The 61190-nt window shown below is 43.5% G+C and overlaps 1 protein-coding gene across 3 annotated transcripts; it reads right to left on the minus strand.

Annotated features, from left to right (window-relative positions):
• Positions 1-33950: 33950 nt before the first annotated feature.
• Positions 33951-55174, minus strand: pxylp1 (2-phosphoxylose phosphatase 1). 3 transcript variants are annotated; one of them, XM_080460090.1, is made up of 6 exons: positions 55068-55174; positions 53261-53400; positions 45776-45964; positions 43770-43896; positions 36865-37004; positions 34219-35839 (listed from the first exon to the last, which is right to left on the minus strand). In XM_080460090.1, the coding sequence occupies exons 2-6, from the start codon at positions 53340-53342 to the stop codon at positions 34818-34820; spliced, it is 1560 nt and encodes a 519-aa protein (XP_080316216.1). In that variant the 5' UTR covers positions 53343-53400; positions 55068-55174; the 3' UTR covers positions 34219-34817. The 3 variants fall into 3 exon arrangements, with proteins under 3 accessions (XP_080316218.1, XP_080316216.1, XP_080316217.1); XM_080460091.1 differs by having other exon boundaries at positions 55024-55140; XM_080460092.1 differs by lacking the exons at positions 53261-53400; positions 55068-55174 and adding an exon at positions 47513-47649 and having other exon boundaries at positions 33951-35839.
• Positions 55175-61190: the final 6016 nt, after the last annotated feature.

Genomic DNA, 61190 nt, shown 5'->3' on the forward strand with positions numbered 1-61190 from the left:
GTTTTGGCGAAACCTTCAATAATAACTCTAAAGAGCTTGCATTAAAACCTATATTATCATTTTAATCTGTCTACTTCATTTTGCCCAAACCAAAAAAAAATTTAATCATTATTATTAAAACTAATTACTTTTTGGTTTCAATATCCTCTGAAAAAAAAAAGCAAGTTAAAACATGTAGTGTGTTTTTGTAGGGTTTTTTTATGAGTGATTGTTATACAATTGCTACAATAATAATAAAATAACTGTAAAATAATGAAATGATTGACAGCTGCTCTGAATGAAGTTGTCACTCACAAATGGGTCACCCAGGGGTACGGGTGTGACCTTGAGGCCTCGGCTTCACTCCCCGGGCTCCAGTGTGCACAATCTGGTTGCAAATGATTCATCAGACAAAACCACAGAGAATATTTTGGCTTCAGTTATATAGAAAGTGGAGATAAACGTATATATGTAAAGTCTCATGAAGTAAAGTGTCAAATTGACAAACACAATATAAAACTGTTTGCAAATTGAGAAAAAGCAGTTCTGCTTTACATTTCTACCCAACAAGATGCTTGAACTCACAAAATCCAGGGCATTTCTGAAAAGTTCTTCTCCCTTGTTTCCATGGAGACGAAGTTGGAGCACTTTCTAAAAGTTCCAACCTCAAAAAGTTGCATTTCCAGTGGCTCATAGCAGCATTGTCGTGTAAACACCCGAGATGCAACGAAAGTTTTCACTTGACAACATTGTGGAAACGTGCCTTTGGTATTGAAATCCATTCTCTCTTACAGGGCTGAGAGAAATATATAATTCTTTTTGAAACTCCTTAAATGGCCTCTTTCTTTCTTTCTTTCTTGAGTGGTGGGAATGGTATGGACGAGCTGGAACCAGCAGATGGCGGGAGTGAAACTTCACGGATGCCAACTGCCGTTGAACCCAAGTGAAATAGAAGAAGGGAAACAGTCATCAGGGATGAAAAAGCTGCTGATTAAAAAAAAAAATAGGGAAACAGTCATCAGGGATGAAAAAGCTGCTGATTAAAAAAAATAGGGAAACAGTCATCAGGGATGATGAGACCGGTTGGAAACAATGTAGATAGATAGAACCAGCAGATGGCGGTAATGCAACTTTATGGATGCAGACTGCCATAAAACCCAGAGGAAGAAGAAGAATATCCCTGATTTAAAACTTCTGGTGGCTTCTTTTTGTCTCAAAATTATTTTCCTAGAACTTCCTTTGCTCTTGTTCTAACCACTTGGAGAACCATCAGCAATCATCCACCATTGCTTTGTTCTAGCCAACCTTTAGTTTTCTTTTACTGAGATATATAAGTTTTAGCAAAAGGTTGTGTAAAAGTAGTGGAGTTTACTGCATTCACACACAAATTAAAAAATTTTTTTTGACTCAACAAGATCCTCCACGATACCAAAAGACGTCCCGATTCCTCACTTGCTTTTTATGGTAACAAATGTCCGAGGTTTTTTGAAAAACACTAACAGCCAAATAATAGGGACAACTTTCCAGAAACAAGACTATAATCTAAACTCATTTCTTAAGTAATTCATATTTCCCTCCTTTAAAGTTCCTGGTATAACCAAAACGTTCAGAATCTTTGAGAGTATGGTCTGCAGTGCTGAACATTGGTTGGATGAATACTTGAAGTATTGTATTTTACTGAGGATCTTAAAAAAAAAAAAAAAAAAAACTCAAGTGTGAGCCAACTGTTTTTTTCTTCGTGTATTGAAGCTTTGATCCAAAGAAGGATTTGAGAATTTGTGCTGTTTTGGATTTGGCACGTCTCTTTTCCAGTGTCGACTGAAGCAAACTGTTTACTCTGCAAGAAAACCTTAAAACCTGCACAAGCTGAACGTCCTCGATGTTTACAATCTGTCAAATGGGGCTGTCCTATTGGTCTACTGGCGCCGTTGTTGTAGGACTTTGGTATTCTCCTGATATTTTAATATTTTATTTTGAAAGAAGGACTGGATTTATCAGTGATGGCTGATCAATCACACTTTATTTATTCACTTTCCATGTAAGTTTTTACAATTAACAGACGATTGACAACCTGATGGAGGTAAGAGTTTCTCGGTTTGGTTTGATTTTGTAACTTTTGCTTTTTGGAGACATTTGACCTGGTCTGTCCATTAAATACAGCAGTGATGGCGGTTTGTCTGCGTTGCATCATTCTGTGGACATACAGTGACATCTACTGGGCCAGCGTGGTATTTACAGCTATAACTTAATATATAAGTCGCTTCCTGATGTAATAATTAAACGGACTGCAACTTATAGTATGAAAAATACGATACTAACGATCATCATTCTTCATTATTGGTGAGTTGAAATTGAAGTCTTCAGACAGCATGTAAATAAATAAAATGAACAAATGTTAAGAGGTATGAAATGATGCAAAGCAGTAAAACTGAAAGAAAAATTTATTACAAAAAAAAAGATTTTATAAAGTATTGAGTTCTAACCAACATGACTTTAATCTAAATAAGATGGAACGAGTATAAAAATTGATGGGTATTCCGTCAAGCCCACCCTATCTCTAACCCGGAACCCTGAAGTCAACATATGGAAGGAGAAAAACAAGCCTGCATTTCTCTGTGTGGCTACGTGAAGCGTGTGTCATGTGCACTCGTCCATGCTTTTCTGTATATGTTCAAGAAAGAGTCGGCACTTCCCTCCACTGTCTCTCCTGTCGGCCTGCCTGACAGATCCGAACTGGCGCTATGGACTTTTCCACGGCAGAAGACAACTTAGGGGGGGGTTGCACTGCTGCCGCATGACCCAGAAAAGCAGAAAACACACACACAAAAAAAAAAAAAAAATGCGCGCAGCTTTCAAAGCCCTGCGTCGTCTGGCTTCGTCCACTTCCTCTCCTCATTTCTGCCTCGTCTCTTCTGCAGCTTAATGAGGTGAGGAAAAGTCCGAGCGTGTAAGCTGCGTACTTAAAGTGCGTGTGTGTGTGAGTGTGTGTGAGTGTGAGTGTGTGTGAGTGCAAGGTGAAATACAGCGGCGGAGAGCTTGTTATGACGGGGTAACGAGTGAGACAGGCCAGAAGCAACTGGTGGTGGAGAGAGAAAGAAACACATGCAGCAGCGGTGCTCCGACACGCTCGTACCTCCTGCACACGACAGATCAGAATCACGTGCCCGCTCAAACCGCACGTGCACTTTCACACTGCAATAAATAAGTACAAACAGAGGGACTTCTTTTTCTTCTTTTCTGTTTTTTTCTTTAATGAGAAAGCCAATACCCGGGCTCCAGAGCTGAAATGTGTTATTGAGCTTTCTAGAAGCGATAAAAAAAAAAAAAAAAAAAAGCCGGAGTGTTCTCCCTAAAGGGAAGGAGAAACGCACCGCCGCAGCCAGACGTCAAGGTTAAGAAAATTAATCGTAAATTGTGTCGCTGAACCGAAGGAGGTGTTGCGGCGAGCAACATCGACGCGCCGGGTTCGCCCGCGTACAGGCGGCTAATTCTGAGTGACAAGCTGCCCGACGCGGGCGAAACCCGAGTGCGAGCCGCCACTCGATATCAATTAGAGAAAAGCTGAAACGGAGTCAAATGAAGGCGCAAGTGAGAGGCATCGACAGAATCTCCAGTGAGTCATTAGAAGCCCCCGGTGGACTGCGGTTACTCAACCAACCAAAATGGCCACCGTGCACGGGCCAAAGTCAGCCAGCTAATGTGAAGTGAAGGGTAAATAAACCTCCGCAGCGCCGAGGCCGACCCACACCGCGGCGTCCGGGCTCTCCGTTCGGTTTGACGCTCATCCAGACAGTGACCCGCCGGGTGCTAATGGTGTCTGGTGGGATTCCTTCCTGGTGGTATCCCTCCAACATGATAATGCCCTACCAGACTTTAATTAATGCATCGGCCCAAACAGAACCTCGCGCACATTTGAAAATGTCATTGCTTCGTGACGGGGTGGAGGTGAGTCAGGATGAGACAAGGCAGAGTCGCCGGCTCTGCCCGTTCGGAGAGCGGCGGGGGAATGTCAGGCCAAATAAACAGAGAGAACCGGAGCAGCGCTCCCAACTCCTCTACATTCCCCACAGAGACGCAGGCGTGGAGGCATGGAGGGGTGGAGGGCGGCACCGGGAGGCACTTAACACTAAGCAGCACTTCATGGAACATGTAGACACTGTAAGGTTGGACTTAAATGGGCTCCGACGGCAGATCCTGGAGGATTTAGACAGCAAAGACGGGTTCTTTTGTCATTTCCGTCGATGATGCAACATTTTGTGTTTGAAACGCTGAGAAACGACTAAAATAATTGACACGACGTGAGAATACAAGTCAGTGCAGCATCTCAAAAAGACTAACTGAAACTTAATTTACCTGAACAGTTTTATGCACTATGTAGTAAAGAGTCAACGCATCCTTTCAAACTGCAAACCAGCAGAAAGCGAGGACTCACCTCTGACAACCACTTCAATCTCGCCTACTGTGACTTTAAATTCTCGCAGGTGGAAAAAGCCAGAATGTACAGAAAGCCAAGACAAATTATTGGAATTTTCATCAGTTTATTCTTAATGTCAATAAGCAAAACTAAATGAGTCCCTGCCGGAAATCTGTTGCTCAAGCTGGAGGAGAAATATCATATAAAAGTACATGAGCTGACATGTGGCAGCCGTAGGACATAGTAGGTTCACTGCTGACAGGTCAATGTCTGAGCTGGGAATATGTTCCCTCACAGTCAATCCTCAGATGCTTCCTGGTGAAGATCCACATCGTCCACAGAGGAATAATGCAACGCAGCAAAATCTGTAGTGGTCTCATGGTTTCTATAACAAAATCTATGCAGATGTGTCAAGAAAGTTCAATTCAATTCAGTTCAAATGTATTTATACGGCACCAAATACAACATGACCAATCCAAGTTGACGGTGTGATTGAGCCAACGTGTCTTCTCATTCATGTCAGATGTTCCTGTAATTCGTATTAATGTATTATTAATGTAGTTTATTAAAAGCACGTGTTTTATTCCATTGGCCTGATGCCTTCATGTTGCCTTTATTAGTGTCAGCACTGCTATTTATTTCTGCTTGTTTCTCATGCTGCAGTGTTCAGTCTGTCCTCTGGTTAGATAATCTGGCATTCTACTGCTCGTCTGGATGAGTAAACTGGACTGATGGACACCAGAGTGACACGTGAGCCCCACCTTGTTGTAGTAAGCGGTATCAAAGGGTCCTCGTGTATGATATCCGTGAACATAAAGCACAGACAACTTTGAGAGTTGGACTGGGATTATTATAATGACAGTGGATTATTTTAGCATTTGGATGTCTCGAACAAAATCTGGAATCTTTACGCCGACTTTTTAATGTTCCGTTTTCAGTGGCACCGTTGAAAACGAACACCTGAAACGGAAAGAAAGTTTCACTGTTTTCACTTGAAAGTTGTGTAAACAGTTTTACACTTTTACACAGAATCGTCTTCTAACTCGACATTTAGTACGTTAGAAAGTGTGACCATTTTTATGTTGGATGATAAACACTGCAGTTAACATTCTTTTAGAGATGAACAATTTACTACCTGATAAACTATAATTATATTGTATTTTTATCTGCTTTTTTTAGTTTCTGCTATGTGTGCTTCTTTCTCTTTACTATCCTGTTGTACCACTGCAAATTTCTCCACATGTGAGATAAATGAAGGATATCTTATCTTATCTTATCTTAAACAATAGTAGACGTTTAGTAAAATCATAAGGTTGAGAAAATGAGCTTGGATGAAGTACCTGAGGAATCCTTACAAATTATTATTTATAGAAAACTTTAATGAGCTTAACATTCGTACGGTCACAGTCTGAATAACATTTAAAAAAATTCAAATAAATTGAAATGAAAAATCCTAAACTTGCTGTTTCATATCCTATTTAAAAAAAAAATTTAGTTTTTTGTGGAATCAGTAAATTATGTCTAAAAGTATGTAATTGAGTTTTCTTTAACATTCTAATACTTTAATTGACACCATGTCACCTTTCAAAATAAATACTCCAGAGTATCCTCACTGTGACAATCAGAATTTGCACCTTTTGATTTACATCTTTGTAACTAACAAGTTATTTATATAAATGGAGTATCTCCTGATAAACAATACTTGACATCCTTTTAACAGCAGTAATTTTGTTCCTTACTTCTCTTTCTACCTCTTCCTTTTCCTGAGTCATCAACTTTGACCAGATCAGACAAAATACTTAAATCAGTAAACTAATTAACTTTAAGACACATTAGATATCAACACAAACCATATGGTTTGCAGTTCATTTTACAAAACTTCAGATTAAAACTGAAGCATCAAGCAGTTTTTTCACCACAGTTCACTATCGTCAGTGTAAATGTTGTTCATGAAGTTAGTTCTGGTTTGGGAATTTTAAACTTCACAAGAAACCAAATGTAGAAGTTCATTTCCCCTCCTTAAATTAAGAAAATGACAAATTTAACTCATATTTGAGCAAATTACTTCAGTTTCTAAACTGGTTGAAACTTAAAATTCTCAAGCTGAAGTACAATGTGAGACATCGAACTGCTGCATGAGCACAATTATTCAAATACAAGCATTGAAAGTACATTATTTAAAACATTCGTGAGCGAGTGAAAGCAGCACGGTTCCTCTCGTTTCCCAGGGCTGGATACGGAGCACAGAAACTATTTCTACATTTAAATGCATCAGCGCCACCATACATCATCCTGTGGTTTGCTCGGCACATGAAGGGAGACGGCAGCTGCCCAGTGAAAATACACAGTTGCACATATCAAACACACATCTCCAATACGAGGGCCTGCGCATCGTCTCCGCTCGGCGGCTGCAACCGAGCGACGCTGCAGGAAAGTGGGCGGGAAGCGGCGCGGCGACGTTATAATGTGGGAACGCGTCGTCCCATTATCACTGAACCCCGGAGTGTGAGCGCGCTAATGTGGCCGTGTTTACATGCAGTATGCTCGTATGTGCACGGGTTATCAGCGAGTATATCCGGGTAATGGACCACACACACACACACACACACACACACACACACACACACACACACACACACACACACACACACACACACACACACACACACACACACACACGCAGACAGCTCAAACTTAGAGAGTATACAAGTCGGATGAGACACCAGAGCTGGATGGTTTTGGTCTTCATTTGTAGTACTAAAAATACTTGTCATGCATCAGTGAGTAATCACGGTACCCTCCTGGGCCCACTGATATTTCTAATGTTTATTGTTTTTAACCACCGTACACATCAAGCACAATTTGTTTTATTTTGGCGGGATAATTATATACAAATAAAATCAAATACTAGCAAATTGTTGTAGTTCAATTAAGTTCAATATGTATTTAGTTTGTTTTACGAGTATTTTCTCTTTATTCTCATCATGCAAGTATTTTTTTTTTTTTCCACAGTACCAACAGCAGGGGGCGTGGCCAATCAATCAAAAGTGACAGGTCAGCCACGCCAGTGTAACGCCAGCTAGTAAAACATCATCCACCACCATGGATGATGTTTCTGAAGAGAAGAAAAAACTTTACTCATTTAAAGAAAATGTATATTGTGACCATGTTTATTTTGAAGTAAACTCTTAAGGTTCCCATAGTTAAACTCAGTACTTTTGAATCCTGCAGTTTACTCAGTCATACGTCTGTCACCACTGTTTACTTCTTATTAGTCGTTGAAGCCCCTTTTTTTCTATTTGGAGCCGCATGAACACGACAGCGTGTCACGCTATGGTTTGAAACCTGAAGGCATCCGGTCACACAAAAGGACAAAGTTAAAATCCAAGTTTAAATTCTGAGGAACATCAATCAGGACGCTGATGCTTTTGGCCAAACAGGCAAAAAAGATTATAATCCTGCTATTTGTTGCTTGAAAACTATAACTGAATTCCATGGAAATACCTTCATTTTCTAAATTAAAAAAAGTTTTAGAACAAAGCGTATAAACTTTAGACTTTAGGCTCCTGAAGCAAATCGCAGGCATGAAGCAGAAGGATCCAATCTGAGATTCGGTGTCTAATTGAGATTTTGTCCAATAACCCACAAGACAAGTGAAACTGTCCAGCTGCCAACATCAGCATCAAATGTCTCAGGCCTGATTCTGCTTTGTGTCTCTCTGGCCCCGCTCGGACATATTTAGGCAAAGTCATGACGAATCGTCTGCTGGAAACATTAACTGAAAGGGCGTAAAAGCTCAAGGCAGAACGTCGAGGGGGGAGATGAGGGAACGCACCAAAACAGCAGCAATAGAGAGTTTTATATGGATTTAGCTCTAAGACAGCGAGAGTGTTTCACCCTCCCTGCTGTTAAGTGCTTGGTAAGTATGTGGATGTCATACTGAAAATGGTTTCCATTTATAAAACATGAGCTTTAGCAGAGATAGTCCCTGTGAAGACTGATTATCTCCCGCTTTATGGGGCACAAGACTTTTTGTTGGCTTGGGACCATTAAAATGAATTTCTTTTTTGGAGTATTCATCCTTCGAAAAGGGAAAATTACTATAGTCTTAATTATGGACAGTATTAACTCAAATCTGAAAATGAACTGAAAGGTAAGGGGTTTTTTTTTTGTCCATTATGTTAATTGAAAGTTTGGTCCAGAGGAGGACGTTTTGTCTTTGAGTTACTGTTTCTGTCTCAAGGACGCAGGAACATCCCGGGACGAGTACAAATACTGACCTTGTGAATAACAAAGCGTTTTTGCCAACCTGACTTAAGGGAGTGTTTTAAGGCCCCTTTAAATGACAACATTTCAAGTGAAAACATATGGTTTTTGTGATTTCGTGTGAGAAAAGTTTCACATTTACATGACAACATTTTGAAAATGCTGCAGTTCGCATGTAGTGCCACTAGTGGGTGCCGTTGTTTGTTTTTGTTACGAAAACACACACACACAACTGCAAACAACAATATGCTAGAAACATTGTCTTTTTCAAAAGGTTGTGTTTTCCTCCTTTTCCATGGAGTCTGAGCGTTTTCAAAAAGTTCCGAGCATCGTAATCAACAAAAACGCTTGGAAAGTTTTGCGATTTCCCTTGTCCACACTGCCCACTGTTATGTGAAGGTTTTGTGAAAACCATCAGGGTAACTTTACCCCAGATGTTCATAAAGGAGATATTTTGAAATCGACAGAACCATGAGGGAATGTCCTTTATAATTGTCCTATTACAGGACAATTATTCAAAAACCTTTAAGGAACATTTTCCAAAATGTTTCCTGAAGGCTTCCTGAAACCACTGTTATTGCACAAGAACTGCTGGGAAAAGTTTTGGTTGTATTACTTTGACATGCACCACCTATCTAAACACTGCTGCAGACCAAGTCTACCGCTTCATGGAAAAGGAATTCCTTGATGGCGCTGGCTTCTGGCAGTGGCATAATGCACAAATTGTTGATGTTCCATTAACACAAACAAGTCCGATACACCAAACAGCAGAGGCGCCTGATATCATGTATACCTATATAATAATAAGAGACGTTATTGAGCACTGGGGTAACGATACTATTTGTAATTAGTACTTAGGGAGATGATGTGAAGGAATTTGTTCTTTGAGATTTGTTTTCAATAACAGATGTGACGTGGTCTATTCTGGGTTTTTTTGTCTTTTGATTTTTTTCCCATTAGATGAACGTCTGGAGATCAAAACCAGTAAAGTTTCAGAAGCAGAGCAGTTTGTCGACTTTGTTGATTTTGGTCATTTTTCCTTGGTACTTTTTCCTTCCCCGTGGACACCGAGGATAGAATAACGTTGTTTTAACAAAGTGAAATTTAAGCACTTTTCAACATGTGTTATTTTGAAAATGAACAGATTCACCAAAGACTGCCTTTCTGGCTTGATCTTCTCTGTTTTAACTTGACGTAGATCCTGTGACTCACAGGCGACGGGCAGCGTTGTCTGGAATGACCGCGGATCGTTGAGCGTTGGCGCTCACGTGTGACTCAGCCAAGCCTGCAAGGGAAAATAAGTTATCGCAGTTCAAATGTATATTGCTCACGTTGATATCGCAGTGACAATAAGTTTGACGGTAAGGGGTTGACCGGGCCGTTAAATACAACATATCAGGCGGGTGGTCCGACTAGTCCCCAATCCCGAAGCAAGATGGCAAGATGGAAGATGGACAAAAGTATCCAGACGCAGAATGATTAGGGTTTGCAAATATTAAAGCTTCCACTCCTCTTGAAAGGCTTTCCACTGGATTTTGGAGCCTTTCTGTGGGATTTTTATATTTTTTATTTTTTTGGCTCATTTACTCGGTAGGTCACCCTGTGATGTTCGGTGATAAAGTTTGACTCTTTGTTCTAGTTCATCCCAAAAATTGGTCGATGGGATTGATGACGGAGCTTTGAGCAGGTCGGTCTAAGGCCCCATTTACACGACAATGTTTGTCAAAGTGAAAAAGGAAACCGTTCATTGTGGTCTGGGTTTGCGTTTACTCATCAATGGTGCTCAGAGCCACTGCAAACACTCCTGGAACACTGTAATGATGGCAAATTTTCTCTTAACTTTGGTCAAATTCGATAAAATACGTAGAAGCAGATGTGTTGAGAGTTTAAATATTCTTACTTCGAATCAGTTTGATATCTGTATGTCTGGAATGACAGGATGTGTGGACTTCCCGACAAGGTCTTTGCCTCCAAACGTTTCCTCTGACCTTCTTGACGGGCTGCAGTTGTTCGGTTGCCACGGAGACGGCTCAGTTATGTGACCTTTGACGGAGGCTTTGGTCACGTGGGAACAGGTGGTGGTTCACGGAGCAGCGAGGACACCTGTTTCTGTTCAACAGGTGGACGAGGCCCGTCTCTGCCAACAGTCTCCTCTGTCCTCGTTTTATTCCCCTTTGTCTTCAAAGTACAGATTTTTCACATCAAAGGCCGGTGAAAAGGTGAACTTCTAAATAAGAACAGATGAGCGAGAGGGGGGGAATAAAAAAAAGAAGTCTCTGAACTTGAACTTTGTTGAAGCACAATGAATACAAAGCAAAGCCCCATCAAATCCCCCCGTAATACACCTAAATTGAGTCTTCACCTCTCGTTTGCGTGTGACACATCCTCGTGACGGTAAACCCCAGGACGACGCTCTGGAAGTACGCTCTCCGCAGCCTGGAATGAGCAGATAAGGCCAAAAGTAAGTCCGCGAAAGAGTGAAATATGGGTAGAGCTGACATGTAACCAGAACACGGCGCTCTCCAGAGCCCCCGCTGGATCGGTGCCCCGGGGCTGCATCAAGCAAGGTGAGCGGGAGAATCTTAATGAAGCTGTGAGGACTCAATCAATACCAGCTCAGGACGGGGTAGGGGGGGGGAGATGATGAGAGGCACAGGAGAGGTGAAGGGGAGAGGCAACGAATGAGAAGAATGATGAATAAAGGGGACAGAAGAGAAGAAAGTCAGGCAAACTAAAAAGGAAAAAAAGGGAAATGGAAGATGAGGGAGAGGAGATGGGACAGAGGAATAAACCTGGGAAATAGTGAAGAATATAGAATTGGGGGAATAGATGGGAAAAAAACCTTCTATAAAAGGAACAACGGGGGAATAAAACACACATACATATATAGATATTGAGATAACTTTATCTAAATAGAGAGAGCGATGGAGAAAGAGATTGCCTTGGAGAGAGGAGTGTGAGTCGAAATCGAAGACACTTAGAGAAAGCCCATTGATTGTGGTCACGGCTGGCTGGTCGCTCCTATTTGGTTAGTCATCTATTTCTCATGTATGCTGAGATCAAGCCTTTCTCCCTCCGCCTCCTCTTTTATCTCTCCATCAGAGATGACTGGACCAACTAGACCTGCAACTTTCTTATGGAGAGGAGGGCAAACTTATAATTACTACCTCCAACTTTCTTTAAGCAATCCCCCTGAGATCAGCAGGGGCTCATCAAAGGAAGCAGGTCGCTCAGCATTATGGCTGTCAAACAGGCCTGGAACAGACAAACAGGCACTGCTCCGCGTGGACTGGAAGTTTTCCCAAAACGAAAGATCTTGGGCTGAATCTGGTTGACTGGAAGTGTTTTTAAACCTTGAAAATTATAACTTTATAGATCGAAGTGTTGACAAGGCACAGCAATCAGTCATGACTTGATTTAAAAGACATTTCTCCAGGTTTCTTTAATGGACACATATCGGCATGTGTCCCGATGCTGTATGCTGGAATGTATGTTACCACGACCAGTTACTTCATGGATAAAGTAATGTATTCTTTACTCTCAGATATTTATGAATTCGCAGCTTGTTGTTTCCCTCTTCTAACCAGCTCAGGCCCCGTTTACAAAACATTTCAAGTCAAATAAGTCGTTTTTGCATTTTCATTTCAGAACAATTTTGTGTTTACCGTTGGTTGTTTTTGCACACACACATATGCGTGCAGAGAGCAATCCGCTATAAACAATAACAATAGCGAGTACACGGACACTCGTGTGGACAGACCATGAAGTCGGATCGTCATTCCGGTTGGTTCTCAATTCTAAAACTATCAAATCCCAGAAGAATATGGACTTGGAGACATGACACTCTGGAGGTCAACATTGTTGTTATTGTCTACTTAATGTGCAGAGAAACTATTTAATGCATCCGTGGTGCGAATGCACAGCAGCAGTGTTTTCAGTGGCGTTGAGCACTGTGTCGCCAAAATGGACCTCCAAAATGCAACAACAGGTTTCTGTTTTCACTTGAAACCCTTGAAAACGTGGCCTAAGAACATATTTATGGTAAGAACGTTAAATATTAACTTTGTTATACTTTTCCTGGAATACAAAGTGCATCATTGTTGTCTAACACAGTCAAGTTTGCTGTAGTTTCTGGATAACACGAAACCCGCTAAAATGGCTAATGTGACGTTTGCCGTAGTTTGTGACTAACGTCACTCAATCTGTCAGCTAAATGATAATTTTAGACTTTGGGGGGGGTTCTTTTTGGACAAGTTACCAGACAGTGCTGACGAGGTGGGGGTTTGGGAGGAAGCTGAGAAAAGAGGAGCGCAAAGCTATCGAGGATAGCAGCTAGGCTAAAAGGATCTGGCTCATGAACGGCGGCCTCCTCCTGGTGCTGAGGCCTCCATTTCCTGTGTTTCCTCTGCGGTTCTCCGAACACACATTTATTAAAGTGGCCACATCCAGCCCCATTTTTATCTTAAATCAACAACATGATACTATAACTGCCTCTCAAATACACATTTTTGGTCAACTCAAATTTTTATTTGTTTTTGGAACAAGACCTAAACAACTTGAACTTACAAATAAAACTTCCACAGAATGCTATTTTTATTCACGCTTTTTGGTTGAGTAAAATGCACCAATGTAAAACACCAAGCCCACAGCGTTTGGCAGGCTACATTTATCTTTTTACAGACGCGCTGTCACATTGTGGCTTTGATTCTGATGATACAGGGTTTTTTGTTGTTGTTTTTTTTGCCGTGTCCACTTCTCTTGCTAAAACATCACAATCGTTGCAACATAAATTACCTACAGCAGGTACTTCATTTGAAAAAGTGCTGTCAATATTTTCAGATTTTACAAAGTCATCCTGCGAGATGGTTTTTCCCCATGGCCTGTATGTTTGACGCCCCTGGCCTTCAGATTGTCATTCATGCCGGTGCAAAGACTGTAAAACTGTTTTGAAAGATCAGTCTTAGTAATCCTGCTTTCTCTGGACTCCTACATTGTCTATATGATTTGGTAAGTTGAAATAAACCTTAGTGAACCTGATTACTCGGAACATATGGATTTTGTTGCAGTGTCGGTGGTGCCGCACGAGAATGATGCATATTTACTAGTATTGGTATGATCCCAACATGATGGTACCCAAAAATCAAAGTCTATATCAGCTAAAAACATCAAGACTTGGCTGTACTGTTTGAGTTTTGTGTACCAGTGTGATTCACAGACATAATTAAACGAAAGTGTCTGAGCCGCACAAATCTGCCACTTGAAACTGAATCAATGACCTCCAATTACTGGTGGATTTGCAAAAACCAAACTTTTCATAGGCGCCGAAGGTTTTGGCTCGCAACCCGGATACGACTTGCTAAGATGGATATTTTTCGCAATGCGAGCACGGGTAAACACAAATTACAGCGGCGAAGGGAAATCAATTACGGGACAGAGGACGTCTGGAAACATCCAGGGGAACCTGCAGGGAAAGTAATCAGTGTTTTCCTGCTTCTCCGCTCAGCACAAGTTCATGAATGCATGCTGGGATCAAAGAGGAATGGTCAGCTGCATCCCATCATGAAATCCACCCGTTAGCGCTGACGAGGCTGCGTGATGGACAGAAGAGGCTGAATCGGGGGAGGGTGGAGGGGCTTCGCGAAGACGGAACTGAACGCCAAGGACCGAGAAGTTAACCGCGTCAATAAAAAAAGGGAAAAACTGTTTGTGAACTCATGTTGTGTCAGAAGTGGGACTGAAGGGGAGAGAGATTGGGAGAGAGAGGCGATCGATAGAGAAAGAAGCTGCGAGATTAGAGAAGAGACTGGATCAGAGGGGGAAGAATTCAACAAGGTCAACAAGGACCGAGAGTCGGGAGGGAGAGAGTGACGACAGAACGGCCACCAAACATCCAAAAGTGTAATTTCACACAAGAGGTCTGAGAACGAAAAGAAAAAAAAATCACAGTTGGGTTTAACTGCCAGAGGAACCTTGAAGTGTGCAGCTTTTTGATTTTTATCAATTTTGGTGCTTTAGCCGAGACAAAGCCTCCTTTTGACCTCGGTGCTTTAACATCATCGATCCAGTCGTTCTGCTTTAGCAATACAGCTGACGTAAAGGAAACGGACCGGAGGTGTGTACTCCGACTTGTTATCTGCAGACTGGTGACTTCTGAAACCAATGTCCGTTTACACTGAAACAAGACAGAAACACTGAGAATGATGGAGTTAGCATGTTGGGTCACGAGTTAGCGTTGTTGGCTGTTCTTATGATGACACACACACACACACTCATCACACTTCGCTGTACTAAAAACAAAGAAAGAAAATACAGTCTGGGACTGATTGGATATGAATTTGTAAATTCTTCTTCACGAGTTCCATTTTCCAAAAATTGGACGACCTGGAGGGTGACGTTACAACGGAAGCTTGAAGTAAACCTTGTTAGCATCTATTAGCATCCACGAGCATTTTCCGTGAGCATCTACTGTTGTGGTCTTTGATTTTCCAAAACGAACGCTCCATGTAAACCAAACAGTTTGTCTCGTGGAGGCTGCGGGTCTCGTGGAGGCTGCGGGTCTCGTGGAGGCTGAGGGTGTCGTGGAGGCTGCGGGTGTCGTGGAGGCTGAGGGTGTCGTGGAGGCTGAGGGTGTCGTGGAGGCTGCGGGTGTCGTGGAGGCTGAGGGTCTCGTGGAGGCTGCGGGTCTCGTGGAGGCTGCGGGTCTCGTGGAGGCTGAGGGTGTCGTGGAGGCTGCGGGTGTCGTGGAGGCTGCGGGTGTCGTGGAGGCTGAGGGTGTCGTGGAGGCTGCGGGTCTCGTGGAGGCTGCGGGTCTCGTGGAGGCTGCGGGTGTCGTGGAGGCTGCGGGTGTCGTGGAGGCTGCGGGTCTCCTGGAGGCTGCGGGTCTCCTGGAGGCTGCGGGTCTCCTGGAGGCTGAGGGTGTCGTGGAGGCTGCGGGTGTCGTGGAGGCTGAGGGTGTCGTGGAGGCTGCGGGTCTCGTGGAGGCTGCGGGTGTCGTGGAGGCTGCGGGTGTCCTGGAGGCTGCGGGTCTCCTGGAGGCTGCGGGTCTCCTGGAGGCTGCGGGTCTCCTGGAGGCTGCGGGTCGCAGGAGCAGCGACGATCAACTCGTTTAAGCCACCGCCACAGATCTCACTAACGATCCAATCTTTCGTCTCCGGTGGACGAAAATTGCTCTTGTCACGCGATGTCACACTTATTCTGGGTGTTTTCTGCTTAGTTGTGTCTGTTACACGATTTTGTGATGGAAAAAAAATAAAAAAAGATACAACCACTGATCCCAGAGAAGCCATTTGATCCGTGCTGATCAGATCCGCAACCACAAACCCATGACACCGTGTCATGTGCTCACCGAGACGCTTAACCATTTGGGCCAAAGATAAATCAGCTGCCGAAGGTGTGTGTGTGTGTGTGTGTGTGTGTGTGTGTGTGTGTGTGTGTGTGTGTGTGTGTGTGTGTGTGTGTGTGTGTGTGTGTGTGTGTGTGTGTGTGTGTGTGTGTGTGTGTGTGTGTGTGTGTGTGTGTGTGTGTGTGTGTGTGTGTGTGTGTGTGTGTGTGTGTGTGTGTGTGTGTGTGTAAATGCCTCCGAATGCCTCCTGCCAAGCCGCATAGCTGCGCAATTAAAGAGGAACCACGGATGTGAGGAAATAGGATTAGAAGACCTGCACGCGCTGCGTCCATCTGGAGGACGCTGCTCAGATACACTCGTGTTTCTACATTAGCAGAGTCCCTCGAGGGCGCATTCCTATTTCTGAGCGCCGTTTTTACACATTCTGCATCTGACTTATCTGCATGCAGCTCTGTGTCTCTAAGCATATGTACGTTAAATCGTGCCACTTAAAAGCACCCCCCCCCTCCCCTCCCCTCCTCCACCACCACCACCACCACCACCCCCCACCCTCTCTCTCTCCTCACCCTCAGTGCATTAGCGCTGCTTGCGGCGTGTTAACACCCGGCCACCGCGGCATTAAGTGTCGATGAGAGATGATACGGCTAATACGTGTTTATGTTCTGTCAGACAGCTTGCGCTGTGTGTGTGTGTGTGTGTGTGTGTGTGTGTGTGTGTGTGTGTGTGTGTGTGTGTGTGTGTGTGTGTGTGTGTGTGTGTGTGTGTGTGTGTGTGTGTGTGTGTGTGTGTGTGTGTGTGTGTGTGTGTGTGTGTGTGTGTGTGTGTGTGTTTGTAAGTGAGTAAGAAGGGCGTGAAAGTCCTCCATCCAAACTATGTGGGGTATTTAATTCTGCTCCTCCGTGAGCCGACGCATCTGTCAGACAGAGACTTCAGCTGTCCTCTGCTTCTCCAAGCTTTCCCAGAATCCCCTCCTGCGTCCCTCCACACACGGACCTGTTCAGTGTCGCCTTACCGGGAACGGCATTGTGGTTTCTTTTCTTCAGCTACAAGTCGGGGGATTAAAAATTACAGTTACTGTCTTGAGTGACATACTGGTGAAAGGCATCAGGCGGCCACTATAGTTGTGCTGCTACAGGTGGAGGCTGCCAGGAGGCACGATGAAGTAACGCTTTGGTGCAACACCATCACTTTACAAAACCTCCTACCAGTTTAAACCTTCAGCAGCACAACTATGAAACGCATTAGCTACACACAACTAATGGATTTCTATCTCAGCATGATTTCTTTTAGCTGGTTTCTCTTTACCTTTGTCACGTGTAAAACGATGCTGAAGCTGCTGCCTCTCCCTGTACCTGCCGTTAGCTCTCCAGTTAGCAGTAGCCGTTGTCCGGATGTTTTCTATTTGTCTAAACTTCAGTTTTTTTTGGAGAAGAACGTCATATGTTTTGAACTGAGTCCTCATGAGAGTGATACGATACACAACTCACTCTAAGTAACATTATCCTGCCTCCACAGTCGCTGATGTATAAACTCCCTAAACTAACATTAGATTAGATAGATTGATAATTGCGTCTTGGTTTTTCGGCTTCTCCTTGCCATTAGTTCATCCGTGCAGTTCGTTCAAGAACAGGTGTTTTGCTGGTTTCTGCATCAGTGCTGAAAAGTGAATCCACTCGAAAGTGTCCAGTTGTAAATACCAGACTCAATTGATGACAGATGAACTCAAACTAACAAAGAAAACATCTGCACGAGTCGGACTGGGCTGCATTGACAGGATTTGCCTCCTCGTGTCGCAAAATAATGCGTGAGATTAGATCTAGTGTCATATATATTAACAGGAATTTCCAAACCGATCATAATTATCAGATCATAATTCAAATAAAGTTGTTGTCAGTGCAGGCGGTTTCTGCTGCAACTTCAGCTGAACCAGTCATCAAGCTGACCCACACACAGCTGACCACTCACTAATGTGTCACAGCAGCTCAGCTCCGTGCCGCCAGACGACTGAGAAAATCAGAAGTGGTTCACTTTTGATGTGAGTAGTGTTATTTGATTATGAGTGCTTTGTGAACTAAACGAAAGAAATTCTTAGTGACCTGCACATCATTCGTCTCTGTGCTCCCTCTAATGCCAAATACTCGCTCAATCCGACGACTTCCTCCACGAGTTTCTGAGATTTGTTGGAATAAATACAACTGAATGAAAGCGATGGGTTAATGGGTAAACAACAAGGCGCTAAATAAAAAATAAATTACTTTATCCATGAAGTGACAAGTAGTGGAAAGGAATAACGGAAGTTTTTTTATTTATTTATTTTTATTCATTTCAGGCATGTGACATTTGATACATTAGGTGCAATCACATACATATCCGGTATTCCCAAAAATATATACACCATTTGATGTTAATAAATAAATAATAAAATTATATCTTATGAAAATATAGTAATACAAAAATATATAATCTATGTTTAATTCGACCCACACATACTTATCAACATGCAGTACAAACACACAAATACATATCTCATATATCTGATTAACACGCCTGAAAAAGGGTAGGAAGAAGTAAACTTATCAAATCCTACCCCTTCTCCAATATTTTAGTTATATTTTATAATTATCTTTCTGTATTAAAAATGTTTTATTATATATGTAAATCTAACAGTAAGAATGTTATTTGATATCTAAGACTTATGTTTACATACATATACAAACATATGGGTACGTACATACAAACAATATTCACACATATACATGTTTATCACATATATACACACACTCACATATATAAACACAAAATGTCACACAAGATTTTTCTAAAACACCTTTTCATTGTGAAGAAGTCAAATTCAAGTGATAATAAAAAAGCAAAGGATGTAAGGATGTACCTCCGTGTCCTAAGAATTAATTCCATCATCCTGGCTGTGGTTTTCTGTCACTGCCATCAGAACTACACGCTTTTTCGCAACACTTCAAGTTCTCGCAGTTTTTAAGTGTACAGGATCCCCATGATTCCTTCACCTCGTGGCTCATGGCCGAGGCAACATGTGTGCAGCGTTAACTCCTGCGTGTGTTTGGACGTGTACATTCAACATCACCTTCCCATGCTCTCAATCACCCGCGATATTAGCAGCGTGTGTGTATGTGTGTCTGCGTTAACGGTGTTATGTCGAAAGTCAGTGATTTGTTATGATGGGACTGTAAACCGTGGGAGGACGGAAGAGGACGGGATGAGATGGGGGGGGGGGGTAAGAGGGGAGAAGCAAATTGTGCGACAGGCGGATGACTCACCGTCAGGAGACGACAGGGTCAGGACACGTCTACCAAGGGATGATGACTTCATTACCTCCTGAAAGATAGATGAAAACATCCCTCCATCTCTCCCTCCACGTGAACCTCTCAGCAGAGCAAACAAGCAGAGAACTATTGAATCATACTCGTCATAATACTGCAGGTTGTTTTTTTTTTTTTTAAGGGGTCTTTTGTAGCTTGACCTATGCTGGGGGCGCCACAGGGCGTGCTTTGTTTGCCGAAGCCATTGATTTGCCCTCATTGTTTCCACAACCTCCCCGCCTCTTTCAGCGGGGACAGGCAAAAACAAGAGCCATGGATTTATAATAATAATAATAATAATAATAATAATAATTCAAAACACTGCTATAGATTTCTGTTGTAAAGCCAGGCTCACTGGCAAAAATGAGACTTATCGATCTCGTACCCACGGTGCCTCTCATTGGCAGCAAAGAGCATCATAGTGGGGCTTTTTTTGGGGGGGGGTGGGTGGTAGGGGGGGTGCTGTGTCATTATTTCAGGTTTTTATCTCTCACTTTTACTTTCTCTTCTGTTTGGCAACCATCCATGTGGTTGTCTGTCCATATTTCACCCTGACATTTCTATCTCGCCAAATTACACTCGGCTTTCGCCAACAGACAGCCGATGTTTTCAATATTAATCTTTTCTATCATTATGTTTGCGGAGCTGAATTGAAATAAATGGACGACAGCCTTTTCCAGCTATCCGACGCAGCGGTGGAACTACACTTTTATGCAAGAGGTTGCCAAAGGGCAGCAAAAGCTTTATTCTGTGTCATAGTATCTCACTTTCTCTTCATTGTTGTCAACATAGAAAAAAAATAGAAAGCCTGACTACACAGCAAGATCTTAAGGTCCACTTTCCCAGTCTGGGATTGTAAAATCAACCAGACAACTACGATAATACGAACTGACCACGTCGGCTTGTCGCCGCTCAGGAACTTGGCTAAAATTCTAACTTTCACAAAAGCAAACATGGACACTGAGAAAAGCATTTGTCTGCCGTCAGGATTTGAAGATGATGCAATAATCTATAGCGATATTTTTCATAAACCCAGAGCAATCATTTCTCAGTGCAACTCCAGCTTTTGTGATGCATCGTTGGCACTTTATTGCTGTTCTAAATGTGTGTTTTTATATCTTTTATTGTGTGGTTTTCTACTTTTATTGTTTGGGGTTTTTTTTTTAGACACATTTAAAAGGCTAAGTTGAGTCTTTTGTAGTACAATTTCATTCTTGTATGCACCTATGGTGTGTATGTATGAATGACAATTAAACTCTATCTGTCTATCATTTATTACAGATCAGTGTGAGCTGTAGTGTTGATTTCAAGTCCATAAAGTGAGATGAGGTCCTCCTCATAATCCCATTGATTTGGTGCTACGAAATGTAGTGAAATTATCAGAGACCAAATCTCCTCCTATCTCATTGTCATTAGTTTAAAAACTCTCTAGGAATCCACTTTAACACTTTGATGTATTAAAGTATTGTCTTGATTCGTGACATTTACTCCATTTACTCCCACCAAGCAGTTTTTAAAGGATTTTCAATCAACCCTAGCCGTCCAATCAGATGGCAGAAGGTGGCCCACGCCACCAACACCAGCCCTTTAGCTCCGCCCCTGATCAGCTGATCCGGGATCAGAAAGATTTAGCATTAAATGTGCGAAGGCCTGTTTACACAACAATCGAATGGAAACTGGATCGTTTTCGCGTTTTCATTCCGACTCAGAATGAATTAAATGTTTAGACAGCAAAGTTTTGAAAACGGGTGGTGCACGTATGGAAATGCTGAAAACGCTGCAGTTTGTCAGGACACAAGTTGGTGTTTTCTGTAAAACAACCAGTCACGTATGCATGTGGAGAACATTACAATGTGCCGTTAAAACTTTCTTTGCCTTCTAAGACCATTCAGTATCTAGAGTATGTAAGAATTTTATTTTTTTTTAATTATCTGAATGACGATATAGTAAATGTCTTTGTTCTAAAAGGTGAGCAGCACAAACACTCTGGATTCCTCTACAGTTATTGTCGATGTGTGATTCCATGTGCGGAAAAACACTGACTGTGACCACATGTTTCAGAAACGTGGCGTTTACCCTGTAAGGGACCAAACTTGCTCAAGATGGCGCCTTTTGCTCCTCTTCTGCATTCTTTATGTGCTTGAATCGGTACTTTTCCATACAACTTATAGATGTGTAGCAAGCAGAGTAATACCACTGATGACCTGTGGGGGCAGTGTTGTGCAGTATGTCTCATGTCAAATCCAGTGAGAGATGAAATATAACAACAAAAACGAGTGTAACCACAAAACTTTCTTCCGTGTTGACGCGTCCGTTTACACGACAGCGATGCTTGGATCCACTGCAACCGTGGCTTTTTTTAAACCGTCTCTCAAGGCGGAACAGTTACTGCGCATGTGCACATCCGCCTTGGTAAAATGGTTCCTTCTGCTCCTGTGCGAGTAACAAACATGGCGGCCCCCATAGTGGTGTGACTCACAGTTCATATTCTAGTTTTATCGTCCATATTGGTAGTTTTATAATTGAGACTCTCCCCTGATAGCATCTGATTCGTCATCAAGCCATACAAATGTCCATTTTGTATGCGTAGTTTCATTACAGAATCAAGCAACAGCACCCCCAGTGGCCCGGCATACTAACTACATCGCTGTCAGTGTGTCTGCTGCTGAAATGTAAACACTTTTCTTTAACCGTCAGGGTGTTGTGTAACATCGTGTTAACTGGGCCAAGGTAACAAAGACATTTCAAATACTAGTAAGAGAAAGAATACATATCGACTTTGGCTGTTTTTAACCTGATACATGGACGTTTGGATTAGGAACGTTGTCCCACATGGACACCTTGATGGGTGTATTGATAAACGTAAGGAACACAAGACAACATTTGACACTTTCATAGTAAAGGGGAGAATAACCGTGCATTTTTCCCTACGTTGCTTTGTGGAAGCCATTTTCAGAGACTCCCAGCACTGTTGTCATGTAAACAAACAGCCAAAACACAAGTGTTCTGCGCTCCTTGTGTAAACTCGAGTCTCATGCTCAGTGCGTGACAGTGGGCAGCATTGTTAACAAACAAAGATAATCTGGGACACAAATAGGACATAGAATTCGAAGAGTGAATGAAACCAGCAAGTAAACACTAAGCCATCTTTCTTTTTCACCCATCAACATATCGGCGGCTCAATTTCACTCTTGGGATGGGGGGCAGGGGGGGGGGCATCGCTTGTGTCATTGACCGCGTCGCTCCTTTTTGTTAAAAATAACCATGTTTGAAGCATGAGCGAACCACAGCTCCTATAAAGACATGAGAGGGAAAAACAAAACAAAAAAACAGTGTGGTGTATTTCTGTCAGTAACGGAATAAATTGAGGTATTTTGTCCAAGAGGCAGAAACAATAATCGGCGGTGATTACAAGTTGAAGGTGAGTCAGACACAGAAAGTGCGGAGCTTGTAAGTTGGGAATGATTTGGGAACGAAGGGGCTGCTGTCTCTTGGTGAGTGGCAGACTCATTAAAGCGCCGTCTCGGCTTTGTTTTGTCAAGACTGAAATAGTCGGGGCCCCATTAGCCTGCTGGTTTGATGGGAGATTATCGCTTTGGAGAGTTCCTTCTTTCTTTTCTCTTTTATTTGACCTTCAGTGGTTCTACACAGACTTAATGCCTCTTTTCTCAGTCTGTGACCTTCCATGAGGAAGGGGGTGGGGGGTGATACTTAGAACTTTTGCCACATCACATGCGACGACTTGTCCTCCATGTTTTCTAACGCAGACATCTCATCTTCCGGGCTTTCATCGTGGCGCTGATGCATCTCTCTTTCTCACTCCGCCCACGGCGGTGGGGTGAACTTTTGTTTCGGTGCTGCGTTGGTGAGAAAGCCATCTGCAGAGGGGCCGTTCCTCGTCTGGGTGGGAGTTCTTCTGATGTGTCTTCTTGCAAGGCCACGTCGGTGTGAAAGATCCACACAGGCCTGGTGTGTCACAATCACACCAGATTGTGTTTGAGATGGTTAAAGTGAAGAAGGCGTCATAAGGAAGCTCATGAAAAGGCCACAAATATCTACTGCTGCGAAGAGCGACTCCCCCAATGGGAAACTTTTTTTTTTTTTCCCCAATGTTTTTACTTGTTTTCAGCATTCATATAGATAAAATCGTTTCTTGTACATTTCTTTAACAAATAAACAAACAACCCACCCCTCTGCCACACATAAAACCACCTTCTCTCTCTTACCCCGTCTTCCTATAGAAGATAATATAAATATAGTGTACGTCGTTGTCTTGAGTATGGTAGAAAAATGCTGAATAATAACAAAGAAAGCGATGAGAAATAAATACATTTACAGAATTAAAATAATGATAATAACAAAGAAGCTTAAAAACAGACAAATAATATAAATAGTAAATTCGTTCTAGTATTTTGCATTGCGTTGGACTTTTTATGGGTTTTCCTCTTTTGAAGCTCTTCTATATCATCACTCCTCACAAAATCAAACGGTTTCCAAATATGCTGGTAGACTTTTAGTTTGTCGTTGTTTTCGTTGATGTGGCTGAACTCTAACTTGTATTTATGGTTGCAATGTAGTGACGTCAATGTCCAATGATTTCCAATATTTTTCCTGTTATTACAGCAACGCTCAATCGATAGTTTTCAGATCATAGCCATTAGAAACCGATAGCTTTGTGAGATGGGATATTCACGTCCGTCAAGGACGCAATAAAATCATCGGGGTTATGGTTTCTCTGCATGACTGTGAGTAAGATTATGTCAAAATTGCGGCACGGATTTTGTCTAAATTTTCACCACAGAAAGATGTTAGGCCATGGAAGGATTCATTACATTTTGGACGTGATCTGGATCTGGATCCATATTCTGGATCAGGATTTCATTTTATAGGCTTTTAAGGATTACGTCAAAACTACATGATAGATTTTCACAAAATGTTCACCACTGATAGATGTTTGTGCCAGCGAAAAACCCCTTTAATACTTCACTATTAAAGTACTTCTCCACCGATTTCCTCATTCACACACACTGCTATGCAAAGACCCTCTAACCCATTGGTAGCAGTGTGGGGTTCCGTGTCTTGCTCGAGGACCTTTCAACAGACGGGGGATCCAACCTGCAACCTTCCGATTGCCAGACGTCCTGCTTCACCGACTTGAGCCCTGACATTCAATCAACTGAATAGGAGGTTTGAATTAGTGCCGTGTTTTTGGTCAAAACTTTTCTGGAACTGCTTTTGTGAAATCATGCCAGTTGGTGAATTCCCTTCAGACCACAGAAACATACACACACACACACACACACACACACACACACACACACACACACACACACGGTCCACAGTGGCGCCGTGGTGGAACAGGTAGCGTCGCCTGAGGCTCACAGGCTCGGCCCACCGGGGCCCAACTGGGAGATTGTCCCCCTCGGCCAGGAACCTGCCCACAAAGACAGGAAGTGGAAGCCTTCCACCTGATACGGCAGCAGCGCTCGGCCCCGGAGGGAGACACATTTCAGCGCCACGTCTGTGATGGATTAACTGTTATTCCCACGGCGTGTTTACTTGGGCACGTCCAGACGGTGAGCAGGAGGCTGCTGTGCATACAATGGAGACAAACAAGGGGAGAGCGCTGGCCGGGGCTGCAAACAAGGCCACGCTTCAGGAGGAAGAAAGAAGGCGACACGGCGTGAAGCTACAGGAGAGAGAGCGGGGGGGGGGGGCTTCACAGTCATTACTCACTGTTGAGTGTTGTCGAATGACGTTGACCCTCTCATCTGATCCAAAACCCGGCAGCCGCCGAGCAGTTCTCACTTCAGTGACACCACCAGCGGCTCGCTGTTCTTCTCTGATGCAGTTCCAGCTCAGCGAGCAAAGCAGCCGTGTTCGTCCATCAGGGAGAAACGAGTGGTACGACCCGAACGGCAGCCGGCCGAACCACATTCAGCATCACGGGTCAGTCCAGCGCAAAGCCACAGGTCCAAATCTACTGGCCTGCTGCTTGGAACTTAGACATGTTCATGGAAATACTCCCACAGGAGGACGGTCGAGATCAGGAGACTGTGTCATGCAGCTCTAGAGCCACGCATGGCTCCTCAGCCTCTCCATAATGGCTCCCCGAAACTCTCCAACAGCAATATTATATTACAGCATATACAAAAGGCCTTCTAGAGAAGGAGCTGCCTTTTTGTTGTAGTAAATCAAACATTGTATAGTTAATGGACATTACCTGTTTGACCCTCAGTATTATTGTGTCTTTGGGGTTCTGTTTGAGAACTACCACTACAACCCTCACTTCACCCAAACTCACCCGGTGAGTGTTACTTCCTGCATCCTTCTCTTCGCAGAGCCGGGTCGTAGCTATGTACTGAACATTGTCACCCGTTTTATCCTTATTTTAAAAGTTAGACATGTTGCAGTACAAGATGAACTTTTATTTTGTCAAAAGCTAAAAAAAAAAAAAATCCCCCCCTGGGATTAATAAAGTATTTCTACTCTATAGGATGCAGACATGTGATCTTGATGATGCTGGGTGGCAGGCCACAGGATAATGCTTTTAATATCCTATAAATAATAGGAAATGTTTTCCCTTCGCTTAATAAACCCAACAACACGAAGAGGAAAACGGTTAAGAGAAGTTCTTGAGTGAGCGGGCTGCATTTGTACTTGTATATTTAGTTCCTAATGAGGGAGGCTGACTCACACATGCCCCAGACAAAACACTGTGACGCTGTGTTATTATGTTGGAGCAGATAAAGAGCATAAGAACATCATCAACCGTAAAGAAAAAAAAAAATCAGCCTATACATCATCCACCTCGCCGACCTTGACATCTCGTCTTCCCACGCCCACACATCACATTAAATTGAGCGCCATCGCCCAGACAGCGAGCGGAGCGTCAACACGGTGTGGACGCCGAGCTGAAATAGAAGCACCGGGGAAGAATACGAGGCCTTTTGTTTCTTTGACAACATTATCGGTGATTTGATGTAGTTTAAAAAGGTAAAAAGGTTAATTTCTAGAAAGACACAAGTTAAAAGTCTGAAAGAACCACTTGGAGGGGTGAGTTTAGGATTAGAAGAGAAACCCTGCCTCTCCAGTGATCGCTTGATATCAGGTACTGGGACTGACTTCATGGATTGTTGGGTCTGAAGCGACGGTCATGCAGATTTCATGTGAAGACACACAACTTGTGTTGCCTTTCTGAGTGTCCCTTTACATTACAAAGACACTTGGAGGCAGTGGCGCCGCCAGCCGGAATCCTGTAGGCACTGTGTGTACAATTATTTTGAAGGTGTGAAAAAAAGAAAAAATAAACTATATTTTAAAGAGGTGTTTTGTTTTTGTCTCCGCCTGGCGTGCCATGCAAGGCCCTGCCCCTCCAATGGGGGCAGATTGGGGTTCAGTGTCTTGCCCAAGGACACTTCAAGCATGTGGATAGGTGGAGATGGGAATTGAACATGCGACCTTCCGATTGGGAGGCTACACAATTCGACACATTTTGTAGTTGAGGTAGAGAGACAGTAGGGCTTTGTATTGCTTTGGGACTAAGAGGAAGGTTCAGGGGGATGCCTTTTCCAAACAGAATTAATCCCCCCCACCCCTGATAAAAAGGACGATTGGAGGGTGAAGCTATGAATGAAAATGTTGTCGGTATAATAAAATGTGCTTCACAAAGTGTACCAGGGACCCAGCGGCACACGGTATGCTTGTCGTTGCTTATGGATTTCATCATCCGTTAAAGGATCAACGAGGATCAGGAGGTTGAACTGTGGAGGTGCAGTGTGGTTGAAGCTCAGTGAGCGGCGGCTCGTTCTCCCACACCTCCTCCACCTGCCGCTGATTTCAACATAAAAACCATTTGCGCCTCATTAAAATGACACAGCGCTTCAACATTTTCCCTTTTCGTTTCCATGTTAATGGTTTTTTTTCTCCCCCCCCAAGTCCTGTGAGTGTATTCAAGTCAAATTGATCTCTGAAAAGTTTTTTTTTTTGTGGAAACACAACGTTCTGCGAGCACCGCAGAAGAAATTCCTCCGTATCCGAGGAGGCGGCGGCGGCTCATATCTGCGTACCGGCGGAGACGGACGTAAGAACATGCGTCCGTGTGATTGGCGCAAACTGCCCCTTTCAGATCAGAGAACACAACATTCTGCCCCGTCTTGCTTTCCATCTTCCTCTTTTCTTTTTTGTTTTTTTCCCTGCAAGTCTTTGCATTTCTCCTCTCACTGGCTTCCTCCTTTCCTGCTGTACAGTCTGGCTCTCTCTCTCTGGGGGCTGCATGCTGCCTGGATGTGCCTGGGATGGCAGACAGGCCTGACCCATTTACCCAAACGCTTTTATCCCCCCTTCCTCCCCGTCCTCCCCCTCCCTCGCTCCGTCTCTCACTCCCAAGCCGTCGACTCGCTGTACATTTGTATGCATCTCTATCACTTCGCTGTGTTTGGAAACCATTCGTCTGTCCGTCTCATTTTCCCTCTCCCGTCGGTTTTTCCTTCCAGAATGATGATGGGGCTCCTAAACTAGTTCGCATTCGTCACGCGTGCACGAACACAAACAGTTGGACTTCTGCTCCTGTGGCGCCGACCTTGGTGGTCGACCCGACACCCGGAACCCAGATCCGAATCCCGGAAGTTTACCGCGGAGAAGGCCCGGACGTGAAGCCTGGTCCTCACAAAGACAGAAGCACGTCCACATACAAACACATGAAGACTCGATTCCTGCGAGACACGTTGACTTTAAAGATAGAAGACGCAGACGGGCACAGACGAGCGGAGCCCTGAAAATCGCAAACATCACCCAAGAAACAAACGACCCAAGAAAGTTTCGTGCCGGACGCAAGGTTGACACATAGCTTCAGAGACGGTCCTCAGAGAGGAGAGAAGTCTGAAAGAGCAAACTATTACTTTGGCGTGATGGACGACCGGCTCCACGAACTCTTGATGGAGCAACCAGGCAGTAATGAGCAAACTTAATTAGCGCGGCAGCGTTGGCCGGCGCGAGGCGAAAGCCTCCGGCCCGTCGCCTCGCGGCTCGGAGAGACTCATAAATCCTGATTATTTTAGCCACCGGGAGCCCGCTCCCATCTCAATAAATCACAAACAGGTAAGTGCACGCACGGCGAGCATTAAACAACAGCCCGGCGTTTAAACCGGACGAGCGGCGCACACTTCTGGACCCGTTAGGGAACGGGCTCAAAGCAGCGTCGCGTCTGAAGGGAAAGGCGGCGGCGGTCTGGACGGTGACACACTTTACCTAATGATGCCTTTCAATGTGGGACGACGCTGACCTCCTTCATGATCGAGCGTAAAGGAGGCATTTTCCTTCAAATTAAAGTCAGTTAAAAGACGCCAAACCAAACCGTTTTCTTTCTTATTTCTTCATTTGTGGCATCAGAAGGATCAATATTTTGGTATCGATCTGTACGTGACTGATGTTAGGATACTTATACTTCCTATACGTGTAAAACGAAGGGTTAATAAAAGCTTGAGGCACTTAAAGTGAGCATATTATGCAATATTCACTTTCTAATAGTTTCCCCAAGGGTAATACGTCCCCATACCTGGAACGACGCCTCGGAGGTGAAGAACCTCTGTCCTCTCTCTCTCTGGCTCGTTTCAGTTTTTAAAAAGTGTGTCGCTCCAACCAGCCAATCAGAAATCAAACCCATTATAGTGTCATCGGGGGGTTAGCCAATCACAATTAGGAAGCTCTGCTCTGGCACATGGCACCACGAGAGGAAGTACTTCCTCCTCTTCCCAAGATGGGCACGTGTGGGCGGAGCCAGTCCAGCTCACACAGACACAGCAGATCTGTGTGGGGTTTTTTTTATTTTTATTTCTTTCTAACCTTAGAAATCCTCACAATATATTACTTCTGTATCATTTTTAAGAGGATTTTATATTGCACTGGAAAATACTCTAAACATGCACAGAGAGAACATGGAAACTGAAACGCTCCCTGATGAAGCATACAAAGTGATATACTCTAAAAAGCATTCTGTTAAATGATAAATTGATCTCGACATGTATAATATCACAGATATTTCAGATTCTCTCAGTTCTGGGAAGTGGTTGGAGTCTTCGCCGTGAGGAAAGATGATATCCGTGAGAGTGCGGCCTCCTACATGTCACTCTCACACTTACTTGTACCGGATCATTTATGGTGAATCACCGTGGGAAGCCGGAGTCTCTTCAGTGACACACGTCAGCCTGAACCCGGGTTGATCCCTTCGGTCGGAGCTCGGCCTCCGCCCGCCCCCGAGCCTGGTAGCCTCCGGGGAAAAAAAAGAAAAAGAAAAACCCTCCACACAACATGAAATCTAATCTCTCTCTGTAATTCCTCCAACCCGTGGCTATAAACTGTGGTTTAGGGGAGTGAGGGGAGTCCGGGGCTGAATCCATGAGGTTAATGTGGAACCATAACCACAACCTCTCCCTGCTCCTCCAGCGGTGCTTCTTCTCAGCGCCAACCACAAAGCTTCTCTCCTACTGTCTGAGCTGTCTGTCATCTGTCTTGTCATCATCTATCCAAACACCACACACACACACACACACACACACACACACACACACACACACACACACACACACACACACACACACACACACACACACACACACACACACACACACACACACACACTGCAGTGCCAACGACACTGGGTGTGTTTGGAAATCTATACAGATTTTGTAGCCAGGCCGACATTGTTCCGGGAAGCAGGAACACACATGCTTGAAACTGCACCCCGACACACTCACCTTGATCTGCCTGTACCCTCGTCCTCAAACACACACACACACACACACACACACACACACACACACACACACACACACACACACACACACACACACACACACACACACACACACACACACACACACAAAGGCCGATGCATGAGCCAAAGCCGGAGGGAGTGTAGCAACATCAAAGATTGAGCCGGTTGCGGCTGGAGGAAATTGCTGCCCCACCTCGCTGTGGCGGGATGACATCAGAGGCGTGGGTGGTGGAGGGGGTGTCGGGGCCTGGAGGGGCAGGCGTCGGTGAGAGAGGGCAGGACGAGACCGGAGGTGTGTGTGTGTGTGTGTGTGTGTGTGTGTGTGTGTGTGTGTGTGTGTGTGTGTGTGTGTGTGTGTGTGTGTGTGTGTGTGTGTGTGTGTGTGTGTGTCGGAGGGGTGGTGGGGTTAGGAACTGTGCCGGCAGAAGAAGGTTGGCTCCTATCATTAACAGGCCTGACGTCATGGCCTAACATGAGGGAGAAGGTTTGGATGTAACCGGGGAAAGTTTGGGAATAAATTTACATCGACTTGCTGCGCTTCCAATGAACTTTGGTATTGAGATGTGAGCTGGAGTTCTTAAAGCTGTGTGACTCAGCAGCTGAGGCCAATGTGACTCTCAATCCGCCGGGCTCGGGCAGTTCACAGATTTCGCTGCTTTTCATGACGGCGGCAGCTCGGCCAAACGGCAGAATACAGCCTGTACGTACAGACTATACCCTGGGAGAGAAAAGTACAGTTTGCAGTACACTCTTTACTAGATCCCCAGAAAACTCCTAGTTGATCCAAGCTTCTTCTTTTTTTTTTTCCCCATTGTGCTTCCATGCAGCTCAAATTAGAGCGATCTCTCTCCAAGTTGATCCATTACTGCACCTGGACCAACAACAGCATCTAACTCAGGTTAGTTTTAGAGCAAGGGTGTCAAACATAAGGCCCGTGGGACAAAACTGGCCTGAAAGTGGCTCTAAACTAAATAGTTTTTTTTTTTTGTTTTTTTTTTAAGAATTTGAACTCAGATATTGATGTTGCTGCAAATATGCAAACGAGCCTCAAAGTCATGTTGGTTAGTTTGTAAAAACAATGCATATAATGCAACAGCTCCAGGAGACGTTTTTGGGGACATTTCACTGTATTTTGCATCAGAAAGTATCATTCAAATCAGCTTTATGTTGAGATTGTAGTCGATTTTCATAACTAAATGCAAAAACATGCACTTTTTTTCCAAAATGTCCACTCTGTGTCACGACAAAGAAAAACTTAAAGGTTTAAATTGAAATGTTATTATGGCAGTATTCCGTCTAGAATCCTGCCTACAACAGCGTTTCTCTCCCAAAACGGGATTTCTGTAACGTCTCGCAAACTTCAGCGCCCCTGCTATTTCAAAAACATGCCTTGCATTTCTCGACTGCGTCGCTCATCTCTCCACAATTTGGATTGCACGTTCATGCAGGTCAAACTAGTGTCGTAGCGCTCCGACTGGACACGTGGTTCTCTACCGTTTTCTCACATTTTAGGATTTAAGTTACTCAACTCCCAACACTTTCGTACGCATCATCAGTTTGAACTTTAATAGCAAATATTGTGCGGGTCAAACTAGTGTGTTATCTTGTTGATTGAGGACATCTATATATTAAATACCCGTCAAACACTTCAGAACGTATTGGTGTCCAATTACCGATTGATTAATTCACAGATTGAAGCAAAAGTCCTTGTACTTTCAATTAGACGTCATCAAACAGTTGTGAAAGCTCCAGAGGTTGGATTTCTTCAAGGCTTCGTTTAGCATCAAACAGGCTGATCTTAACCTGAATCTGTTGAAGCAAAGTGAAGTTAGTCGTCTGAAGTCTAACGAATACTTTAGTCGTCCTGCTTACAGAAAATCTGAAAGATGACCATATCTTCAAGGACGACAGTCGTCCTACGACCTGCGATCAAATTCAGACGGTGTCAGAAATCCGGGGCGATGGTGGCGCTGCTGCGACCTCCGTCAGCTTTGTGGCTACGATGGCAAAACACGTCAAGAAAGTAAGTGGAATGTAAAGAAAGATGAACCCCTCAGGTTTTTCTTTTGGCTCCAGGATTCGGTTCACACAGTAAAATAAGTACTGAATGAAAACTCTTGCCTCGGCAGATGACATCTGTAATCTCTCTTCAGCATCAATTGCTCACCTTTTTATTCTCCAGAAAGAAAGAAAAAACGTTCTGCCGGGACAAATGTAACATCCACATACTGCAAATGTAATTTACCAACTGGCTCTTGTTACCACCACCCCCCACCCCCGCCAGTCAATATGCCCCTGATTGGGAGGCTTGTGAAGAAGAGGGGGGGGGGGGGGGGGGGGGGGGGGTGCGGGGGCTAGCAGGATGATGCACTTTTGAAAATGAGCTGTACAATAGATATCTTGTCAGCGTTGCATTATGTTCCTAATGATGATGACACATGACTCGTCTCGCGGTGGAGAATAGGCACTCAAAGGTTGTTTTTTTTTACGTTTATATAAATGGATCGACTCTGTGCTGTGCCCCTGCAGCACTGGTGACAAAGTGGATAACTGATGGCAGCAGATGGGCTCACGCAGGGTTAGGGAAGGTTTGTGGAGTTAAGATGCCCTCTGGTGGCTCGGTGGGGGTACTGAAGGGTTGTATATATTCTGAATGGGGTTGGGATAGCAGGGTTTAGGGTTTTGGAGAAAACTAACACGAGCCGAAACAAATAGAAATCTTCAGATCACATATTAAGGGGATAAAATGTGATATATTAAGAATATATTGGGCATATGCAGGATCTCTGACTTACCGTCTGTGAGGATTAAGACATATGTAAAGTCCTACGATATGAAATGTTTCCACTGATTTAAAGCTACAGAGCTGCTTTGTGTATTTGTTCTCATCATTTTTCTCTTTACTTGACATCCCGGGGTTCTTTCCAGACTCAGTGGACACAATCTACACGTCCAGCTCATAAAAACTCACCCAACAAGAAAGGTGGCAACATGTTCATCACTTGAATCGTACTGATTCATCTACACCGATTCATCTTCAATAGAAGTAAAAAATCAAAACTCTGGAAAACGAACCCAATGATGTAATAAAAGGTTATTACCTTGATATTTTGGGCCATTTTAAATGAAGTAAATGAAAATAAATACTAGCAAACTGTCATAAAATATCCGATCAAACATTTTGCCATTACTATAAGCTATATTGTTTATCGTACCGATGATTCAAGTACCATTGAAATTCATTTTAAAAATGTAATGAGTGTTGGGTAAATGTGTCAGTACACATTTTGTATTACTTAAAATTCAAAGGTTTGATCAAATGAAAGGTAAACACACTCAAATGAATATGTAACAGCTCCTTAAAGAATTTTTTTTTTAAAGTAAAGTGAGAACTGCACCCAATAATGTAATGAAAGAAATAGAACAGAATATCTTAGAAATAAAGGATTTTGGCAGGTCGCTAAATCGAATCGATTTATAGAAGATGGCTTCCTTCACTCTGATCAAATTTGTGCTGGAATTAAAGTTCGTAAAGTTTCGGGTGGCTCGTTACGTATGCAAACCGAAAGACTGCAGAGCTTCAGTTTCTCTCCGTCCTGCAGGGAGACACCCGTCTCAAGTTGTTGACAATGGAGGGATTTTGTTAAAACAGGTCTAACAAGGGGAGGCATTGAAACGCAGCACAGCAGTTAGTTTACTCACTAAATATGAACTATTCATATCAGGTAACTGATATGTGATGAGTGACTGTAAAAATAGAAAATCACAGACTTTACATGTATAGCAGCCAAGTATTTGTCCTCCCACGTTAGACACAATTACTCAGCAGTGTAACATAATTGGTTGATCTTATTCAATGTATATTTAATGTACAGCTTAAACGTTGATGCATCAGTAATGAGGCGGTGACATTTAGCAGTGGATTTCCAGACTAATTTAGCCCTCGTGAGCGTTGAAGGCATCCAACGGTTACTTAATGAGTTAAAGGTTGATTCACAATAAATGACCTAAAGTATGAATGTTAGTATCACCAAATACTAAATATATCAATGGGTTGTCATTATAGAGAAATGTGAGTGGAGATGGACAGGAAAAAAAAAATAATAATCCATGTTTAAAGTACCGCAGTCAGTTTTAATAAAGGAACATGAATAAAACCCAACAGCAGGTCCTCCCTTGTTGTTTAGACAATCAATGATTATCATTAAAACCTGTAAGAAATACTATGCGACTACTGATTTAGTCATACTGAAGACTCTGGCCTAAAGTCAATTTTCATTGAAAAGATTTAATACAAATAAAATTGGTCTCAGGAATGAATGAAATCCAGCCCAATGATCTCAGCTGCCTATTTCCCTTCTTTTTTTGTTTTTGCAGGCATTTGGGATTAATGACCATTTCATAAGAGAGTATGAAATGTAGGAATAAAGTGGCTAAGTGCCGTATGTCTTCCCTTTCCTTAGAACGCATGCTGAAAGATGCAAATAACAGATTAGCAGTTTGTAGAAAGTTTACCTCTCGAACCACGATGTTAAGTTCAGTACCGAGCGTGCTGGTGCGACTGTGTTGATGAATGTTAAGGACGACAGTGGAAGTGTGTGGATGAGGAGCGGCGCCGCAGTGCGCTCTTCTCCAAAGTGGAAAACGGCTTCAGGAAGGACGGAAGTACGACCAGCAGAAGTACGACCTTCTCCGTCTGCCCGCCCCTCAACCGAGAGGCTTGTAGCACGCCTCCTTGTAGGAGTTGGCCTTGAATAAGCTGAACATGTCCCTTCTAACGTAGGACAGGAAGTTCTTCATGGGGCAGAGTGGCTGGTTGACACGGCGCTCGTGGGAGCGGCAGAAGGCGGTGTGGAACGTCACGTCCTCGCCGTTGTACAGCACCCTGATGAACATCTCCCCGCCTTTGGCCTTCAACTTCTCGCCTTTCCCGGACTTCTTTTTCACCTGCGTCACCGGGGGGCTCTTCCAAAGTTCGAAGACGACTCTCGCTGCGAAACGCGGGAACCTCGCCTCCTCCAGTCCCAGCGCGCTCAGCAGGGGTGCCACGGTGACGTCGTGGGCCGAGGAGAGGGTGAAGACCTCCTCGCCGCCCACGCGGGGCTGTCGACCCGCATCGTTGCTCCTCGCAACTCGCTCCATCTTAGCGGCGGTCCTATTGAGGTAGGGATACATTGCCAGGATGGCGTACTTGTGGTACAGCCCCACCCTCCTCCGGTCCGCCTCGTCGTCCAGCTGCTGCCGACGGATCACGGCAAACTGCGCCAAGGTCAGGCACCCGCCGGAGCCGTTGTCCCCCTGGGGAGCGCACGGGAAGGAAAGGTCGTGGCAAAGGTGGCACAGCAGGGAGTCTATCGGGTTTGCGGCTCTGAACTGGCGAGTGGGCAGCCCCAACGTGCGCGCCATGTCGGCGTACGTCCTCTCCAGTTCAGTATCGGCCACTCTGAGCCGATACTCCCTCCTCTGCTCCTCCTCCAGGTACCGGTTCCGGGCCGGGCAGTCGCAGGTGGCGCCACAGAACAACGTGTTCCACTGGTGACGCACCGTCAGCTTCGTCCAGTCGAAGTCCGGCACCAGGCCGTAGAGGAAGGCCAGGCCGCTCTGGAGGGTGCGGGTCTTACCCGTGGTCTCGAGCCAAACCTGGCGAGGCATCCAGTTCGGTGGGAGGAGCTTGTGCGCTTTGTAGGCGTGGTGGAGGAGCTGCCCGTTGCGAAGGTGTTGCACCACACCTGGAAAAAGGCAGACAGCAAAGTGGATCTTTGTACCTTGTAGATGTCAATATAAACGGGCAAAAACCAAACAAGCAAGACACAGAACCCCAAGTCCAGACTGCTCAAGTGGTAAAATGTGCCACATAATTAAAGCTCATTTACCATTTCTTTGTTTCATTGCAGCCTCTTGACTTGGTCATATGGGCGAATGGATCGGAACGATACTATATCCTTTATCACAGTCAGGCCCCGTTACCCAACTGGACGATTGACTGGAAATAGCATCACCCATTAAGACTGAAAATGCTGTAGTTTGCATGCCAGACCACTAGTTGGTGCTGTTTCTTTCCAATACAACCACTCATCACATTGACCCACTCAGTATCTGTTTTAAGTAAAACATGACCGAACAATCCAGCTCACTGTTAATTTTGTGTATTAATCATACTTTAAACATGTTTAGCAACTCTTTAGCATGTAACTTGGAGTAAAGACCTCCTGGACCACTGCGGGTCAACTCCGCTGGTCCAAATGTTTCTGGTAATTAAGTGGCTGACAATGCGCGTTTTCTCTTGTGCACCTTCGGGCAACCTTCCTGATGCACGGTGCCACATAATACTTGCCGGGTTCCAATCGGGGAGCTTTCACAAGTACGAGCATGAGTACTTTAAAGCAGTATAGGACCCGATACACAGTACTGGTGCATCCAGAGGAATATATGCACTTTTTATCTAATAAGCTCTGTTAAAATCATAAGAGGAAGCAGCACAAACCCTTTGGAATTCAATTAGTGTCGTCGATGTACTCGCACATGTGCTAGTGTGGTCGTCTGCATTTCCCCCGTTTACAAGAAAATGAAGAACAGCACGTTTCCAAAATGTCGACCTCTGGAAACCATTTCCACTGATTGCCGTTTGACTTTGGGCAAAGGATGTAGAGAAGATGGACGAGTAAGAAGGGTGTTTACTTCATGGATGTGTAGGTAAATGTTATACGACTTTGTTTCGAGAGGAGCCAATAGAATAAAACCAAAAGTCTAGTACCGGTCTGCGTGAGTTCTCCCATCTCACAGGAGCTGTGGTTGGGCACACGAGGGACTGAACCCAGCGGCGACTCCCAGTGGCCTCGGCTGCCCTGGCCCATGTGACTGACGAAGGGGTTCAGCAGCGGGTGTGAAGGAATCCTGACAGCGGGGAAAAAGTGTTAGGAAAGTCTTTGTTCAGTTTTCAATGGGAACATGGTTTCTAAAGCCTCGAGGCTGTTTGTTTCAGGCAGTTAGAAACTCTTGACATGTTGATGAGTTTGAACCACATTGAGCATCTGGTCTACATAAAAAGCAACCATGTTGTGACTGCACTGCTACTGCAGTTGATTTATCCACGTTTGAACGCTGGCATCGGAATCATAACAACATCGAGAATGCTTATGGAGAAACTTCTGGGTGAACTTCAAACCACACCAAAGCGAGTGCAGCGCGATGAGAAGACGCCCAGACAGGGACTGGACCGGAGACAGAACCGTTCTGTCTTCTTGCAGCAAATCGTTTCTGCTGGAGTCCAACGGACGACTTTCTCATGCGAGCTCCACCCCCTTGTAGACTTTTTAGATTGTATGTGAAGGTTCTTTGGATTAAAAATAATCCTATATGCTTTGCATTGAGTTCAACACCGAGTTTCCGGAAACACCATGTCCATGCATTTTGCTGATCTCATTGCTGGCGGGGTGCAGAGCCGCCGAGTCATTTACAGGTACTACTTTGTTTGTATTTTAACATATTCTGCTGGTGTTTGCACAGAATATGAGACATGATCATTTTAGAACATGATCTGTCAAGAATAAGTTCCTCTGTGGAACTGTAGGGGACCAACATGATCCTTGGTTAATACGAACCCCTACAAGCTGGGATGAGCTGGCACCAACATGCCGGAACTTTAGTCTCAATCCACAAAAAGGTCAGATGTAAAAACTTTAGTTTGAACTAATGTGGGGACAGTGTGTGAGCTGTTTGGGCCCAAAAAAAGAGGAACTGTATCACGGTGCAAATCTTTCAGACACGTCAGATAAAGAAATGCAACTTCATTCTTCAGCACGCCGAAGCGATTGTGATTGGACATGGACTCGTGGAGAGGACTCTTGTGCAGCAGGCTGACTCGGCCTTTGGATACATGCAGGCACGCACGTGTCATCAATTAAAAAAAAAAAAAAAAAAAGAATTGCGAAACCCAAAAACCGTCAGGGCAAACTGAACCGTGCAGGACGAACCAAAAGGTTCAATGTTTCACTGAGAAACCGTTGCAGCAATAAAAAAACAATCCTAAACCTTGTGAACAATCTTCCTAGAAGAGTTGAAGCTGTAATAAACTGGAAAGTTTGAACTGATGTCATATTAAATCCTGCGCTTTAAGAATGGGACGCCACTCAAGTTTATATGCATGTGAAAGCAGTTGAGTAAATACTTTAAGCAATAGACTGTATTTAACAAACTCTCAACAAGTATAAGTTTTTAAAGAAAATAAAAAGTGTAACTACTTCTTAGTTCTGGCTTTAACTTTTTAAATTCAGTTTAAGAACTTTACACGTAGAATTTCTTTTCTTTTTTGAGTTCAAATAACTTTACAAGCAAAGTAATGGAATAACATGAACTGTTGGACATTTTCTTGAAACAATTAAATACAGTAAACATGAAAATATAAACATACATTCAAAAAGAAAGGAATCATTTGTTGTGGCCCTTAAAGGGAAAGTATCCACACATGGTTTTTGGGAAATTTAGAGGCAATAATTGACTTCAGATGCTTATTTTTCTCTCGTGGGATGAAACTGGAGTACCTGAAGTGAAGAACATGCAAACTCTGGGACCTTCTCGGGCTCACCACTGCACCGCAGTACTTCTGCGAATGCAATTTCAAGGCACGTTTCCGCAAGTCCCTCCACCCACCACCAGGTGTCTCTCCAACACAACACTCCGGAGCAGCACCCTCAACATGAGTGGGAGGGAATATGACTGATGGAGATATAAAAAGATGAAAGAATTTGTTGCCTTGGGATGCAAACACGAACGCAGGCTCGCCAGCTCTGAAGGAAGAGGGCAGTGAGTGGAGCAGTTGGTGGGTGATGTAGTAGATTTAAAGATTACAGTTTAATAAAAGCGACCCTGTGTCTCGCCTCTGCCAGAATAAATAAGGGAGGGGGGGGGGGGGGGGGGGGGGGTTTGGCGCATGCACAGTTTCCATAGTGATCGCTGACTGGTTCAGTCACTTAAAAAAAAAATAAGAATGATTCACCTTAAATAACCTTGGTGATGGCTGTAACTGACCTGATATGGTAAAACCTAATCAGCCACACAAACGCTGAGAGAGAGAGAGAGAGAGAGAGAGAGAGAGAGAGAGAGAGAGAGAGAGAGAGAGAGAGAGAGAGAGAGAGAGAGAGAGAGAGAGAGTGCGTCCAAGCAGCATTTTTTTTATAATTTTTTTTTTTGGTTTCCTTTAGTCACCACGTTGCATAAGCAGCTGTTGTCATCATGCAGCCTCTTTGAGGGAATATTAAAAGAGCGATGATGCACACTGTAACGCACGCTGTGCCAGAGTTGCTCTGCTGTCAGCGGATCGCTTAGCGTGGGAGGTTCTGGGAGGATTTCTATTTAATTGGCCACACTGGCAAACTGGATGTCATCGGATGAGGGACTCCAGTCTGTGGACAAAGAGCCAGCCGGGCCGTCTATTAGGCTGATTGTAGCAAGGCAAAGATTACAGAGCCCAATTACATTAAGCAGGACTGGGATTATTATCACTGAGCAGCACGGGGAGGGATTAGTGGGGATGAGGGGCAGCGATGGAGAGAAGGGGGGGGGGGGGGGGGGGGGGGGGGGGTGATGGGGTTGAAACTGGAAGGGAGGGCTTTGACAGGAGCAGAACGATTCGTAATCAAGAATGAGGAAAACCTCAACAATGAGTGCTCTGGAGGAAGAGGAAGAGGAGAGAGAGGAGATGTTCCCTGCTGAAAAGAGCTCAGTTAACCGCAGACGGAGACAGCAGGTCTGCAAGCTGGTGCCAGAATACACACACACACACACATACACACACACACTGGTGCGTACACACACACCCACACACATACACATACAGGCGCACAAACATACACACACACACTCCCCCCTGCAGGATTCAACCCAAGGCATATGCTAGTTCAGATCCCTGTAATTACACTCAGGTCCAAACAAAAACAGAAGGGAACTCGCACGCTGCTGCGGGAGCTCAGTAATTTCCAGCGCTGAGCTCTGCTCAACACTTCTATTACACTTTTCCATGTTTTTCTCCAGTGAGCCATTACAGGAGGACTGAAACAATTAACACTTTATTGGGTCTTCTGCTGTTTAAAGCTTTAATCAGGACAAATACCATGTGTGATTACAACAAATGTAAAATCCTGAGTGTACTTGAGGCTCGTCTGCAGCTCAAGAAACATTTTCAGGTCAGCCAGGAATATTTTCTAACTTATGCTACTTTAGGTTTATGATGATAAAGACTGACCACCACCACCCTTTCATTTATCTTTCGCCTCTTTCACCCCGTTTACACGACAAGGTCTTCAAATGAAAATGCAAACCTTTCATTTTTGAAAACAAACCCCAAGGTGGAACTTTTTAAAAACGCTCCTACTTCGTGCAAATGGGGGGAAAAATGCAACTAATGTGTGGCTTCATTACAAAAACAACCAACAGTGCCAACTGCTGGCCTGTTGAAATGGACTTCGTTTCCAAAACTTTGCTGTGTAAACGGGAAAACTTTCTGAAACACAAACGAAGCGTCTTCACTTGAAACGGTGTTGTGTAATTAATGAGGCCGTAGTGTACTGCACTTTGTGACCTCGACAGGAATCATACAGTCTGAAGGCCGTCAACCGTATCTCCAAAGACGTGTCATCGTGTCCTGACGGTGATAAAACATTCCCTGCATTCACATTGTTATCAGAATTCCTCCCATTCCGTCTGCTTTGGGTCTTTTCATGAATACGTTTCCTCGGAGGTTGGCTCCTTAGAACTGGGATAGGGAGTCCTCTGTGCAGTACTGCTCCCTCCGAATTCTCTACAATACTTCTTCATCTTGCAGTAAAGTCTCATCATCCTCGAGTCCAGTGAATTCCGTCCTCTCTAGAGTTTCTTCAGCAGTTTCGTCCAGGGTGAATACAAAACACATTATACAAATATAAAAGTGCCACAAAGTGCTTTTTTAAATCTCAAAAGACATTAGGAATTTTTAAAGAGGTAAAAAAAATTTTTTAAATCCTGTCGTGCAAGTTTTTCCATTTCCTGCAAATTCGAGGAGGGAAAAAAACACAAACTAAATGTTGGAAACAGAATTCTGATTTGTCAGCAGAAAATGTGCGAAAATACTTTTACTTTTCTCTCAATCTAGTATTGATTTTCAATTCCCTCTAAAATGAATGTTTTTCACTGAAATATTCACAAAAAACAGTAACAGGCTCCTCAAGGGACTGCCTTCCACAGAATGACTACCAAGTACAGTACTGGATATTCATACTGATGAGCATTCAGCTCTGTGCATATTGGTGTGTCTTTAATTTCATTTTCTGTCAAGCAAAATAAATACATGAAGCATCCCGACCTCCACCATAAGAGGCTTAGCCCCTGGATGACCTCATTTCAGCTTAAATCCACAGATCAAGGTTATCGGAAAAAATAAAATAATCAAACGTACACTGAATATCAGCTGCAGCCCACTACTGTGCAGAGCACAATGTGCCAGCAGCAGAGATCACAGCCAGAGGTGCGCTCTATCCAGATGTGGCTTTGTGCAAAAATAAGTCATTGGATAAACATAAAGCCAGGTATGCGACCCAAAAAAAAAGGCGGATTGGTCGCAGGGAATTTGTGGACCATATGGTGGAGGAGGACGCGGCTGTACACATCTCATCAAAAAGCATCTGTCCCAGCTGGGTTTAAAAAATAACTTGTTTGTTGTCTTAGTGCACGTGAATCCTCATGCAGTTAGGATATGTAAACACAAAGGAGCTCTGCCGATTTTAAACTTCTTGTGAGGGGTTCAGTACAGACACGAGCCAGCTGTGGATCTCATTGGCACTCACAAATTTGAGCGAGACGACAGCCCCTTGTGGTAGAAAGTGGTATTACAAGGCTGGATAACCTGGCGCTAGTCCAGGTCTTTATGTCAAGCTGGAATTTTTCCGTTCACGTCACACCAGGGCTGACAGCACGGTGCGGTCGAACAGATGTAGCCAAACAAACTCACCCGCCACAAGAGACGACGTGCTAACGCTAGCGGGATCGAGCAAGCGTTCAGCTGTACCTTCTGCAGTACGCATGAGTTTTGACGTTTAATGCCAGTTCTAGTTTACAAAATACAAGCAAACTGCTGTAAGCCTCTTAAACATCACACAGAAATTATTACGGGACTCCAGCCGGTCGCTCTCTTTTACACGCTCAGCTATTTTTCTGACAGCTGCTGTGCAGCCAGCAGTTTCTGTAGAAGGATATCAAAGACTGTTTTAGTCACTGCTGACTCTCTCTCTCTCTCTTTCTCTAACTTCCCTCCTCCTTCCCATCAGGCCTCCTTGTTAAGCATTAGATGGAGGAGGCTGGAGACAAGTTGCTGCTTGGGGAGCCAAATTAAGTCCCGGTGGCATTTTGTGCCCTTTACTCTGACCCTTTTTAATTAAAACTGTGGGCATGAAGCTTTTATCCTCACACACCAAAAACCCCATGAACCACTTTCTGCTAAGCCATTCATTTTGCTTCCTGTGGGTGAAACCACCAGTCAGATGTGCTTGAAACGGCTCCCTATTCACTGACATTATTTCAAATAATCAAATTTGTACAGTATATTTCATGCATTTTGACGAAGGTTTAATGGTTCTTGAGAGATTTTATTCGGCATCAAACAGTCCGAGTGTGTTGGGAAAGTCAACTGTTGGATTTCAGTGATCAACAGCAGGACCTTTAGGCCTCGTTTATGCTGCGTTTCAAGTGAAAATGTTTTCATGTTCACACGGCAACATTGTGAAAATGATGTAGTTAAGCCTGCCGGCGCTTGATGTTGAGCTTTGGGTTGTTTTTGTGATGAACTCACACACGAATCGGAAGTTTTCCATTTTCACTTGAGAACGTTGCTGTGCAAGCAGGGGCCTAATAGTAGAGAGATTCAAAGAAGATCAAACATTTTATAAGTAAAATCCATTTCTTGAGGGGGGGGGGGGGGGGGGTAGTAACTTGTGATGATTCATATGAAAGTGCAAATTGTTGTGCATCGACTTTTTCTCCCTCGCTGCCAAATATACGATGTACTAAAATGACAACCTTCACACACAGCTTGACAAGCTTCAACTGTATACATTTCAATGATTCTACTCATTTGCAAGGATTCCAGGTACTAGTTACTAATGCCTATCATATCCGGCATTCTGTCCGGCTCTATTTCAACGTTCTTTATGTAAAGGAAAATGAGAAGACGATGGAAATGGTTTGAGGCTGATGGGTGGATTGTTCCATAAACTCAGAGCTTTAACAATAAAATGCATGTTGGCTGTTATGAAAGAAGCCATCTCATGTTATACTCATCAGTAAACTCACCCAGGTATAGCTGATGATCTGTCCACACTATATTTTGAATTTACTTCTGGCCACAGTGTGGTTGTAATCTGTGGTGATATCGTATCACGTTCACGTTGTTGTATAATAGATTAAAGTTGCATCAATACTACTAGTATCTGTTGGCTGTGGATACTCAAGCTTCAGGCGTCAGCTTTAATCATATCTAGCATCAGAGTCCTGTTGCTTGACAGTCTGAAGGTTTTCACCTTTAAAAGTACTCCATTAATTGGTAATCAAGAATGGTCATTAATTCAAAGTTTGGGTGTTTCCACGGCGATCTAGGCTCCTGGTGACAACATAAGCAATGGAAGTTGTGAGTACCTGCTGTTGGACAGGGTGCAGTCGATGGCTGGTCTCTTGGTCTTGGGGATGGAGTACAGAGGATAGCGGTCCCCATGGCGGATCATCACCTGGACGGACAGCAGCTTGTAATCTGCAGGACTGTGACCTGTCGGAGGGGAGAAGCTCATTAGAGGCAGTAATTATTACAGTCTGATGTGTGCTGTGTCAGCGATCATTAGAGCAATAATCTCAACATGAAGGCAGTACTTGTTAATTAAAACACACCGTAGGTGAACAAAAAGGACCAAATGGATGTTTATGTGACAAATTTAGTTGATACAGGCATTTTAAAGTTGAAAACTTCTCTTACCAGCTCTTGATTTTTATCAACCGATTGAAATTCTTGAGTGGGATATGGTGAGTATTATGGCCTTAAAGATAGTTGTCCGAACTGCAGTTTCTATCATACAACCAACATTTTATTCCAATTACAGCAGTTCTTTTAATTTGCAAAGTTGTCATTTGGTGGGGTTTTTCTCATTGAAACCATCTGACAAACACAGCGTAGCTCGTGAGTGTTTTAGACATCAGGTAATAATTTAGACTCTGTTAAGGCAACAAGGTTTTCAAGTGAAAACAGGAACGTTTTGTCGCGTTTAGGGAGTCCATCCAGACAACAGTGTACTATACAAAAACACTCCAACTCAGTCTCTGTGGAAATGGGGGGGGGGGGTTAACGCAACTTTTTGAAAATGCTGCTACTGTGTATGCGCACCACAGCTGTAGTAAATAGTACACGCTCAAGTAGATGGACAATAACAAGAATGTATGCCTTCAGGGTGTAATGACTCTGAGTCCATATTCTCCTGGGACTTGGTAGTTTCATAGTTGAGTCATCCATAACACTCAACAACTTGGTCAATTGTCAATACGAATGTTCATGTACTCGCCATTGTTCATGACTATAGCACACTGTTCTGTGTGTGTGGTCTCATTGAGGAAACAAACAAAAGCACCAACGCGTAGCCTGACCTACCAACTATATCCTTTTCAGCATTTCTGCCTTTTCAGTGTAAACAGACATTACTGTGTGAGCGTGAAAGTATTCTGAAACAAAAACACCAAAAATAGGCTTTTTCACTTGAAGCGTTGGCATGTGAACGGAGCTTCGGTTTTGCCTTCCGAGACATCGAACTTCTGCAGCCAGCAGTGAACTCAAACTCCAGTCTTAGTGAATGCAGGTTTATATGTAGTTACCATGTGTAAGTAACTCGAAACTGCTCGAGAGTCAATCAGCAAAGTGGATTAGACATCTGGGATGAGTCTTACTCCCCCCAACAAGAAACCAAAACACCAAAACATGCAGTTTGTTTGCCAAGTGAGTTGTGTATATAATTAATCAGATCATTTAACAGCTTGTGAGCATCACATGTTTATAAAAGTGACTGAAAAATCAAGCATCAATGGTCCTGGAAGTGGCACCAAGAAGGAGCACAAAGAAATCTGTTTACCGACTCCTTACAAGTTCACTCACACAACACAAATCAGACCGAAGTGCATCTTTAGGGACAACAATCACTTCAAAAGGATCCATCCAAGGCAGACTTTCATTCACTTTTAACCTCAGTAGAAGCATTTTTTTTTTTTCTCCCCTCACTGGTTCCAAAACTGCGACACACACATAAAGAGTAAAGTTCAATTAGCGGTCGATTGTGTAACTCGTCTCTGGTGGGGAAAAATATTTGTGGAGCCGCTTCAGGCTATAAAACAGGGCTTCACATCTGTGCTGCTGAAATGAGAAACTGCTTCAGTATTATGGATGATGCAATCAAATGGAAATTAGTTTCCGCAAAATTAACATTTCCCCCCAAGTCCTGACACAGTAAAGTAGACATTATTACTATATTAAGTATTTATACGCTGTCCATCAAATCTCTAATTATGACAGAACCACAGTCAGGTTCTGGAGCAGATTTGATGGTAGCCTCGGTTTATTTTCAGAAGTCGGCCCGCTGAGTGGATTTGCTGTTGTGTGTATTTCTCACCCTCCCAGGCCTGTTCGGTGCGGTTGGGGGTGTTGCAGTAGCCGTAAGCCTCGGATACGGGGTTGGGTTCTTGGGTGTGAGGCGCTGGGAACACGCGCTTTCTGCTCTTCCCCACGGCCGTCTTCACGCCTCCATCTGGGGCCTGGAGGTGTCGCTCCTCCACGACGGGAGTGGTGGGGATCAGGTTCACTGCAAAGAGAGACCACGCACAGTTCAGGTTGGAACTACTGTCACACCACTTTTTACTTACGGAATTTAAGATATCTAAACAAGTCAATAGATTCTGCATGATCTGGATATCCCTCCAAATTTCTAAAGGTCATTCATAGTGACATGAAAAATTGCTTTAAAAAAAAAAAAAAAAAGCGGTAGACAAGAAAACTATCATAGCTCTTGAAATCTAAAATATCAGTCTGCAGACTCACAGACTAAATGATGTTATTTCCAGGTATCTGTATATATTCCAGGTCAGGCTATTAACTAAAACCATTACCATCAATTAAAACCAAAAATGTACATTTCTTAAAAAAATAAATAAATAAATCCACCCTGAGAGGAGATGTTTTAGTTTTGACGTAAGTACTGAACCCCCCCTTAACTGGTGAAATCATTCAACAGGTTCGCCTCCGCACTGGTGGAGCTCAGGACAAACTGCACTCCGTCTCAGTTCATCTCCACACCAACAGCTTCGTACCCTAAAACCCCTCGTCGTTTCCACTGTGCTGCCTGGAGACGGGCGACCTGTGAAGTGACATTTAACAAAAGACCAAACCGGGAAGAAAAGAGAGCTAAACCCACATGACCCCCTTTTGGGAAAGTAGAGCCTCCGAATCCCTTTTATGTCACACAAACACGCACGTTTGACGCATTCCCTCAGTCTTTAACGTAGAATTAACCATCACAACTGTACGATCGGTCCCAGAGCCACACCTCAATCCTCCAAGACGAGTAAAACACTTTGGTCCCCACAATGAAGATTAAACTGAACCAGGTGTTGTGCGTTCCTGCGTTTCAGATCATGTAACTTGAGGAAAACCAGTTGATCTGCATGTTTTAAAAGCATAACTTGTGAGGCTTGTTTTGGATTCAACGGAGTGTCTTGCCCAAAGACTCTGGTTCCATCGCAAAGGGGGATCAGAACCCCAAATTAGGAATCGATAGAATTCGAATCAGAAAAAGGTATATTTTGGAATTCAAAACACGCTGACACTGCAATACATTGGTGGAAAAAAATTGAAACCATCTATGAGGGCTTCGCTGCTGACAGACGGGACTAAATGTTGAGCAGTTACTGTCGCGCAGCGGTGAGATTGACAGCAAAGCACATCAACAAGATGAAAGCTTTCACTTCCTCAACCATATCGCACTTCGCTCTCTTCAGCAGCGAGACATTATTATCACACTTCGTCTGCAGCTGACGTCCAAGCTGTCAAAACCATTTGCTATCGTTACTAAACAAGCTTTTTATACTACTTAAGCCTGTAGAAGTAGTAAAACATAAATACTGGATCCTATTATTGACTGTTTATAGAGCATCTATAGCACAGTTTAAATGATAGAGGAGAGAAACTATTAAATGGAAGACCGGGACGGGAGCACAAAATGATCCAGCTAAATATCATCAGGTGAGCTTCAGCCTGAACTGGGAACTTTACAAAGAAGTATAAAGCAAAACAAATGTGAGGAGAAAATATAGAAGTCTCCATCAAAAGTCATCAGCTAAAAACCTAAACTCACCAGAGACGATGAGGAGGAGGAGGAGGAGAAGGCTTGCAGCGACAGTAGAAACCATTTTGACGGCTGCTTGGTGAGCTTGAAGTCTGGCTGTGCACACTGGGGCTCATTCATTACCGCAACCTGTTCCCCTCTGGACTCGGTGCCCCAAACCCTGCCACCTCCCAGCTACCCATCCACACACACACACATCCACACACACACACACACACACACACACACACACACACACACACACACACACACACACACACACACACACACACACACACACACACACACACACACACACACACACACACACACACACACACACACACACACACACACACACACACACATCCACACATCCACACACACACACGCCTGCCGGCACTAACCAAACTTTTTTGGAAGGCCGGCTCTGTCACAGTCGGCCTACACAATGGGGCTTTTGTAAGTCCAAGCCCAACACTACCGAGTGCATACACACAGAACACACTGCGAAAAGCACACAGAAGAAATTCATGCAGCCGTACTTCATGTAGCGATTAACCATAAACCAAAAAAAAAAAAAGTGGACGGTTTCCTATACTCTCGGATGATGCTTTGTTTCCCAACTTATACAGATTGAATATTCTCAGCATCGTGGCTTCAAAATCAATCCATAGTGAAAACATTCACATTTAATTAAGCCTGAATGCACCATAATATGGCAAAAGCTTAGGATGCCATGTTAAAGCCCTGAATTACATAATGCGAGTCCAGATACAGATCTGAATCTATTAATGGGTTGGAGCTCATAACAAGTGCAATCTGATATCATGTGGTTCTCCTTCGATGTAATTCCTCTAAACCAGGGGATTTTGAAGTGCAAGATGAGGGTCGGCAACCAAATTAGGGTCTGTAGTCCGACTCCTGGAAAACCACTGCTCAACATGCTTGGGTTTCCACACAGCCTGGATAATCTGAGTAACTAAAAAAAAAGGTGTGATGGGTGTGCATCAATTCAATACCACAAGACCTTATTCAGCTTTGTGAAGAATAAGCCAGAAACGGTAGACTGGAGGTGGATTCAGAACTGGTTTGAGTTGATTCCACTGCAGACATTTATGTGGTTTGCTTAGTAGATGTATTAAGCAAAAGCCTCATTTTTTTAAAATTTTTAGTGCCGCTACACAAGTTAATATTCTGTTTATTTTGAATTATTGATCAATGATTCTTAAATTTGATCACATGTAAATAAAAGGGGGGGAAAAGGACATCCTCTGCGCCTAAGAAGACCTCATTTTTCACTTTTCAATTCGCATTCTATGAAATAAACCAAGATGAAATCCTTACAAACCTGTTATTCTTGATTACAAACATGAGCTTACACAGCGAGACATGTGGGCAGACGGGCAACACACCTTAGCAGCACCTCTGCAGTCTTTACCCACATTCTATATCAGAGGCTATATTGCTTCGAAGGTTACATTGAGCTGCAGAAAACCACAGGTCGGACGCTGCTCCACAACATTCCGGCCTCTGAAAGTCATCTTCAGAATATTTGTCGTTTCAACTGCTCTCCCCTGTTAATCCGGTTGTTATGGCATCCCCACGGAACATGTGATGCTACACACGACAAGCTGGTTAACCACATATCCAGACAAAGCAAAAAAAAAAAAAAAACCTACCATGGCTGCTTGGTAATGGAAGCGGTAAACGCCACTCAACGCTATTAAGCACAGTCAGGATGTCTACGAGCGACGTTCTAACGGGAGTTAGAATCCAAGATGATGCCCTAGTTTTGGCAGAAAATCGGGTCAACGACTCTACTAGTTCCTGGTGAAGGTAACCAAACAGCTGAATGTTAGTTCCAGGTAAAACTCAACACAATGCCTGGAAGGATGGAAATCATATGTAAAATGGCCACTTTAGTTTTGCGACACAAAATGAGCACAATGAGCAACCACAAATGTCTAGCTTGTAGGCACCGGCACAGAGAGATCCACAATTAGGTCCGTTTTCCTTTCACATCCACCCTTCAACTGCTTCCTGTGGGGACAATTGTCTGGTCTTCGGCCAGCTATTTGCTTTACGCTGCAGTTTGATTGATACCATCATAACCTACGAGAAGGTAGACATGTCACAGTTTTTAATGAACTCATATTGGAAGGTTTGGGTATGAAAGCCACTTCATTCTTGTGAGAGACTGGCAGCCTGCCCAGTACGCCGACTGCTGCCAAATGAATGCTCCGATAAGGTTCAGCCCATTGGATCACCATATACAGGAAACCGATGCCCGGTGTGACGGAGTATCATCATTACCATCGCTCATTGAGCTGCATTAGATATATACAAGCTGTAACGTTGTTATTTTCTTAATGGTTATCAATACTTGATGGAAAGGACTGAACAGACTCTATTCTTCAGCACTAGTCCAAATGCTATTAGTCACGCCGGCGGCAGTCCGGCTCATACTGAAGTCCAACCTCATCAGAATCCATCACGCTGCGGTGCTGCAACCTACTCAAGCAGCTGCACATCCAAAAAGACAAGGTTCCGATTTAAAGAAAGGGGGATCCATTTTACACACAAAACATCTTGCAGTCAGTGTTGCCAGCAGTATTCACAGCGTTGTAGGATGTATAAAGTAAGTTTTTTTAAGTCAAAGGGTCAGGATTGAGTTCCAGGCTTTAGATGGAGATGGCGAGTTTAACTTTGATTAAACTAAACACTGAAGGAAACGCTGAGCATCAGATAGAGCTGGTCAAAACAGAAAAGATGTAAATGTAGTGCAGCTCTAGAGAAAAATTAGAAGGTATAAAAAGATCAGATTTCCTTTTCTAGTTTTGCCATTTACTCAAAGTTTAAATACTTGATGTTTAATTAATTACAGGCTTGTTCGCTGAAAGGAAAGCCGTCTTTAAGCTCAGGACTGAGGAAAGGAAAAGTACATAATATACGATTGTGCATAAGTGCTCATGAGACGCATATAAATCCTGTTCATATTCAATAGTACTAGTATGGTATTCCAATAAAATAAACGTCCACCCTCTTGATAGCCGGCGCACACGTTAGTGATAAAAGTTTTTAAGTCGTGTACAAAGTTGCTTATGTGCCACGCAGACACCCGCCTGTATCTGGGCCTTACTGCCCGGTCACTCTCCTGATGGCGGGTCTGGGTTTAAAACCACGCGCAGCTTCTCTTGCGAAGTCAGTGCAGTTAAGCTGTGCTTTCTTCCACATTTAACATAAGTATTTTAACTCGCCATACCCAAGTAAATGTGACATTGTTTACCTGGATAGGTTTTTATCCTGTCCCGATAACGCAGCTCAACATGACAACGAAACCAGAAGATTTGCTGCCACATATATTTATTGAAGGAAAAGGATTGGGGGAAGTTCTTGGAATACGTCGAGTCTTAAAGTGCAAGGACACTAAATATACCCTACAGAGTACTGCACAGTCCTTTGATGAAGCAGTCGACTAGTCTTACGAGAAATTAGTGGACAGGAACATCGATGTCACTGTCGGGAGTTCTAAAGTGCAGAGTTGAAACCATGAAGTTGTTGAAAGTAGAAGTAAGTGCAGTTTCAGCAGAGTGAAGTAAGTTCAAGTGATGCGAGGTGGATATTTGGGCAGAAGGTTGCTGGGAGACCATTGTGTCGGGACTCTGAACACTCAGTGAGCGAGGTCATGGTATACCACATTGTCGTCCGGCTTGTGCTTTTACAAAAGAAGACAAAGTTAAGAACTGAACTGCAGAATGAATACTTCTTTGGCAATGAAGTTCACATTTTGAAGCCAGGTGTGTGCTGAATACTAGCTTTGTTAAAGGGACTGCATATTTGTCCCGTCTGCTGCCGAAAACCCCAGATTTATGGGTTTACTGGTTTACCGTCCAGAGGAGAGCGAGAACACAACCATTCCTGTCGCTGCCAGCGCCGAGGCCACTGCTGCATATAACGGCTACCTGCAGGAATGATAGGAATGTGGAGGAAAGAATCTGTAAAGTACTTGGAGCGCTGCCGATTAAACACTTACTCATTGGCGGATTGCTGTTTCAGGAAAGTTCCACGAGTTAAGTGATGCATACCTTACCTTTGATGAAATACTGCAAAGAAGCTTTTAGCTCCGTTTAGTCTGTGTGAGCAGCACTTTGTTAGAGATGAGAAATGGGACTTGGGTGCCAAACACCTTTATTGCGCTGTACTTTCCTCGCAAACACACCTACATCTCTATTTCTCCTTTAATACTCTCCCTTGGCACTTCTCCCTCTATGTAGCTGCAGACTCTCCTGCAGCACTTAACTCCCATCAAGCTCTGCCTCACCATTCCTTCCTTCCTTCTCAGTCCCTTTTACCAGTCTTCTCCTGCAACCGTCCTCCCTGGAGAGGCTCCCTGCTCTGTGGTCGTCTTCCTCTGGAAGTCCCCGGGGTGTCTCACGTATGGTCGCTACATATTGGCTTTAATTGAACGGAGCTTGGAGCTCCAGAGACGCATCTACACCGAAATCGATCAGCGGCTCAGCCTCTTACAGCCATTCGATAAACTGCCATGATCACATGGATGATTTTTGAAAATGATTTCAAAGCAGGGGGGAGGAGGGGGCAGATAAGAGTACAGGCTAGAGTGTAATGGGAGAAATAAAATGGAAACAAAACAAAAAAAAGATGATCATCATTTATTAAACATGAGGAGAAACATCCCTGAAGCCTTGCTGGATAACGGCTCAATTCTTTCTCGGTGTGTGATGAATTAATGATGACAGCAGCATTTCTCCTGCAGTAGTACCACTCAACAACGGGAGTTTGAAAAGTGAGCCTCAAGGCCGAAGTCTATTCATTAAGAAACGTGCTAATCCTCCTGCTAAACTGGTTCAGGTTCCCAAAGTGCAAAAACAAGATACCACGATATTTACACATTCTAAACATCTATTCCGTGCCATTTTTTTTTTTTTTTTTTTTCAAGAGACATTTTACCATTCAGTGTTTTTACTGCAATATCACTTTGTGCCACAAGGTGGTGTTGTGAGTCACTGATATCTACAGGCTATGAAACACAGAGTAAACTCAACAGTGATTCACTACTGCCACCACATGCACAAACACATCATTACCCATATCTTACTATACTATACCGCAACTTTAAAGTAACAGAAAATCAGTAATTGAGGAAAAACTGCACTGCTTTGTCTCGTGTTCGGACAGCATGGTTGGAAAATAAGATTTCCACTACGAGCTTGTACGTGTGCCAGCATGATTTTATAGGAGTCTGATCATATACGCTTGTCTAGACACTAAATTACAACTTCTATAAACATTCTCTTACAGGAAATCTTAACCTTATAGGATTCTTAAATCCACAGACAAAGAGCCATTTGTTTTTTGAACTCTCCACCTGCTCCATCCAGAGCGGGGCGGCTCGCCTCCTGTAAGCGAGCGATGGTTTCCTTGCATTCAGCAGGGCTGGAAGAAATAAACTGTCTAGACAATACCTACAGGGGATGCTGAACAATGACTCGATGGAGGAAAGACCGAGTGAATACACCTTTCTGCTCTCCGAGCATCCAGAGGCCCGCTGTTGGTGCTGGATATTTATAGGTCGTCTATAGGGGATTCTGCTTTGTTTGGCCATGAATGGGGGGATACACATGTGCAAACAGAAGAAATGTGAGCCACTTCCATGAAACAGCATTAATTGGGGGGTTTTCTCCTCTGATACAGTAACATTTGAATATTGGGCCACGGCTCCAGAGAGATGCTGAATACGTAAAGCACACTTACAGAACTGCAGGCTCAGACTGATGACGGCCAGCGCAGCGCCGCCCACCACCACCAGGAGGAGGAAGCGGTTGCGAGCCAGCATCTTGTCACGTGATTGGTCCTCGCCCCTGTCCGTCAGCCATCCAGCTGATCCCTGCACTCTGGACACACAGAAACGCAAACGGAGGTCAGGTTTTTTTTTTTGGTTTTTTTTTGAAGATGCCTCGGCTTCTCTCTCCTGCACACTTTCACCCACTACTTTATGGAAATAATGATGGGAGTTTTCAAGAAAACACAGATGGAATAGCAGGACGTGTTAGGCTCATCACAACTGGACCGGTGGCTCTGAAAAGTTATCGTAACAAAGCCCAACATGTCTCAACGGTCTTAGCGCAGTGCGGGTCTGCAGCAGTTTGACAGTGTTGACAGTTCATTGCATCACAAGTCGAGGGAGGCAGAGCTTCAGATGCAAGCTGGAGGGGAGGGTGTGTAAGGGAGAGGCTGGTGGTGTCACGGGCAGAAAGGTTTGGAGCTACTGCATTAACATACAAATTATAAATTAAAAGAGATGCTCAATTTATTTGGAATGACCGCACTTTTTTTTAGGCTTCTGACTCCGAGTCCCTGTTGAAACGACAGTATTTGCAAGTGATAAGCTGAAACTTTCATTTAACATGACAAATTCTGCCTGGAGCCACTGAAAACAACTTTTTGAAAGTGACATGACTCAAGAGTTCATCGTCTCCTGGGACTTGGAGGTTTTATAGTGAAGTCTTCACGTGATAAGGTGAAACGTTTCTGAAAAGGGGAATATGAAAACGATGCAATTTCACTTGAAACACTGTCATGGAAACCGGGCATAAAGGTAAACGGTCAGGAGCTACGGCATTCAGATGAATCAAAGAAGACGCTCAATTTATTTGGAATGTCGTCACTTTTTTTCTTTAAAGGCTCCTTGCAAGAATCCAAAATAACTTCATCTGTGGCCACAGGATTGCTTTTGATTATCAGGACTCAAGGCTCATTTTACCCACAGGATGGACTCCACTCTGCCTTCTTGGCTGCCTGGACTATTTTCCAACACTAAACGTGGTAGTCAAACACAGTCTGGGCTCAGAAAGCAGGAAAAAAAAAAAAAGAGGCAGGAGGAGGAGCAGAGTTAAAACGACTGTAAATGCAGGTCTACACTGAACACCCTACCATCAGATGGTCTAAAAATACTCTTCTAGCAGGGGAGGCTCAGTAAAGCAATGCTCCAGGGAGGAGGAGAGTCAAGATGATGACAGTTTGATGCTGAATAAAAAATAAAAAAAAAACACAGAATAAGTTCAATTCACATTCTTGGTGTTAATGTTAAAGGAAGAGCTGCTTGTTTGGACAGACGTCAAACTGTCACACAGGGTTGTCTCGGTGATAAATCACCTTTATCCCTCCTAACAGTGGAGACAATAAGGTGGCTCTATTGAAATCAATGAGAAGTTACTCGAGTTAAGGGAAATTTGAGCTGGTTAAATTGCTAGTTAACTAGTTAGCTAACGCGTAGCTAGCGCGTTAGTATCGACGTTTTTTTTTTTTTTTCTTTTTAACTGTATTCCTTTATTCGTGGATACTTGTTGCTTCCAGGAACGGACAAGGCTTCAGGTTTTTTTTTTTTTTTTTTCAGGTTTTTGGTAGCTTGTTGCCCGAGAGGCTCCGAGACTAGGCGACCGATTGAAAACGCCATATCAACAACACTCTTCGCAGAACCACCAAGTAAACCTCACATGAAACTGCTGCACACTCACATACTCCTCCGGGAATTAGCCTTTTTCTGTATTTCTTCCCTCACCTGCAGGAGTTGGCACGGTCACACCCGCAGACGAACCGGGTGAAACACTTGAATCCAGCGCTTCGGTGTCTCCGGTGTTTCGTTTTGAATAGTTCCCCTGTCAAGTGATGACTAACATCCTCTAGCGTCCCCTGTTACTAGCTAGTGACAAGGGACGCCATAGGAAGCTGGTCATCCGTTAACAAGGAAACCACTTAATCCGAAACACCATAGTAACCGTCTTTGAGGCTGCGTCAAGTTAATAATCCACACAACAGCTTTTCCGGTAAACGTCTTCAAACTAAAACTAAGAAGTTGGTGACGTGTTGTGTAACATTATTTTTACACATTTAATACACGTGACACGTACAACATATACGTAATTAAATTAAATACCAAAACATTAAGAACTACTTGAAGGATGAAATGATGGGGAAATAAATGATTGTTTTTATTTTGAAGATGCTTTTGCCTGTTTCTCAGTACGTTCTGTCATTACCTTGACACGTGTAAAACCTGGCTCTAATTGAGCTGAGGACAATGAAAGCAGCAAAACTCTCGACCTGACTGCCCCATCTACCGGACCAGAAGCAGAAGCACACATCATACCTGCAGGCAGTTTGAAAAAAAAAACCATGGAACTACGCCACTGCATCACTGCTGGAGTCAGGTTTATTATTGAGATCATAGGGGGGGAAAAAACAAATCGTTGAAAAATAGTTTCACTACACTATCTATTCTAATATCAGAAACAATATGATTATTTCCAAATGACAGTGCAATGACAAAACTTTGGAAGACTGCAAAATTTCATTGAATCCGTGTTCATTTTTGCAACCACTACATAGCAGTGTTCTGTGGGTTCTGGTTTCTGATATAAAGCACATACAATTCTGTTTAAACTACAGAATGTATTGAAGGAAATTATACTTTTAAGTTGTTGTCTGTGGAGACTCTCATTCACCCAGCTCACTGGTTCCTGTCTTAACAATGCAAGTGGGTTTAATTAAAATTTGAAAAGATATTTCCTTTCACCCTCTGTTACAAGCTTATGAAAACCCCTCGGATGAGCAATGAAAAGCATTTAAGTGATTAAATGAATCACGAATATTTAAATACAAAAGTGTGCACATTAAAATGTTTTTAAAAAAAGAAAAAAAAGTGGTGAATAACCCACACAAAACACATTTCAGAACTGGTAAAACCATTTTGATGAGCAGTGAAATAATAGCCACTATAATGTAATATAATAATAATATAAGTCTCTCCATATTTGAAGTATCGGGGTTTCTCAAACTCAGTCAGCAATTATCTCTTCAATAATTGCTACTACGTTTTCAGTACAAACCGCTTTGGTATTCTTTATAGAAAGTTATATTTTGCATTTTGACGAGATCTGCAAGTTCAAACAAACAGCGGCACAAGTTTAAGGCAAAACAGCACTATTTATGACTTTGCACAAGGAGAATAAAGATGGAATTGAGATGCAAATTAACATAAATGGGCCGAGAACTCTGAGCTTGGGTTATTGAGAATGGAAGGAAAGATGTGGATGTAAACATATTTGATTCAGGCAATAATAAGAGGAAATGAGTGGAAAATATTGCTTCAGAGCCGTGAAAATTGTTTTCCCTTGTCAAAAACTGATGATGCAGCACAAAGCGAGGAAGAGGAAGTGGAGAGGGGAGGAGAGGAGAGGCCTCGCTCCAATTTTGATTCTCTCCCAACACGTTTTCCTTTCTCTGTAACAACAAGAAACTGCATGATAATTTCAGTCACATTACAGGTGATTTTGTGAAGTTCATCTGACTCGCAGGTCAAATAGCACGACCGTGTAGCGGTGAGCCCTCTCACCTCACAGCAAGAAGTCACACGGTCTGAATCTAAGGCTTTTCTGAGTGCAGTGTGCACGTTATCCTCGTGTATGCATGTGTTTTCCACAATCTGTATTTACTCATATAATCATATGAGATCAGCTTTAATCCCTGCAGGTTGGATAAAGAGGTTAAAAAAAGATGAATGGGTTGAGCTGCAAGTTATAGCTTATAATCCCACTCTGAAGCCTGAAAGGTTTGACAGTTTGCAGTGTGCTAGAATCATGAATAAATATACAAATAAACACTGACATTTGGCCAATCTGGAGCCTTAAGCGTTTAAAATATCCACCCATTCCCGCATGTGGTGCTTCACTAATCTAAAGTCTACGTTGTAGTGTTGTTAAGGTCAAATCTTCAGCAATGAAGAATTGCATTTGTACGTGTCTCTGTAAATGGATATCAGCAAGGCCTGAATTCTCCATGTTGTTAATTGCATTCGTGCACTCACACGCCAAAGACGCAAAAGCAGGAGGAGGCGTGTGATCCAACCTGCAAGAGGACTCCTGAGATTCAATGGAATTATTGAGACTCTGTGAGGCTCCGTTTACACGACGTTTCAAATGAAAATAAATCGTTTCTGCTTCTTTCTTCTTTTTTTTTCAGAAAAGTTTCATGTTTTCACTGCCACCTTTTGAAAACGATGTGCGGCAGAAACACTTAAAACGATGTGGTTATCACGAGAGGTCATGGCTTGGCACTGTCGGTTGTGTTCCTAATGAAAACACACACACATGTGGGCAGAGAACAGCACACTGGTCGCATCAACAATGGCGAGTGCGCAGACATTTGTATGGCCAGACGACAAAGTTGCATTGTTATTATGGGCGACGCTCAACTATGAAACTAGTAAATCCCAGGAGAACGTGGACGGGCAGTCACGACACTCTGGAGGAAGACATTGTTGTTATTGTCCATCTTGTACTCTTGTAGATATTTACTGCGGCTGTGGTGCACACGTGCAATAGCGGCATTTCACAAAAGTTGCATTTTCCTCCATTTACACGCAGACATAGTCCGCGCGAATAGAATAGAATAGAATAGAATAGAATAGAATAGAATAGCCTGAGCATGTCCAACAAAGTTCCCCTACAGCTGTTTGCGTTATACGTTCATGTCAATATCTCAACATGGGACTCATCGTCGTGTCCGCGACTCCTAAGAAAGTAGTTTTCTTTCAATTGTTTACAATTTGCTTGTTAGTTTGCGCGCCGGATTGGAGCCTCTTGCATTCAAGTTTGATTGATTGATTGATTGAAATGTTTATTTCGAATATAAGGTACAAAAACAATAAGAAAAAAAGAAAAGAAAATTAACAACAAAGTTTTCCTCTCAGTAAAATAAATAAATGAATAACAGTAATAATAATATAAAATAAATCAAGAAAAACATCGTCAGATGAATATTCGAAAAGGAGTGAGAAGAAGTAAAAACTTATTTACTCTCACCCCTTGTCACAAGTAAATAATATAATTACTTCCTTCCATCTCTTACATACATACATAGATACACACACACATACACACCCACACACACCCACACACACACACACACACACACACACACACACACACACACACACACACACACACACACGTGTCCTGTGCAGTACATAGAATATATATACATACACGTCCATCATAAGTTCTGGCCCACAAGGCTTTACGTTCGTTACGCCCCTGATGTCGACCATACGTAGGAACAAATGTGTGACTTTGCCACGTATAAACTTTAGGTAAATCCAGTCTGGTTTCTTCCTGACGGCCCGTCAGTGTCTTGTCGTGCTCGCCGTGTGCTCGCCGTGTGCTCGCCGTGTGCTCGCCGTGTGCTCGCCACTAATCAGTGTCACTCTGCCCGCAGCACAACGCTGTCTGCTGACGCGGCCAGCAAATTCCGCAAAGCGCGACGACTTTTCTCGCCGTGAGACAATCGAAGCGAGACACTGAGACGTGACTCAGGGTTTGGATTGGTGTTCTGTCCACGTGTGATCACACGTGTGATCACAAGTGTGATCGTTAATATCGGTGAGCTGAGCCCAGTGTCACTGAAAGTCAAGGAGGTGCCCTGACTTTTCCATTCCACGAGTAGGAGGGCCCATTAGGCTGATTCCTGTTCTGGTAGGAGAAGAGTAAGAGTATTGGTCATGTTGTGATGGATACAGACCAGTATCAGTACCAGTATCTCTAGGGTCTCACAGCTTTTCCAGAAACAGCATTTTGAGAGTGTTTTGCCGAAACAACGCATAAATTGACATTAAATAGCTACTTAACACACAGACCGCAGACATTACAGGAGTTTGAAGAATCAATCATAGATTTCCAGAACCGTTTAATTGAGCTATTCATAATGACATACTTCGATAAATAAACATTATTTATTGAATTTTCCGGACTACAATTCACACCTTTTTAGTTCTTTGGCTGGAAATGCAACTTCTGTTAAGAATGTTGTTGGAATGTTAAGATAAATGTGACTTCTATATAGTTTTGTTGCCTCTTCATGACAAATGATTTGACAGATGTGACTCATGATTTGGCAAATACCATAATCTGTTTCCAACTTTTTTCTTTTGTTTTGTTTTATTCCTACTCCAGAGTTAAAATGTTAAAGTCTATTCTGATGAGTAGGTCATACTTCCTTTTGTGTCGTCTTTTAATCCTTTCACTGTGTATGAAGAAAACCACAAGTGACTCGCGCTGGTTATTTTTACGTCGCGCCAGAAGCAACTCGTAAACGTTGCCTCCGATTTGGCTGCAGATGAACCCAGAGAGTTTAACGAGTCCGGACAGTCCAGTGGCTTGACTCCTTTAGAACGGGCCCAGAGGACGCCGCCGAAGCCTCCTGCGTTTCCCGCCGCAGTAATATCTGAAGGTACGGCGGTCATATGAGCGCCCGCTGCTGAACGTGCAAGCACTTAAGTCGACCTGCGTCCTTCCCACCGCAGTCTGTGCCAATAGAAGTCATGGGACAGAGATGCCGGGGACGGTGTGTGTGTGTGTGTGTGATTGGCAATGGCAGGTCCGTGCTTGTGCTGCCATGTGAAAGCCTTTAAGAAGTTAGCTGCGCGCAGGTTGTCCTTTATGAAGTCAGTCGTACTGACGCAGTTCACGACATTAAGGCCGGGCTGATGAGCGTGTGTGTGTGCGTGTGTGTGTGTGTGTGTGTGTGTGTGTGTGTGTGTGTGTGTGTGTGTGTGTGTGTGTGTGTGTGTGTGTGTGTGTGTGTGTGTAGACCTAATGAGATGCTGGTTGACTTTGGTTCCCGCTGCAGTGAGTAAGTTATCATTGGCTGCCTTCACTCTTGATCAGGTCATGAGTTTCATCCTTCAGTATGAATGGATGTGATTAGATAACTGATTATTTGTTTACATTTTGCAATCAAATTACATGTTTTTTTTTTTTTTTTAGGGAATACAATAAAAATGTCCAGTGATTGTTAGTTTAATGTTCGAATGCATTAGCTTTAGCGTCAAACAGGGAAAAGAATTCAAAAACTTTTCAGCAATTACTTCCAAAGTAACATTGCAAGGCAAGGCAAGGCAATTCACAGTACTTTACAAAGAAATAAAAGAAATTAAGGAAATACAGAAAAGCTTTACAAAGACATAAGAAATATATTAATAAAAGTTTAAAAACAGCATAAAGAGTAGAATAAATAAGGTAAGAGAGTTATTAAGATAAATGTAATAAAGTGAGTAAAATCTTTTGTTTAAGAATGTTTCAAGTCCTGATTTAAAAGAAGTGAGCGTGTCAGCCGTCTTCAGGGGTTCAGGAAGTTTGTTCCACAGGTGAGGAGGAAGGAACTAGAAGCTGCTTCACCTTTGTTTGTTTCTGACTGGAGGAACGCTGAGTAAACCTCCTCCTGAGGACCTCAGAGGTCTGGAGGTTTGATCTTCTACCATACAATCTGAGATGTACATGAGATGTATTCAAATGATGTTTTTATTGAACACAGTCATTCAGTATACACGGTGCTTTCAGGAAACCCCAAAATTTATTACTCTACCCTCTTCAGTGGAAGGAATTCAGCTTCCTCGCCCTCGTGAAAGGTTGTCCAAACCTAGAGCAGCCCCAAATCATGATGCGTCCTCCTCCATACTTCAACGTGACGATGTTCTTCTCTAACACGTCAACCTCAGGCCCCATTTACACGTCAAACTCTGATTTCAACAACGCAAACCTCATGGAGGAATTTCGGCGGCCCGCACTCAACATTATACAATCGCGAGCCTTCTTCATCGATCCTCTGGAGTCTTCGCGGCTGGAGGTTC

This window comes from Lipophrys pholis, assembly GCF_963383615.2.
Source record: "Lipophrys pholis genome assembly, chromosome: 3".
Classification (NCBI taxonomy): domain Eukaryota; kingdom Metazoa; phylum Chordata; class Actinopteri; order Blenniiformes; family Blenniidae; genus Lipophrys; species Lipophrys pholis.

Bases quoted from the DNA above. Each gene is read 5' to 3' on its own strand.
- pxylp1 (XM_080460090.1), bottom strand. From the start codon at position 53,342: ATGCTGGCTCGCAACCGCTTCCTCCTCCTGGTGGTGGTGGGCGGCGCT. The intron at 45,965-53,260 runs GTAAGTGTGCTT...CTCTCTTTGCAG, and splicing joins CAGTCTGAGCCTGCAGTTCT to TGAACCTGATCCCCACCACT. The intron at 37,005-43,769 runs GTACTCACAACT...CCCCGCTGTCAG, and splicing joins TGCACCCTGTCCAACAGCAG to GATTCCTTCACACCCGCTGC.